This window comes from Leishmania martiniquensis, chromosome 29 (assembly GCF_017916325.1).
Source record: "Leishmania martiniquensis isolate LSCM1 chromosome 29, whole genome shotgun sequence".
Classification (NCBI taxonomy): Eukaryota; Euglenozoa; class Kinetoplastea; order Trypanosomatida; family Trypanosomatidae; genus Leishmania; species Leishmania martiniquensis.
In genome coordinates, this window is record NC_090164.1 from 1110832 (window position 1) to 1176766 (window position 65935).

Genomic DNA, 65935 nt, shown 5'->3' on the forward strand with positions numbered 1-65935 from the left:
GGCTCAAAATTGCTGCGTTGCTGCGGCGCACGTTTTGTATGAGGTGAGCAGCAACATGTCCGGGCTGCGGTGGCTGCTGGGGCTGGACCACGACCCGGCCTTTGAGGGGATCGAGGCTGTATGGGTAGGGGAGCCGATGCCGCCGGAGGAACTCGTCACCTTCATAGCCGATGGGTTGGCGCAAAAAAGAATGCCCGCAAAGGCCACTGCCTACCTCGTACAGACTCTCGCGCGCTTTACCAGCCTTGGGCGCGGTGTGGAGGCATTCCTGGCCGTTCCCGATGCAGTCGCCCTCGTGGTCTCGCATCTCGAGCACCTGCGAAATTCTCTGACGGAGGACATTCAGTTGTGTACGGCAACGCTGGAGGTCGTGTGGAACACGAGCCTGGGCCCCGTCGGCGCAGCCGCCATGGAGGTGAGCGGTGTACCGGACATGCTTTTCGAACTTCTCGCGCTCACCAGCGGGAGCGCCGCTGAGGTGCCTGTGTGCGTACAGCGACAATTGACCGGGGCGCTTTCCGCAGTCTCTCAGCTGACGTCTGTCAAGCAGTGCAGCACGAGTGCTGTGTCGTCAGCGCAGACGCGCACTCGCATTATCGTCTTGCTTGACTACGTCCGCAAGTGGAACGAACTTATGGCAACAAAATACACTCGCGCCGCCAAGCCGATCCCCAGCGACGTTTCCGCGGTCGTGACGAACGTGGTTCAGTGCATCCGCTTGGCATCGGAGGTGAAGCCGGTGCGGGACGTCACCCACACCGTATTGGATGCGATGGAGCAGGAGGACGCCATAGAGGCCTTCTACTTCCGCCGCCAGCTCTACTTCCACACAAGGTGGGAGGCCGAGTATAAGGCGAGTGTCGAGGTGTAGGCTGTCTTTGCAGCTGCTTCGCTTTGTGCCCCCCCCCCTCCCTCCCTTCCCCCCTCATCTCGCATTGCGCGCGGGTCTTGAAGGGACGGTGACCTGCCTCGTCCTCTGCCACTGCGTGTGCAGAGGCGCTGCAATTCAGACGTGTATCACGTCGGGCTTTTATGTAAATGGTGCGGCCTCTTTTTCTTTCCCGCTTTCCCTCAGCAGGAGGATGATTGCATGTGCCTTCGCGTTCTTTTCCCCTGAGTTCATTGGCCACCATCCGCGGTGGCCTCTTGGCGCTCTTGCACAGACCGCCACGAGTCCCTCGTTCGCTTCCTCTTTCCGCTCTACCTGTGCCGGCGCCTCGCGGATGCGACCGTAGGCCTGGCCGGCCAGGGTAGTGATGGTGCGTTGGTTGAAGTTGACGAGGGACATGCAGGGAGAGACGAGCTGAGCGTCAGGGATGTATTTAGTGTGCAATGAACAGCAAGGCAGAATGAAGCATCGGGTGCATCGCTGCATCAGCAGACATCAGTAGGTGAGGGCGGCAGCACGCTTGCACGCGGACCCGGAGATGCCGACCCACAAAAATGTATGGCTGCCGCATCGTGCCGCGCCTACGCCAGGGTGGTGCCTTCGCGGTTCCCTCTTTAGATTGACGGCATATCCCCCTCTTCCACACTCTTTTGCGTGCTCCCGTGTTCCACAGTTGAGACTCAGGATCGCGTAACAGTGCGTCGACACGTTACGGCTGCCACAACATAGCTCACCTACCCAAATCACACAAGCACACACACCCAGGTACAACGTAGCGCGCACACGGGCAATCGTAACCCCCCTCAGAAGAGGCGCAACAGCGCACGAGCGCACAGAATAGATTAGAGACGCACATACCCAAAGAGAGAGAGTGAGCAAAGCAGAGGGCTGCGGCAGTGGAGTCGACTAGTCAGTGTTGATATCTGCGATCATCCAGTGGCCGATCCTGCGCGTTTCTCTTTGCCCCCCCAAAGTGCTGGAGCGCTTTGGCAAATCTTTTTTTTTCGTGCGCGTTTTTTTGTTTGTCGAGAACCGCAGTAGCTCGCGGCGTTGTCAGCGGCCGTCATGGGGTCGCACAAGAGGGCAGTCACCGTCGCTTCGACGGACGCCTTTGAAGAAGTCGGACGCGTCTTTCAGCAGGTGCACCAGAGCGCCGCGCACGCGCAGAGGAGCAAGAAGAAACTCATCGCACTCGCTCAGAAGGGCACATCGCAGCTCTGCAAAGATGTGTGTACCGTTGTGCTGCTGATCCTAAAGCAGGTGGCCCAGATTACGCCTGAGGCGATGCGCAGACACTACGCCTTCGTTACAGAACTGTGCAAGGCGTTCCGCGAGTCGTTTGAGTCGGACGACTTGGCGATTGAGCTGCTGAAGACCGTTTCAGCCTTCCACAACGCGGTCGACAAGGCTGTGCGACTGGCCGTCGTATCCACCTTTGAGGCGTTGCTGAGAACAGTGGATCAAAGCAACGTGTCGGAGGAGCGGCAGGACTTCTACCAAGAGGCCGCTGAGCTACTGAAGCAGCGGGTGCATGATAAGTGTCCTCAGGTCCGTGCAAAGGCAGTGGCAAGTGTGGCCGCCTTCCAGTCCGGCAAAAAGGACTGCGACGTGACCCAGCAGCTCATCGCGCTCCTTTGCTGCGACACAAACGCCGATGTGCGCAAGCAGATCCTTCATGCCATTGCTCCGCGCAAAGAATTCCTTGAAGGCTACTTTCACGGCATGATTCGCTCCGTCCGCGACATTGTGGCGCGCGTGCGTGCCGAGGCGTGGGACGCCCTAGGTCGCTTTCCCTGGCGCTACATTACCGCCTACGCGAGCGCCAAGGGGGTGAAGATGCCGGAACTACTGGCGGCCGGTCTTGGCGACTCCAACGCCTCGGTCGTCATCGCCTGCCGGGCGGCGCTCACCAACTGCTGGGTGCACCGTGACTGCAAGGATATGTGTGAAGATTTTATGAACAGCATCGCATGCGGGTACGTACTCCCGTCGCTCCCTCCGTACGAGCACATCAGTGCGGAGCTGCTTGCGTACGCGCAGAAGCGCAAGGCCGACACGCACTTCCCCTTGAAGCTTGACGACATCAACACCGGCGGGCTGTTTTTATGGAAGGCGGATTGCCGTGTGTCGTGCGATACGGAAGGCGAGGACGAGACGCAGCTGCTGCCGCCGCTGGAGCAGTTCAGCGCTGTTCTCCAGGATACCGTCTATGCATACGCGCGACCTGATGCGGACCCCAAGACGGTCAAGTTCCGCAGCGTCGAGGACGCTGACAACATGCTGCGCATTCTGCTTTCCGTCTTTGACATCTACGATGACAACGCCTACTTGGCGCACGCTGACAACACCACCCGCGCATCGCTGCAACGCCTCATCAGTTTCATCCTGAAAGTTGTGCCGGACGAAGACCCATCGCTCTTTGTGCACGTCGCAGTGCGCGCGCTCAAGTCACTTACGGCCCGGACACCAGAGGAGGCGACCAAGGTGATCACGTCCGCGCTTGATTCACTCTTCCGCAGCCTGAAACTGCCGCAGCGCCACGCCTTGGGCTTCGACGATGTGGAAGCGATCGGCCGCAAGAGCCGCGAGCGGCAGCAGGAGCTGGTGAGGCGCAAGGTGCTATGTCGTGCTGGTGAGCTGGCAGAGGAGTCGTACACTGAGCTGAAGGAGGAGATGGACCGGGACGAGAAGTTCCTGCTGCGCATGCAGCTGATCGTCCTCGCCTTCCTGTCACATTCGCAGCGGGGGGACTCTATTCCAATGTTCTGCTACCACATTATTCAGATGGGCCGACATCTCGATAACGAAACTGTGCGCGTGGCGGCGACCAAGTCGCTGTGCTTGCAGTGCCTGATCAACCCCGAGAGCGTGCACACCTTCATGCCGCTCATGTTGGCCGACTCGCAAGAGAACGCTGTTGCTGCCACCACCGGGAACCTAAGGGCGGACATGAGCCTTCCCGTCGCAGCCATTGGCGTCATCTTTGATCTTATCATGGAGTATGGGCTGCGCTTCTTCGACACGGCGAGGCGGCCGCCGACCGAGGCGAGGGCTTTGTACAATGCAGAGAGCGATATCGAGGCTCGGTTGCAGCATGAGCAGGAGTTGGCGGCCGAAGATGTGCACAAGGTGGGCAGCAAGCGTCTCTTGGAAGCGCTACAGTCGTATCTGCTGCCAGGATGCGAGGCCAAGCACGCCATCACAGTTTCCGGCTTCTGCAAACTGCTGAGCTGTAACCGCCTTCCTGCGGAAATGGTGCCGCAAGTGGTAGCCGTTCTGCTTATCCACTACACCGGTGCCATAGCCTCGGCCAAAGAAAGCACCACCGCCGCGTACATGATGGACTACCTCGGCACCCTTTTTCGCAGCTACGCAGCGAGCCACCCGAAGCGCCAGGCGCAGCTCTGCGAGGGTGGCATCGCCGCATTCCGCGTGGTGCTCGAGCGCAATATTGCCTTGGCATCCAGGCTGCTCGAATTCGTCGTGCGCCTTACCGACGCCTACACGCTGACCATCATTCGCGACATTGACCCGCAAGCGGCGAAACGCGCAACCAGAGATGTGACGGGCGAAGTGGCAGGAGCGGCAGAAGGGGAGGAAGAAGCGCAACGCAAGAGCAACCGCATAAACGCGACGCGCTCTTCGATGCAGTCGGGCCGCCTTTTTCGAGAGCTGAGCCGCTATTCCCTTCATGAGCGTCTCTCACAGGAGCTTCTGGTGGAGTTGGCGAGCAACGAGCTGGCCGAGAGCCGCGCTGCCTGTATGGACGCTCTAGAGAAAAACATGTACTTCTACAGTCGCGAACCGCAGCCTTTCTTACACCACTGCGTCGCCGCAGCAGCGCAGGCGACGCAGCAAACTGACTCAGCCTTGCACAAGCGTCTAGAGGCCTGGCAGACGAAGCTTCGCCAGCGATGCGCCGCGGCGGGCGCTGGCCCACAGCCGCATGGTGCCGCAATCGACGCCGAAAGCTTGTATTCGCTAGAGCAGCGGTGGTGTGAGGCGGTGAAGGCCCGGGCAGAGAAGCGGGATGCGTTGCTCGAGGCTGGCTTTGGCGGGCTCGCTTCCATCCCACCTCAGCTTCATGCCGTCTCGCCCGTCACGGTGAAAACCGGAGCTGGGGAGTTGAAGCGAGAGCGCCACTCAGACGTGTTTGACGTGGAGTCCATTTTAGGCACTCGCAAGCGGTCGAGGTGCTGACTTGCAGTTTTTGGCGCACGCAGGGGCCTGCGTGCGTTTCTGCTTTATAGGCATCTCGAACATGGAAGTGGTACCGTGCATCTCCTCTCTTGCGGCAATGCCCTCGCTGGGTGCGGTGGGCCATCGCCGTGAGCGCACTAACAGAGCTCTCCGCATAACTGCGACTTTGTAGGTGCAGCGGAGAGCGCGGTGATGGTGAGGGTGCTGAACGACCGCGCTAGAGAGGCATCGGATGTGGGGCGGGGGCGTGACGTGGGTGAGTGAGACGTGCCCAAGCCGCTGAACCTCTCCCCTGTCCTTCCTCGGACTCCCTGCAGGCAACGGACGCCTACCTCACTCTCGGCTCTCTCCCACGCTCCTTTCTTTGTGGCCGCTGCCCTTTCCCCGGGTGCCCTGCAGAGGTTCGACTTGAGGAGCTCCCCTCCCCCAGCTTCCTCCGCAGCGCGTCGGGGACAGGCTCCGGCTCACCTGGTGGACCTGTGTAACGGGCGTCTAGGACACTTCTCCACTTTCTCCTAACACAGACAAACGAAAAGGGCGCGGAGCTCATTTGGTCTTTGATGGAGCGACACCGCCGCAGCGCGCACGGTGCACCGAGACCTCAATGAAAGGCGGCGGGCGCACTTCCCTCTTGGTGGTCTCTTTCGCGTATGTCGCTCGCTTCGTCTACCTAATCGTCCGCCGCGCTCCTGATGGTGGCCATGTGCCTCGGAGTCACGCCCGCTTGATCCCGCCTCTTTTTCCTCATCGCTTTCCTGCATCTCCTCGTATTCTCTCTTCTGGTTGCACGCGTCGGCGCTCAGCTATCTTCGTGGCGCTCGTAGTGCCTCCGTAGAGCGGTCCATGAAGGAGGGGCCCAGCAACACGCAGCGAGCGTATCCAATCTTTCTGGTGGGCTGCTCGTCGTTGCTCCCCACCCTTTTCTCTGGACCGCACCCCCGCATGCGCATCCATCGACGAGGTCTTCTCCCTGCACATTCTCTGTTGTCGACTCGAGGCTTGCTCTTCTCCGCTGCGCCTCCCGCTTTTCTCTGCGGCAGAGCCTTCAGCCTCTCTTTTGGAGTACTCTCCTGCTCTCTCGCCACGCGAAGATGGTGACGGAGCTGGACGTGAGTGGCATTACCGTGTCGTTCCCTTTCGACCCGTATCCGACCCAGTTGGAGTTCATGCGCAGCGTCGTGGAGTGCCTGCAGCAGGGCTTGAACGGGTTGCTTGAGTCCCCAACTGGGACTGGCAAGACACTCTGCCTGCTGTGTAGCACGCTTGGCTGGCTTGCGGCCACCTCGCAAGGTGCGGTCCGTAGGCACACCAGCGGCCCGGATCAGCAATGCCGAAGTATGCACGCCCACAAGGTGGTCTACTGCAGTCGAACGCATGCTCAGCTTACGCAGGTGGTGCGCGAGCTAAAGCGCACGTCGTATGCGCAGCGTGTCACCATGGCCGTGCTGGGCTCCCGTGAACACATGTGCTTGAACAAGGAGGTGACGAAACTGTCGTCTTCGCAAGCGCAGCATGCCATGTGCAGTGCGCTGCGGGCGGAACGCAATTGCCGCTTTTTCCGTGGTTTGCAGTCGGCAACCGCCGGTGCCAGCCTTCTCCCGCCTGAGTGCGTGGTGCATGACATGGAGGACTTAATGCGAGAGGGAAGTCGAAGCGGGTTCTGCCCGTACTTTCACGAACGTGACGCGGCGATGGACGCCGACATTGTGCTCATGCCTTACAACTACATCCTCGACCCCTCGCTGCAGCAGCAACTGCCCTTCGAGCTGGCGAACTGCATTCTCATTGTGGACGAGGCGCACAACCTGCCCTCCGTGCTCAGCAGCTCGGGCTGTCGGACCTTATCGCCGCTGGATCTGACCACCGCCATCCATGACTGCTCAAGGGCTATCGCAATGCACCGTCTTGCCGCAAAGAAGTCGGAGCTTGATGAGGATGTGGCGGCACAGGAAGAGCAGGAGTTGGCGTCTCTAAAAATCTTGCTGCACCGGCTAGAGACGTGCCTCTACGCGGAGCCCATGGAGGAACCGGCAGGGGTGGCGGCGGCGGCGGCGGCCCCGACGATGACGACGACGACGCGGCGCGACGTGGTACGAGATGCTCGGTACATGTTCACGTTCTTGGAAAAGGCCCTGATAACTCGCGAGATCTTTGGGACGCAGTCGGACGGCGTCGCGTCGGCGTCGGGGCTCACAGGGACTATAGGGAAGTGTGTGACGCTTTTGGCCAATAGTGAGCGGCCCGCGACAAGCCTCGTGCGAGTGCAGCAGTTCCTCACTTCCGTCTTCGCTCTCGATCCCGCTCTTCTCGACTCCACCAGATTTGTGCTGCAGCAGCAGCTTGCTGCCGGCAAGGCGGCCCGCTTACTCGGCTTCTGGGAACTGGATAACGCGCGCTGGATGCGGCAGGTCGCGTCGACATTGCATTCGGTCTTGCTTACGAGCGGCACGTTGTCCCCTCTGGACCAGTTTGCGGCGGAGCTTGGGGTAGAGTTTCAAGTGCGACGAAAGGGAGATCACGTCATCCAGCCCGACCAGGTGCTCGGTGGGGTCCTCTGTCGTGGGCCGAGCGGCGAGAAGCTTAATGGCGGCTATTCATACCGCAGCAGCGTGGACTACCGCGTAGGCCTTGGCATGAGTCTCGCCAACATCGCCCGCAACACACCTGGCGGCACTCTCGTCTTCTTCCCCAGCTATGTCGCCATGAACTCCGTCGTCGAGTTGTGGCGGGCGGGAAGTGGGCGAGCCGGGGACACCAAAACGGTGTGGGGCCTCTTGTCGGAGCTGAAGCCTATCTTCGTGGAGCCGAGCAGCTCTCACGAGCTACCAACCATTGTGGAAGGCTTCCAAAAAGAAGTAGACGCGTCACCACACCGTGGTGCGATTCTTCTGGCGGTGTGCCGCGGCAAGATCAGCGAGGGCATCGACTTTGCCGATCATCATGGCCGTTGCGTGATTGTGACCGGCATCCCGTACGCCAACCACACTGACCTCTTTGTCCGCCTCAAACGCGAGTACACCACGTCGGTCGCGCTGCAGCGGCCGCTGGTGAATGGCAAGCCCTTCACGGGCGATGACTGGTACAGAAACGAGGCGATGCGGGCGGTCAATCAGTGCGTCGGCCGCGTGATCCGGCACAAGGACGACTACGGCGTTGTCCTGTTCGCTGACGAGCGCTTCGAGGCACTTCTGTCGGGCGTGTCGGAGTGGGTGCGACGGAGCACTCGGGTTTTCTCGGAATTCCGCGGCGCCTACGCTGCCGTCGCGCAGTTTTTCGGTGGCCGATGCCGCCGCGCGACCAAGACGGCCTCTGTTCCATATGTGGTGGTCGAAAACGGCGGCGCCGCTGCGGCTGAGCTGCCTCCTTCTGCGACGCTTGCAAAGCTGTACGCAGATGTACAGGATCGTCAGCACGAGGAGCAAGTGCAGGAGGCGCGTAGGCGCCGTTTCGAGGAAGTGCGCGAGGCCAAAGCCAGCGCACGCAAGGATACCGTCACGTCCTTGATGTCGCCGTTGGCACCTGGGCCGTTTGTGTCGATTTCAAGGCAGGATTGCGCCGACGATACCTCCTTGAGGCTGCGACTCACCTCCGCCGAGACACAGGGTGTGACAGTAGTGTCGGCAGGGACGGGTGGCACTGCGGACGTGTGCAGTGGTGTGCAGAAGGAGCAGTCGGACGGCCCCCCAAAGCTCGGCTCTTCGTCTAAGGAGTTCTGCGATTTTCTCAAGGCGCGCGTGCCCGTGGAGGTATACCACCGCTTTAAGATGGTGCTTGCCCAGCTGGCAGCCCTCCGACCGCTTTTGCACGCGTCACCGTCTGCTGCCACCGATGAACTCGCAAGGCTGCTCGCGCCGTTGCGGTCCGTCTTCCACGCGGCAGACCCCGTCCACCACCGTTGTCTCTTCGCTGAATTCGGTCGCCATCTTCCCGAGGAGTTCCGCCCACTGTATGCTGCCCTTCTCAAGTCCAACGGGCTGACGTGAGGGCGCGCCAGCGGCGGCGGCGGGCGGGCTCGCCGCCCTATTCGCACGCCTGCGGTGATGGACGGGCGTGTGCGCGTGTGCCATGCCGCTCTGCCGTCGATGCGGGTGCGCCGTTTTCTTGTGACACACACACCACCACAATATCAATAAGCTTTGCCCTCTTCTCCGGCGTCTCAAGCGGGGCCTCTATTATGCTGAGCCGTCTTCGATTGCTGACGCCTTTCGAGCTTCGCTTCAAGCCAAAGACTGCGCCACGATGATTCTCTCCCTGTCTCTTTCACGCCTTCTATCCGTCTCCCTCTCTCTCGCTGCCTCCTCCCCGTCGTGGCGCGCCCCATATGCCGCTCGCACATCGGGTCGTCCCCCCTCCGCCCCCTTCACCTCAGCAGTGACGCTTTGCACGCAGGCGACTTGGTGCCGCGCCGTACGTTCGTCTCACTGTCTTAAAAAGCCGTCTCTTTCCCTTCGGATTAGCGCCGCAGTGACGCTGGCGGCGGACCGCAACTGGCAAGTCTGAGGAGGGGCACTGCTTCCAACTGCTGTGCCACTTGGAGAGGTTCTCCTCGCGTGACTGCTGCATTCCCTCAGCCCCTCGGCCTCATCGCTTTCTCACATACAGGTGACGGCCGACAAATCGTGTCACGCCTTTCATAAGGTCCGCCACGCTGCCATTAGTTTCGGCGGCGCCTCCCGCGTCTCGGCATCGCGGCGGCCCCCTTTTCTCTGTGGCCCTCTCCTGAAGCGCGTCGTCTTTTCTCTCTACGTGCATGTGTCTGCACGCGAACGCTTCCACAACGCACATTTTTGTCGCTGCCCCCCTTTTCCTCTCCATCCCATTCACCGTTACCTCTTTTTTTTTATTTTTATTTTTAGCTTCCGTTTGTGTAGCGGAGGCGATTTTTCCCCACTCACTGAGTATCTCTCCGACTTGTCTCCCCCTCCCCTTACCGACCCGTTTGGCACTCCCTCTGTTCTCTGCTGCTCTGTGAAACAGCGTTCCCATCTTACACCCCCTCTCCTTCACCTTCATACACGTCCTTTCTGATCATTCTAAATGTCAGGGGAGACGGCAGCGGCGGAGCAGCGCATGCAGGACTATGAGGTCTTCGAGCATCTGGGCTCCGGCGCCACAAGCGACGTGTACCGAGTGAAGAACAGGACGAACAACCGCACGTATGTGCTGAAAAAAATGTCGCTTGCGAACATGAGCGACGAGGAGCAGCTGCGGGCCAAGAGAGAGATTGTCGTCATGGACAACGTCGACCACCCGAATGTTGTAAAGTTTCGGGAGAGCTTTATCGACCCCGTGGACAACTCCGTCGACATCATCATGGAGTACTGCGAGTTTGGCACCCTTGAGGATCTCATTGAGCGACAGCGCTACGAGGGTTGCCCCTTTCCTACCGACGTGCTGCTGGAGTGGATGGCAGAGCTGCTGTGCGGACTGGCCCACATCCACTCCACTCGCATCCTTCATCGCGACCTCAAGACGAGCAACATTTTTGTCACCTCAAAGAATCACTTGAAGCTTGGCGACTTTGGCGTCTGCACGATTCTTTCGAATCCAAACGCCAAGGCGCAGAGTATGATCGGCACCCCTCTTTACTTTGCGCCAGAGGTTTGCAACAACGAGCCCCACGATGAGAGGAGCGACGTGTGGAGTCTCGGCATAGTCTTCTACGAGATGTGCACCCTGCGACGTCCTTTTGAGGCAGACAACCTGTTCACGTTGATCCAGCTCATCCTCGAGTCGGACATTGAGCCATTCAGCAACGGCGTGGACAGCTCGCTGGAGGGGCTCGTGCGGCAGATGCTGGACAGAGATCCAAGCCGACGTCCAACCGCACAGGAGCTCATCGATGTGCATCTCGAAGTGCCTGTGAGCCATCCGTCGCACCCGTCGCAGAAGCCGTCCAGAGGCCGTCTCGTTCAACAGTTCAGTGGACCCAAACTGCACTACAAGAAGAAGTGGCCGCCGCCGGAGGGCACTGTGACAGCTGCTGAAAAGGGCGATAAGGCGCGCGTGACACACGAATGGATTCACACGTGCAGTGCGCTAGACGTTCTTATGGAACCGCAGCAGACCTCGCATTGCCCATCGACCGCCGTCAAAACAAAGAGTGGCGCGACAGCTGCGCAGTCTTCGCATCCTGCAGCCAGCGGTCCACCGGAGGCAGCCTTCGTGGTTGCAAAGCCGAACGCGGAGAAATCGGCGAAGAAGACGGCCTCGAGGAGTGCTGCGGCATCCAACACCTCTTCCAGAACACGCAATCGAACGAAGGCCACAGAGCACGCAGAGGCGCAGAAGGAGCATGCTCTCAGGAGTGCTTCTTTGCCCAGCTTCACAATGCGAGAGCTGCAGCTGGACGTGCAGCGACGTCGCACAGCCATGTTCGGTGAGGAAAGCTCGTTAAGCGTCGACGACGCGCCTGTGGTAATCGAGGTTCGGGGGGTCTCTCTCGCAGAGGTATGGGGCGCATCACGTGACCTCCGCAGCACGTTTGAGGCGCACAGCGGTAGCTCCGTAGCAATGGTGACCATACCGAAAGACACCGCTTCTTTTCTCGCTGACATCGCCGCCGTCATTGATCGACACGCGGCGAACGGTAGACCGATCGCGTTGGAGGCATTAGATGAGGCTTCTGGTCTCCTCTGCAGGTATAAATACCTGAACTACGGCGTGCAGTGACGGGTCGCGTGCCGACAGTGGTGTCTCCTCATTGTGTCCCTTCAGATCCTCGCTCTACCGCATTGAATGGAGGTCTGCATTTGTCTGCGTGCGTGCCTGTGTAAGTGGAGAGTGGCGAACACGTGCCACCTTGTTGCCTACTGGCGAATGCGTTAAGGGTTATTTGTTCTCTCGCCTTTAGCGCGCTTCCGCTTCGCCTCACATGCCGTCGGTCTCCCCCCTTCCCCCACACCTATGCACACACACACACACACATACGACTGCTGCGGCTTTTTTTTCTTTCGTCGCGTCTTCTGCTCCCTCATCGCGCCTTGTGCCGCTCTTATCTTGTTTGGCATTCTCATTCCTGCCTGCGAAGCACACATACCCTGTTTGCTGTGCAGGGTGTGGCAGTTATTTTTTCCTGCAGCGTTCACTGAGACGATCGCGAGTGGTGACGAGAAAGACGTATGAGCAGACCTGGAGGGGAGGGAGACGCGCACGCTCATGAGCGTAGTCGTTTCCTCTTTCGCCTCTTCCTCACTTGCCTGTGGATGTGTCTCGCTGCCTAGTTCCAGCAATTTACTAGGCGAAGAAACCGCGAGGTCAGGCGATGTGGGACTAGCCTGGGGGTGGTGGCGGCGGAACGTGGTTCCGTTCTTGGGCAGCCACAATCAAAGAAATAGGGTGCTGCAAGGTGTTGCTAAGATCAGAGTTTTCGGCAACTGCCTTTCTCCCCTCAACGGAGGCACACAGAAATGGAGCCTCCTCGGCTTTTCTCTCTGCTATCTCATCCGGAATCGCAACGGATGCCTATGCCTCGCCTACGCCTTCTTTTTCGTTGTGTGTGTGTGGGGGGGAGGGGTTGGCAGTCCTTTGCGTAGAGAATGCTGTATATCTCCGCCCGTCTCTCTTTTTCACCTCGTCTGGCGGAGTCGCCCCTCCTCTGCCGCTGCCGCTGCCGACACCACAGAAAAAGTTTCGCGCGGACGACGGCGAGGATGGGGACAGAGGGCGCACCGGGGCATTCCCACCGGCCATCGCGCCTTTGCTTTTCCATCTTTCCACATTCTTGCTTTCCACGGCTTGAGCTCGCACAGGAAAAGGGCTGACGCATTCACAACCGGCAAGCCCGATTTCAGCGGCACTCCTGCACAGATGCTGGCGGCAATGAGGGATTAGAGGTGCTGCATTGCCGTGCCTGATGGCTTCCTGGCCGGAGGGGGGAGGATTTGGCCTGAGGGCAAAGCAAAGGCGTTCGAGCTCTCCAAGCAAGTGTACGCGCTACTCGATCGCGGCGTGTACGGTGGCTACCAGGCGGCGGGCCTCACCATCATTTCGGACGGCAACGGCGGCGAGGAATCCCACCTGGCGGATGGGCGCGCGGATCCGAGGTGAGGTGCTCGGTGGTGCTCACCGTCACATGGAGGTCCAAGTTCATCCCCTCACTGAGGTTTACCGCATGATACACACGCACACGCACATTGCAGCAAACCGATCCCCTCGCGTCGTCATCGTGGTCTGGCACGGCACTCTCCGTAGACTCGTGCGATGAGGCCGATGGTGTGAAAATGTGTGTGTGTGTGCTGACGGGCGCGCTCATCTGACATTCGGTAACGGTGGACAGCACGAAGGGTTGTGTTGAGGCTTCCTTGAGGCCTCTGACCTGCCAGCGGAGTGCCCGCTTTCCCGCCTCACACGCCATCTCGGTCCTCGAGCACAGCCCCCGACTTTCCCTTCCACTTTTTCCCCCCATCAACGATTGACAATAATGTAGGCTGCGTTGAAACTGACTACCCCCAAAGTCACTCTGAAAAAAGTCTGTACAGCCGCCGGCGCTTGATGGACAGACTCATCGCTCACTGAGTCCAAGCGGCTGGGGAGAGCATTGGCCGCCGCAAGCGAAGCAAAGCTCCCGTCGAAAGGATAAAGGCAGCAAAGGGGGCCGCCGCTGTTGTGCCCAAAGAAAACCTTCCTTGTGGTATGGGGGGGGGGGCAGCCTCGCGGAACTGCACGGGCGAGCAACAAATCCCAAGGAGGCTTTGTGCGTGCGAGGGAGAGAGCCCACCCACGGAAGGATTCGTTAGCCTCTACCCAGAGGGCCCCGGCGTCCGCGACGTGTGGCTGCCGAGGCTGAAGGGGTGATCTGCCAGCAATACTACAGCTTTGGCCCCCCTTGGGACAACTGCTTCTGCCCTCTCTGCCCTAGTGAAACGCCTTCAGCAGAAGGGGGCTGGCATCCCTACCCAACTGGTGGATAGGCCTCCGACGTCCCAGCTCATCGCTGTCGTCAAGTGGTTTCGAAGGGTCATTGAGATGAGGGCTCAGCCTACGGGACCAATGACTCGAACATCAGAAGCAACCGGTCATGCGCGGGTGCGCAGACGCGGCACGCGCTAAAGCGGGTTGACCGGAGAAGCTGGGCGACGGTGCCCAAAATGACGAGGGATGTCCACTGACGGCGGTTGTGCGAGCTGCGAGCGATGCCGGCTCCCTCGCTCAAGCACCACACCTTGTGGCTCCTGCAGTGGCCGAACGGATCCACTTCATGGCTGTCGCCGGAAAGTGAAAGGTGGCCGAAAGCCGCGAAAGCCCTCATCACAGCCAGAAGGAGCTGTAGCACTGCAGCCAGCGGAAATGGAGCCCGCTGAGCCGCTAGGTGGAGCAGATAACAGCGACGCCCGGCGCCCAAGGCTGCGAGCGGAAGAGGGTAGCGGAGCCTCTGTCTCCAAATACACAGGAGCAGAGGGATGCTGCACCGTCACCCACGCGCCGAGGGATACTCTCCCCTGCGGGGCATCGCTGTTGTTGTTGAAGCAGTGCAGGTGCTTGTGACCTGAGCTGTCTACCGCCTGTGGGCGCTTCAGTGTCGGGGTTAGTGTGGCGTCTGCTTCGCGCCCGACGGCCCCGCTTAACCGCACTACCCCTCCATCCTAGAAAGGGGTGGAGTGGGGGGGCGTAAGAGGATACCGAAACGCCGTGGCCGGACGATTATGGTGTAGCCCTCACCATATGCTGGAAGGAAGAGTGCTCGCTTGCTCACCACCCGCACTCCGGTGCCGTCAGCTGTGCGTCCCTCCTCCCCACTCCCGCGGGCCACCGCGTGCGCAGAACGACGGCCTCGGCGAGGTGCGCTTTTTCCGCGCGACTCCTCTTCAAGATCGGCGATACAGTGTGTGTGTGTGTGTTCTGTGTCGCCGCGGTGGGGCACCTTACAGTGCCTGGCGTCCTGCAACTAGGGTCCATGCCTGTCGAGAGAACAGGCGGGTTGACATGCTCGCCAGATCCCCGGGCTATGGCCTCCAACACACGGGGTGGAGGCCAAGACCGCACTGATCAGTGTCAGTGCCACCCTCTGCTATCAGACGACCTTTGCTGGAAGCCCGCGGCGGTCTTGTACGAAATTCACCGTCTTGAGGGTGCTCGTGGTGTGCTGGCCCTGCCCCCTTGGGCCTTCTCCATGGCCACCGCACCCTGAGCGCAACGCCCTCACTGAGCTGAAGTGTTGCCGCGGGCCAACGTGTGGCCTGCGCAGTCGTGGGCACGGCTGCCCTCGTGACGTTGGTGACCGCGGGCGATGGCATCCCGCTTGTAGCAGAAGAGGATCGGTAGGACAAGTCCGTATCAGCCCTGTACCGCATCGCTGACCGATGGGGGGGAACCCCTTCACATATCACCGGGGCTCGAGCTGACGACACGCGTGGAGGACGCGCCGCTGTTCGGGTCGGCTGCCGAGCCAAAAACGTCCTTTTATCTTTCGCAGAGGACTTCGTGTGGACGGGAACAGCAGGAGACTATCGGTGCGCCACCCGGTCAAGAGGACGGCCAAGCGCACCGTGGCGTCCCGCACGCTGACGTTCACCATCCCGCCGCCTGCGCTCTTCATGCTGCGCATCGCCGCCCTCGACTCCGCTCAGGAATGCCGAAACGCATCTCCAATCAGCCACCACGTACTTGGATGCGATGTCCCTCTGCCGGACCTCGTTGCAAAGGAACGCTGTGAGGTGTGCACAAGCGGGGCGCGCAGCGCCTGCGCAAGCTGGGCACCCGTGTTGCGAACATGTCCACCGCCGTGCCCGTTGGGATCACCGAAGGAGCAACCCTGACGTCTCACCGTCCCGCAGCTAAGCGCACAGCTATGCAGCGGCAAATGTGAGTGGACGAGCTGGATGACGCTAAACGTGCCCGCACAAGTCTAGAGCAGCGATGCGACACCTGGATCCGCAAGGACGAGCGTGAGAGTGCCTATTGGCCAAGCAATGAGGCGCGCACCGAGCCACAGGCGGCGGGCCTCGCGCTGTGCCGACTCCTCCGGGATTGGCGCCCCGATGGGGGCAGCAGCGGGTGCGTCCGTGGCGGGCCATTTACCCTCGTGCACACGTGCAGCAGCAGTCGAATGGGGTTGGTGGCATGCGGCAAGGTCTGTCTCTGAACACCTCTAGCGAGGGCACGCACCATCTGCGTAACGCGAGGAACATCGAGGTTGTGCTCTTTTATCTACCATACCGGCCGGCTGAACGCCGGTAGGGCGCCTTCACGTCTTGCTGCAGAGTGGCACCCCCGCACTTCCCACACCCCAACAAGCAGGAGGGGTCGTCCCTCGCCTAATCCCATGCGTGTAACCCGCGTGCGTCATCGGCACTTCTGAGCAGTGCATTTTTTTTCGCGCTGCGCGATGGCCTGAGAGGCGCCACACAAAAAGAATGTCGGCGAAGCGAAAGCAGTCAGGGGATGAGCACGAAACTGGCCAGCGCTTCGGCGCGGCCTGTCTCCTGGCAGGATTTGGCTGTGGCTGCGAAAGGGGGTGGGCGGTGCACCGAGGAGGCATGTGCGGGGGGACGTAGGCTGGTGAAGATCAGCGGCCAAAGCGCAGGGCAGTATGTCATTGCAAAGACGACTGCCCTACGCGTTTTTCTGTTATGGTCGTCGCTCTTGTGCGCTTTGGCTACCGTGACCACCAGTGAGCCCCTTCGCATGTGCGACAACCTGAAGAGCCACGCGAACAGAGGGGACTATAAGGTTGAATTTTCAGAGGAGGGGGCGGATTGAGTCGTGCCGTCAGGGATACACGGGGATCGAATAGCCGCAAGAAACTGTCGTATACCGCCCCGCCTCTCGCCGCTCTTCCGGCCGCCGTTGATGATCGCTGCAGGGGTTACGGAGGTTGTGGATGGCACAAGCCTCCACATTTGCCTAAGACTTTCTCGGAAGGGTTTGTTCCCCCTTTTCGAACCTTTCCGTGCCCTTTTTGTGACTGGTAGCCATACAAGGATCAGCACCGCTGCAACACCCCTCCACATGTAGACCCACCTCGCAGCGAAGGCGGTGTGTAGCAGGGAGAAGAGGCAGCCGCACCGTCGCTTCTGCCAAGGCAACGCACTTCCCTTCTCTTTCTTCCGTTCTTCGCGTACCAGCGTATACGCACACAGGCCCACGAACACACGCACACACAATAGCGGGTGCACTCTTTAGCACTTCGAGGCTCGCCGCAAAGGCCCCGGAAAGCGCAATTTTTTTTCTTCAATGTGACCCACTCCTTTCACCGCGGGGCCGCTGCCGCTGAGTTTCTTTACCTTTTCTTATCTTCCTCTCTCTGGTGGCGCCGAGCCGGTGCAGTGCACGCGATGCCTCTCATGCCGGGGCACCCCGTGCCCCGCTCTCAGTGGGTGGAATCAGCCGAGACGTGTGCGGCGTGCGACAAGCGCTTCAGCTTTTTCATATCCAAAGAGAACTGCCCATGTTGCGGGCGACTTTTCTGCTCCACCTGTCTCTCAGCGACGTGCGAACTTTTCCCGATGGCACCGCCAAAGGCGGTTTGCCCTGATTGCTTTCGAAAAACTGAAGACTGGCGTCTTGGTCAGCGCGAGCAGCAGCAGACCTCGTCGCACGGGGACACTGTGGCTGCGGCTCCTCCTCCCACCTCTTCGGCGGCTCTCGAGGCAAAGGTGAAGATGTACGAGGAACAGTTCGATGCTGTGAAATCAAACGCCCGCCAGCTTCGCGAGGAGAACGACTCCCTTATCGATCTTCTCGCTGCCAAAGATATTTCCATTGCCAATCTGAAGGAGGAGCTCACGAAGGCCGACGTCTTGATCAGCGATTCGGCCAAAGCGGCCGGTACGCTGCGAGCGCAGTTGCAGGACGAACCACACGAGCGCCAGAGTATGGAGCGACGTTTCGAAGAGGCTGTGCAGAGAGCAGCAACAGCTACGCAGGCGAGCGACTCCATGGCTGAGCAGATTCGGGAGCACGCGGAGGCAAAAATAGCTTCGGAGGCGTTGGTGGCAAGGCTGGAAGCCAGGGCGCAAAAGGCGGAGGACAAGTACACGCAAAGCGAGCAGGAGATGAAGGAGTTACGCGCTGCAATGAAGGCGGTAAATGCCCACAATGCGGAGAGGATCGATGAATTGACTGCCCGGCTGCAGTCGATGGCGGACGCCAACGCGCACCTTCAGAGAGAATATGACCGCAAAGTCGAGGTGTTGCACCTGGCCGAGCAATATCGAACAGCAGCCGACGAGATGCACGACGTGGAGGTGCAGCACCTCCGAAATTACCTCACATACGCCATCTCTACCGCAATGAAGGTAGTGGAGGCATACGGTGGCCGACAGATTTTGGCAACAAAAGCTGTATACGGCGCCGGGAGTGCTGATGCTCCAGCGAGGCAGTGCGCGATCAATGCTGTTGATGAGCGGCTCAATGAATCCAATTCAGCGGGGCAGCACGATAAGGGAGAGCTAAGCCACTCCGTAGGGGAGGCTTTCCGACCGCAAAGTGAGGCTGCGCTCACCGCTGAGCCCTCCGGAGCGTCAGCGCCCAAACTTTGCACCTCACATGGGACGGAAATAGCGGCAGCACAGCAGGAGGTGTCCAGCCAGCGGGAAGTGAATGCACGCCTCCGCGCCGAGCTGGCGGACAAGGAGCGGCGCTTGTCCGAGTTGCAGCGTGGGTGTATCGAGGCCGCCACTGCGGCGCGAGCTGAGCTGAAGGGCCTTCGCAGAAGGCTTTCAGAGACGAAGCTTGCGCACGCGGGGTGGCGGGACTCGTGTGAGGCGTGCTTGATCGAGCTGCAGAGGGTCATAGAGGCGGCAGTCTCGCCAGTGTCGGTTACGGGTTCAGAGATGAGTAGGACATCAGCGACCAAGTCGAGATGGGCGCGGCCGACCATTGTAGAGGAGGTGCAGTACCCGAGTGTAGCGGAAGTGGACGTGAGGGCCATTGCGCCGGTGCCTGGGCTTGAGCAGTGGGAGTTCGACACCGTTGCTGAGGCACAGCGAGGCGGCGAGGCGGACGTGCTCATGCGCATCGGTCACCAGGTCGCGCTGAACCTGCACCTCTTCCCCGATAGCGCCTCGCTGCACCGGTGGGTATGCATGCTGGCTACAGTGCAGGCGAATTACCGTGCAAATCCGTACCACAACCAAGTGCATGCGGCGGATGTGTTGCAGGGCGTGTACGCGCTGATGTGCAGCTGCCCTGACCTGCTGGCGCAGATGACGGCGATGGAGAAGCGCGCCGTCATGTTTGCTGCCGCCGTGCACGACATCCGCCACCCCGGCCGTTCCGAGATGTTCCTCAAAAACACCTTCGACGCGACCTACATGCAATACAACGGGCTGCAGGTGCTGGAGCAGATGCACACAGCAACTGCCTTTCATCTCCTGGCCACACCGGAGCTGGACTTCACGCGCGGCGACATGGACGATGCAGAGGCCCTGCAGTTCCATGGTCTTGTTGCGGCGCTCATCGGCTGCACCTTCATGGGGCGCCATGCGTCTTTGATGGAGCAGTGGTCATGCCCTCTCCAGAAAGGCGAGAAGTATGACTTGGCTGTAGCCGCGGATCGGCAGCACGTGCTCTCGCTGCTCTTGCATGCAGCAGATGTTGGGGCGCAGGCCCGAGGACTGGCGGTGGCGCCGAAGTGGCTGGGCATTGTGGAAGAGATGTGCGCGCAGGGCGATGAGGAGGCGGCACGCGGGCTGCCGCTGAGCCCAGGTAGCAGCCGCAACGCCAGCCTCGAGAGAGACCAACTATTTTTCATCGAAACGTTTGTTGTGCCGCTGTTCGATCTGGTGCATCAACTATTCCCTACCATTGAGTCACCGATGCGGAACCTGCGAGCGATGCACGCGCGCTACTGCATGGCCTTGCAGGAGGCGCGTGCGTTTCCGCCGCCTGTTCAGTACAGGAAGCCCACAGAGCCGGCGGACAGTACGGCGGAAGCGTCCCACGCGGAGTACCTGAACGCCCGCCAAGCTGCACTAAGGAATCAGGAAAAGGCACTGGAGCAATCAATGCAGCGACTACGGGAGGCAGCGGCCGCTGTGGCGAGTCGGGAGAAGCAGGTCGAAGAACGGGCGACTGCTGCGAGGAAGGTAGAGGCATCCTTCAATAGCCACCGAAGCGACAGGCAAGAAGCCTTCTCGTCGATCGATGAAGAGGAGCTGCTGCGTGCCACCGCTGCTGTCGTGGCGCGCGAGGCGGAGGTGCAGCAGAGGGCGGCGGAGGTAGAGAAGATGACGGCCGCGTTGGAGGAGAGGGAGGAGATTGCGTCTCGCCTCGCTGAGCAGCTGGCCGACGTCGCCGAGAAAATGAATGGGCGCCGCCGATTCCTGCACTACCGCGAGGCACGTCTTCGGCAATTCGAAGCCGCTTTGCGTGGTGCGCAGGGAGCTGATCTATTGTCTTTCAATGATGTCCCATCGCGTATGGACTATACTGGGGCGAAGCCGGCTGCAGCGCCCGCATCGTGTGATCGTATTTCGCCGGCTTCTGTGAAGATGGTGAAGCTGGAGAGTGCACTGGAGAAGCTCACCTCTGCACTGCGGAGCCTGCAGGGAAGAAGCCTCTCTCCTGAGTCGAAGAGGGATACGTGGGCAGCGGCGTGCGCACCCGAGTCGTCTTAGAGTTGTCGGAGTGTACAGAGAAGTGTGATGGCTGCCAAAGGTGCCAAGGAGGACACGTGTGCCAACACTCCTTCGAGAGGTGAGACTGGTGCAAGAGATGTGTAAGACATGAACGATGGCTCGCGCGCGGTCACATCGCTGTGGAGGGCTCTCGCCATCGGGGTTCCGCGTTTGAATGCTTTTTTTTTTGAGGTCATGCGACCCGAGCACGCACACACGAATGCGCCATCATATTCGAAGAGTCACTGAGGTATCTTATCACCTCCTCTCGGGCCGACCGCTTGGCGACGGTGCCGCAGAGGTAGAGGGAGCGCAAACGGTGTTGGCGCCTTGTATATATGTATATATATATATGTATATATGTATACATTCCCTACCACCACCAGCCACGCATGCCCCAACGGAAGAGAGCATTGACACAGGCGGTGGTGGTGTAGTCTGAGGCAAGGAGGGGGTGAGCACAGCGGTTGCACTGCATGCGGTTTCGCTCGTACTCTCACTGCAATGCTCTCTGCTCTGCTCTGGTTCTCTTCTCACTTTCTCTTCTCTCCGGCCAACACGGCGGCATCTCTACCACATGCGGTGGCCCTTTCTGGCGCTGCCGCCTCTTCGCGCTATCGCACACCGTTTTGCCCATCGCGCCGGTGGACTGGGGTGTGAGGGCGCTGCCTATCGCGTAGCTGCTAAGCATCGGAGCGCACTCTTTTCGCCCCTCACCAGCTACCGCGCGGTGATAATCGAAGTTGTTTTGTGCGCTTGAGCTCATCGCATCCACTCCTCGCTTCCCATTTCACAGTTCCTTTTGTGCTTACTCACTGGTTCCGTACTCTCCTTAATCCCCTATCCCCATTCCCTCCCTCCCCCTCTCTCCCCCCACAAATGGACCCCTCCGATCGTAAGGTCGACAAGACGCCTGTGGTGTCGCCGAGGACGGAGGTGGCAGCCAAAAGCACAATCCCTGGTACGTTCCCCCCGAGCGATGCTGTGTCAGGGTACGCAGGTGCTGAGGACGGCTCACAAGTTCCACAACTTTCCATGACGTCACCCATGACCCCGTACTACACGCAGTATCCTGCCGTGTGCGCTCTCCCGCCCGGTGCCGTTCCTATGGGTTTTCACATACCGCCACCGCCCGGTACCGGCTCTCCGCAAATGTGGGTACCTGGTATGATTCCACCCGCACCCACATCCAACCCGAACACCGCTCTGACGCCCCACCCCTACGTATCACCGTATGGTGCTGGTGCGCAGCCGGTGATGTACATGCCGATGCCTTATAGCTACTCGCCGTACATGGCAGCGACTGCAGCTACCTCGGCCACGGCAGTAGGGACCTCCTTTAGCGCGCCACAGCCCGCGAAGCCGGCGGGTCAGGTAGCGACTCCTCCCTACACATCTTCTGCAAGTGCACCTCTTCATACGCATTCGAGCACCGCGGAGTCACCGATACTCTCTACACCTTTCGCGGAAACGCCAACAAACAGTGCCGCACCCGCGCCATTCGTGGCGCCGGTGCCCACACCCGTGTCAAGCATCACAGCGGTTGAGCTCTGCGTAATGCCGCTGATGCCCAACACCAAGTTGCCGCCTGGCGACCCGTTCTGCCCTGCAGGCGTGACGGTGCCCTCACAGTACGCTACAGCGTCGGGTGCCTGCTTAGCAGACGACGCAGCCGTGAACGCATCGCTTTCGCTGCCCCCGCATCAGTGCATCAGTGCGGCCAGCGGCTTCCTGGCTGCTCCTCAAGAAAGGGAGGTGCAGGCGATCACTGCTGCTGCTGCTGCCGCCTGCATCAGCGCGTCCTAATGCAGACAGTTGCGCGTTTCTTTCGAGACGGTTGTATTTGCCTTGACTGCTGCGTACTGCCCGTTAGTGAAAGCGGACGCTCAGCGAGGAGTTGCTCTTCCCCACCCATTTCATACGCTTTTACCCCTTCCCGAGGTGTCAACAGAAGGACCTCGCCATGAAGTCGCGCTTCTAGTCTAGGCTGGCGACCTCTTCCATTTCATGAGGCTCCGAAGTTTTCATTTGTTTGTGTTTGCCAGACGCTGCCGATATATGCAGCTAATGGGAGGTGACGCCACGCCTGCGCGAGTTCGGCATGGAGAAGAGGCGGCAGAGGACGCGCAGGGCGAGTTTGAGGGCATTTTGCTGCTCCTTCTTTTTGTTCTTCATTTTATGTGAGGATGGCGGCGCAGCGGAGCGCGTCATCCTTCGTTTGTGTGGTGCCTTCGTTTCTCCCTTCTTTTTATGACATTGATGCTGGCGGTTGCACAGACCACACGCGCGCAAATACAGGCTCCTGTGCGCAGATGTGCAAGATGGCTACGCATGCCACTTTGTGTGTCGAAGAAAAAAAAACGCGATTGACGTTGCGTTTTTTCTCTGTTTAGCCCTGAGCGCCATCGGTTCTTGCGAAAAATAAAAGACAAAGCGAGAACGTGGACGCGTTGACGAGCGTTGGAGCTCTCGCGCTGCGTGGCAGTGACGTCGAGCGGGCGCTCGTTGTTGGGCGTGACCTCGCATGTACTCTTGGCGGTGGCACGTGCGTCTCAAGTGATGATTAGGCAAGTACGTGCCAGTCAGCAGCCAATCATGCTCTTTCAATGATTGTGCACATCGGCTGCTTCTTGCGCTTGTGCGTGTCATGTGCATGTTTGCACGTCAGCAGCCGCAGCGCTGCCCGTGCAGTGTGGCCGTTTCCCGTCCCCTCTTTCTATGCCCCGCTTACCGCTGCCCTTAGTTCCTGTGCTGCCGACCCTCTCTTGTCTGTGCGTGTGTGTGTACCTGCGTCATTCCGCATGCCGCGCACCCCCCTTCCACACACACCTCAGCAACACGCATGCGGACCTCGAAGCCTCGCCGAGTTTTTGGCTTATCTGGGTGCCTGCGTTCTTCGGCCTTTTTGGAGCTGTACGGACGTGCACAAACAACAGAGGCTGCTGAGGCTCTGCCTACGCCACGCCAATGTGGCGACGCCGCACCTGTAGATGAGCGGTGGGCAAAGTGCGAAGCGTTCTTGAAGCGCTTTCGATCTCACCTTTACATTCACCCGGGCAAGGCGCCCGTGGAATTATGCAGGGAGGCCCTGAGGGCCGTCGAAGAACTGCTTGCCTCATCGCCGACGCGCCGCTCCACCGTTGCGCGCAGACTCTGGAGAGACGCGCTCGCATTGCACTCTCACTTGCCGGCGCACGACGTCAGTGCGGCGGCAGAAACAGCGAGCGCGCTTCTGTTCTCCGACCAGGCACAGCGCGGCTGCCTCGTGTGCTCACGAGTGGATGGACATCCCCGATTCCGTCAGGAGCTGCGCAGCGGGACGGGGCTTAGGGACTGCCTGCGCCTCTTAAGCGTGCATGCCATGTGCGCATCCTACTCGTGCGAGGCTCTCTCCCCTCAGTGGTGGACCAATCTCGCTGACTCTCTGGACGAGGCGAAGCGTATCATCACCGCGGCGGACAAGTCTAGGCGCATACCCATAGCACAGGCTTTGGAGTTGTTGGCGTGGTCGCTGGACTGGCTGCATCACCAAAGTGGCACCCCCGAGAGAAAGGCCCTCACGGCGCTGAAGCCGAAGCTTCCACGCTGGCTTCCCTTTCTCTTCGACGAATATGATGCCGCCGCCGTGAAGCCGTCGTCGAAGACTCTCGCGCTCTTGTCGCCGCGTTGGCTGCTGAAGATGGCGGCACACGCGGAGAGCAACAACGACGTCGGCGCTCTCGTCAGACTTCTGCGCGATGCCTTGCGCAAAGAGGATCGCTACCGCGGCTACGCTGTTTTTCAACTTTCCTCGCGTGTCGCCGATCTCCTGGTGCGCCGCTTTCCACACCACCCCAGCGCAGCCCATGCGGTGTCTCTGCATGGCACAGCCCTACAATGCTCGTCGCTGCAAGCGTACGGTACAACGCAAGAGGGATTTCACAAGACTCTGGATGTGCTTACCTGCATGTCTGGTGCGCAACCGTACTTTGCCACGCAGGCATTGCTGCGCCATCACCCCCCTGAGACGGCAGCGAAAACACAGGAGCAGCACGGCGACCTGCTGACTGGAAACCCTGGCCTCAACTGGCGCACGGCTCTCACCTTCACCATGCAGCAGGTGGGGGCGGCCAACCCTCACTGGCGCGTGTATCTTCCAGAAACGCTGCGGCTTTTAAGCGATGCTGGTAAGTCGAAGTTGTTTTGGAGTCTTTTGCAAGAGTACGACGCAGCGGACGCCACAGCCAACATTTCCATTGCGGCGTCGCTGGGCCGCGCGATGCAGCGCAGCGGAAGATGGTGGCACGCGATGGAGGTGCTGGACCTGCTCTGCAGCGCGCCACCGCCAAAGAACACCACTGAGGATCAGTTGATGACGGCGGCGTGCACCGATACGCTGGAGGTGCTGCTGAAGGCGAAACGGTGGCAGGAGGCACTGCGCGTGTTTCTGCTGGTGCGTGACGTCATTCCGCCAACGGAATCAGCCCTCGTATTCAGGTTGCTCACATCGATTCCAGCGTCTGCACCTTGGGAAATCGCTCTCGCTGCGTCGGCAGAGAAGCGTCTTGCATCGCCCACGGTGCGGGCCCTTCTGCTGTGTTTGCATGCCGGCGTGTCGGTCGACCTCCTGCCCCCCTTTCACTACCAGCAGAAGGTGGCCGCGTCCATCTTTGCCTTGCATGGCCGGTGGGATCTTGTGCGGACAGTCGTTGAGCGGCACCCCAGCGACGTGTCACTCTGGCGTTTTCTTGTGCAGGCGATGGAGCACTGTCCAGATGCCGTGGACGACCCGACCGCCGCCGCTATCTTCCCTGTGCCGCTGCTGCACGGCCAATGGAAGGACCTGTCGTTTGTGAACGCGTTTGCGCATCTCTGTGTGCAGCGGGGCTGGCTGTCCCTCCTCGCGTCCCACCTGTCCAGCCTTCCTCCAGAGGACTCTCCGGCCACGCCGGTGTCGCGCCTTCGAGTGGAGTACGAGCATCTTCTCCGCTTTTATCAGCTGAATACGCCTCCACCAGCCAACTTTGTCTTCGGCGACTCGTACGTTGTTCACCAGTACATGTCGTGTGTGACGAGCCGACGCGTGTCCGTCGTGGCGAGACTGCCTGCGGAGTCTGCCAGCAGTAAGGAGCAAGCCTCCGCCTACTTACGTGTCCCTTACGAGAATCTGAGTGAGCCGCACCGCGAGGCAGACGGAACAGTAACCGTGCGAGCGACATCCGCTCCCAGTGCCGCGTATCTCAAGGATCACTGCATTTTCAGCAGTTCCTGCGGCCTTGTCGTGGGCTACAAGGTGCCTGCCTCCGCCTTGTTTCCGTCTGCGCGTGGACTCCTGAGGGCGCTGGGCAACGAGGGGGCATACCGCCTCGCGTATCAAATGCCAGTCGCCAGCAGCGGCCTTTTTCTGCTCTGCCCCTCCACTACCAGTCTCACGTGGTTCTCCATCAAACTGTGCGTGAGCCTGTGCGTGGCGGTGATGCCGGCGGTGCCACACGTGCCGTTGCTCGCAACGTCTTTTTTCGCTCGCTATGCGATGAGGTGGCGTAGCGGCGGAGGCGATCGTCATGAGGTGGAGGCCGTTTTGGTTGCCCTCAATGGACAAGCTGTCCGGCACGCGTGGCGGTCTCTCAAGATGGACATGAATGCGGAGGGCTGGGGACCGGTCGAGCCGGAAGCCGGGGCTGGGGACATGTATCACATTCATGAGCTTCAGGTCTCACGACGCACGCCAGCGAACCACGGTGCTGCGATGCTTGCGGACGTGAATGTGTTTGCGTGCCGCGGGCGTTTACTGAAACCACTTAGCACCGATGACGGCAAGGCGGCGGAGTAGTACTAGAGCAGCGCACAGTCGGTGCCGGTGCCGTGGAATCTGCGGCGCTCGCGCACAATCGCCCTGGGGCTACGCACCAACGTGCGCGTCTGTGGGTCTGTGCCCGTGCGCGTGCGACAGCGTTGTTGTTCCTGACTTTTCACGCATTGCCTAATCCGACTGTGTATTCTTCGCGCCGCGTTCATCGTGTGCACGAAGGCCTCGCCAAACAGATCGTTGCCCGTGGGAAGGACGACCTCTTGCTGCTTTGGCTCGATCGCGTGCAGAACGACGAGGGTGCGGAGTGGGCCCGGCTGCACCCCACTAAAACGCTGCACATGGAAAGGACATATCAGAAGAAGGTGTTGCTGCAACCGGTTGGCTGCCTCTTTCGACTGCCATGGCCGCTCCTTCATCCACTGACGATTCTCACCTGTGTGCTCTCTGCACCTGTATTTTACATCACAGCCGCTCCTTGCGTTCTCTGGGGACGCCATTTCCTCGCCCTCCTCACTTCTTCTCGGGGCGCACACCTCGCTGAAACCAAACGCCACCACATAAGGACTGACCAGGGACCTGACACAGCTGCGGTTGTTTCTCCTCTTCACGTGAGGCCGCTATCTGCTTTCGTTCGCATATGTATGTCTGTCTGCCTCGGCAGTAGTCGCCTTCGCCGACCTTTTTTGGAATTGCACCCCACGTCTGGCAAAGGCCTCCATGCCCTCGCAGACCATCGCCGTCGGGCCTCAGGTGGGCGCCCACGCTGCCACATTGATGGCAGCACTGGAGGTGGCGACGCCTGGTGACAAGATCGTAGTCTCTCCCGGCGTCTTTGAGGAGACGGCACACCTTCGCTTCGATGTCACCATTTCGGCAGCACCTGCACCCGAGGATTCGAATGAGGCGGAGACCGTACGCAGCACCCTCTTCGGCACGGTGGTCATCTCTGCGAACGTGACGCTGGAGGGACTGGAGGTGCGTGGCATGGTGGATGTGCGCAAAGGGCACGCCATCCTCGAAAACTGTGATGTTCATCATGGCTCAGACGGTGTCCGCGTCCACCCCGGCGCCACTGGAACTGTGCGCAACAGTCGCGTGCACCACTGCATCGCTGGCGGTGACGGAGTGTACTTCATGGCCGGCTCGTTTGGGGAGGTGCTGCAGACGGACATTTTCGAGTGCCGTGTGAACGCTCTGCACGTGCAAGGAAGCGAGGTGGCTCTGCGCGAGAACCGCATCCATGACTGTGCCTTCGGCATCTTCTACGAGAAGAAGGCTGCCGGGTTGTGTGAACAGAACACGATTGAGCACGTAAGAAAGTTCGGCCTGTACGTGACGGAAGGCAGCGACCCAGTCATCCGCGGCAATAACGTGCGCTGGTGTGGGGTTCTCTGCTTCTTCGCGTCGAAGGGCGGCCGTAGCTCATGCGTCGGGAATACGTTTGAGGGCTCTCTTCACATACTCTCTGACTGCGTCGTGCAGCTGGCTCAGAACCAAATTAGCGGTAGCACCGACATCGACGCGGCTGCCGTACCCGTAAAGTGTGCATGACAAGGCTGTCGTGGCATCACCGCTGTGCAGAGGCACGGACCACCTGATGTACATTATTCACTGCCATCTGGGTCTCGATGCACTTCGATTCAAGTGCTGTCAACATGTTCCTTGACTCGCTCGCTCGAGCTTCTGAAATGCCTTTGAAGACGCTCTTCTTCCTCCCCCTGGTCGTTCTGGGTGCCCGGGACGCTGTGTTTTCTCTTGGACCGTCTGTGCTGTGCGCGCCTCTGATGGACGCGCCCATTCTTGTCAACTCAGCGTTACGCTTTGACGATGGCCGCACGGGAGAGCGTTGAGGGCTTTTTTTGTGTGTGCGTGTATGTGTGTAGGGAAAGGAGTCTGGCGAACGTGCCGAAGTGTGGGTGCATATGTGCGACCGTATCTTCCTCTCACACACTCTGTTTACGCGTCGATGGAATACGCTACAATACTGCTCCCCTTCGGAGCCTCATATCACCGAAACGGCCGCTGCTGCGAGCCACTTCTTCCATTTCGCACCGATTTTCTCTACTGAGTTGCCACTTTACGCTGGCTTCCCACATCCTCGCTGCTTCCTCTTGCACTTATGCTGTCGCCAAAGCAGCGCTCAGCAAAGCCTCCCCCTCCTGTGTGCCGGTGTAATCCACAGGTCCGAGCGTCCCCAAAGCACTGCCATTCGCGCTTTGATGACGCTTCTTCGGACTCAACTCAACGCACGGTGCGACGGCAACAAGGAGTTCATGTACGTCTGCACGCACATTCATGAAGACGTGCTAACTCCGTCCTCTCGCCCCTCCCCTGTCGTTCGCGTTCCTCTTTTCTCCCTCATCTGACCCTCAACACGCCTGCGTCATGTGCCGTGCCGCAGCAAAGCCCGGCACCCAGGCGTATGCATTTTTTTTGTTGGCTCCACGTCTAGTTTTACTATGGTTCGGTCATCGAATACACGCACTTACGTGCCGAAGAATAGATCACTTCGTGTAAGATCTTGCCCGAGTAGGCGCTCCTTGCTGCGCTTCAACGTTCTCTGATCGTCGGACTGTCCTCGAGACGCCTGACTGTGAGCCAGAGGGATCGTGTCTCGACCGGGGCGACGGAGGTGGGACGAAAAAAAGCGGCACAAGCACAACTACACCCACCCACGCACGCGCGTACACAGGAAGCAGAAGAGGTAAGGTGTCCAGGGAGTTCCCGCCACCGACACGGTCGCCCTCTGCTGAGGCTGATAGGCCTTTGGTGAGTGATGTATACGAATGATGTAGAAGATGTCGAGGGAGGGATGCACAGCGCACGGCGCTCCACTGTGCCCATTAGCCGTCTGACGAATGAAATGAGCGAAGTAAGCGAGATGGCGGAGGGCTCGTTTGGTGTGGTGAAGTGCTTTCGCCACGACTTCGACAAGCTCGAGTACGCCGTCAAGCAGACAAAGCGCCCGATTTGCGGCGAGTCGGATCTTCAGCAGCAGCTGCAGGAGATTTATGCGCTAAGCTCTTTTCCTCACCGACACATCGTCCGCTACTTTGACGGGTGGGTCGAGGATCGAGCAGTTTTTGTGCGGCTCGAGAAGCTGGATGACTGCGTCGCATCTTTGCCGCCTCCGGTGAGTGAGACGGTGCTCACAGCCATGCTCCATCAGACGTCGATAGCACTTTACGAGTTGCACTCCCACAATGTAGTGCACATGGATGTGAAACCTGAAAACATATTGAGGCGTCAGCTCGACGCCGACACGTTTATCTTTAAGCTGTGCGATTTCGGGTTGTCCCGCCCCCTTCATGGAAAGCACTCCGTGACGGGTGAGCAGTTTGTTGGCCTCAACGACGATGACGGAGACCGACGCTACATGAGCCCAGAGCTCCTGAAGAACCTGCAAGACGTTGTCGGCCCTCCTGCTGACGTGTACGCCCTCGGAAAGAGCTGCGAGACGATGATGATGGCCGCCTCGGAGGACAACTCGATTGCAGCCACCAGGCAACCAGAGGGCTACTCACCAGCATTCACTGCGCTGGTTGAGTCAATGTTGTGTGAAGATCCTGCTCGCCGCCCTAGCGCCTTTCAGGTTGCCCAAGCGACACTGCCTGAAAGACTGCACAGCAACCGCCAACTGCTAGACCTGCGGCGCCGCATCGACGCCCTGCGCTGCGAACTTGTTGAAATTGATGCAGGCGACAATGATAGCGTGTAGTCTCAGCGCCGATGAGAGCTTGTGCTCCCGAAAAAAAACTGGCAGCGTGAATGAGCTTGCTCGTTAAGACAGTGTTTGTGCCTCTCTCGGTTTCACAGCGCACCAGCATGCTGTCTGTGCACAGGAGCGCTGACCCTAGCCGGGTCGCCGCCACTATTTCACAAGCTATAGGGTACCCGCTCATCTTTTTGCGCCCTCTCTTTGTACAGCTCCTCTATATTTTTCGCTGTCTAGCTGACTTTTCCGCGCCTTCTGCCCCTTTTCTCTCCTCTGTCATGCACGACCCCCCCACTCTTTCTCTCTCGCTTCGTTCTTCGAATGGGGCCGATTGCGCTCATTCGTGCGGTCTTCGGCTTCTGACGCACGCTCTGTGGTGCGTAGGGCAAACATTGAGTCGCCGGCCCTGGCCTACGGCGGCGAAGCATCCGTGCCACCAATTACGGCTTAGCCGCCGGTGTACCTCAGAGCATTGTTATCATGAAGAAAAATAGGCGGTATCTGTGTCCAACTATGAGTTTCCATAGTGAAACGAAGACACCCGCCTCTAGCAGTGTGGCGCTTGCAGGGGTTCCCTCATTATCTGAGGCCTGATCACCGGTCTATCACGTCAGGCCGGCATCAGGCGGCGCCGCGACGCGCGAGGCGGCAGGCTAAGGTCACGCTTTGCTGCCGGCAAAGCCTCCCACACCAGAAGGTCCAGGCTGTCGAGCGTACGCTAATGGCAGGAGATTATCCTCGCCCAGCCTTGCACCTGCACCAGTCGCGCCTGTGGATCCCTGTAATGGTGTGCGGCTGGTAGTGGCGGCATGGAGTGCAGGTGGTGTGCCGCCTACGGCTCCCTCTGGCGTTGGGGTGCCCCCGCGCGCTGACACGGACAGCGGCAGGTTGGGCACTGTGCCCGATGTGCCGCGCGAGAGATTCTCGGATCGCTCGACCCTCGAAGCGCATCTCGTGCTGCGCCAACGATCGTGCACGCAGCGGTCTGATAGCGCGCATCTCACCCGCGCTGCACGGGCCTCTCCTGGTCAGGTGCCTGCTGCACCTCCTCTGTGCCCTCTGCAGAGGTGCACGCCTTGAGCTCCCGGTGCGCAGGCGCATGTCTGTCCGCGGGCCCCCCTTACGCTCGGCACCCCAACGCTTGCCGGAGATGCTCGGATGTAAGAGAAGGCGGGATGCCCCGGGTACCGCAGACTCACGGACAGCGTCCTACCCTCCGGCGACACACGCGGGCGCGCCTCGACAGGACGCCCGCGGTGACATCGGCGGGAGCTGGAGGTGAAGACAGCGAGCCCCCCCTAACCCTAACCCGCCACTCCCCTACACAACAACGCTGTCCTGGGACAGGACCCAAGATGCGAGAAGGCGAGCCCTGTGTATGTGTGTGTGCGCGCTGCCAAGAGCCGCTAGCATGGTGTGGCGCATCGAAACAAGGCGCGCAGGGGTCAGCAGAGCAATAGTGATGGACGAGCAAGGCGGGAAGAGATGCACACCGATCAGCCCTGGAGTGCATGTGTACTAGGCGCGCGGCATCCCCAACATCTGACCGACGGGGCCGATGCGACCCAAACGCCGGGGGGGGTACGACGAGAGCAGCCCGGCATGCACCATCGAGACCTCCAGACTCGAGCGTCGGGAGCCCCCGCACCATGTGATGGGATGTCGCAGCTGTAAGCGACTGGAGGGGGGATGCATGGCAAGCAAGCATGCTGCAGGGCCACGGGCTTTGACATGGAGCCGGCCGACCTCCCTCTTGGGCTCATCCTGCATGCACGTAGCCCCCCCCGTTACCCCGGCGACAGCCGCCGCCGCTTCCGCGGCCGCGCAGCGTCCTCATGAGCGCGGCCTGCTCGTAGCCAGGCATGCGCAGCTCGCCCAGCTCCGTCTGGCGCTGGTCGCCCAAGCACGTATGCAAAGACCGCTCGGGGAGGACTGGGAATGGCTGCTGAGACGCACGGCCTGGCTCGCCGGCAGGACGGCTCGCCTTGCATGACCAGGATGCAGTCGTGGTGCAACAGAGGTAGGGAAGCCGTGCTTGGGTGCGTATGTCTGTTGAGGTGTTCGTTGTCTGGTGGAGCTGCGGAAAGGAGCACTCGGCTAATCGTCGTGGCGCATCTTCTGCGCGTTGTACTTACCGTGCAGGGCTCTGAGACATATGTGCGCGCGAAAATGTATGGGTGTCTTGGCTTGTGTGCGTAAGGGCAGTACTGCACGTGAACAGAGGGTTGGCGGCGGTCGTAGCCGTGCATGCTCTCTGGCTGTTTACAGCTTGGTCCTGCTTGTGCTGCCTGCATCGGTTGCGCAAGCGGGCTTCCAAAGATACATGTGCGGGCTGTTCGTCTGGAGGCGATCTGCTCGACTGCCTCCTGCAAAACTCACAGACAAACACTGTTGCTGCCAAACGTCGCCCTTACTGGCGTCTCTCTTGATCCGGTGCTTTGCTCTTTCTGATTCGCACCCCGCGCGAATCAGGTGACACCGCGATCGCCAGATGGAGACATCCGCGTGTGCAGGGGCAACAAGGGCGCTCCTCTGCCATGTCCGGGCTACTAAGAGCATGCTTGCGCTTTGGGCGCCACTGGTATGCGCTCCTCACGCTGTCTCCACCTGCCCGCATCGATCCTAGCAAGCGCCAGGGCGTCCTTTGGCACGCCTTTGCCATTTTTTTTTGACGGGCCACACGATATCACGCGAATCACTTTCAACCTCTCATTCAGCTGCGCTGCTTTCTGTGTCATCATCACGCTTGGGTGCCCGAAGGTACATATTGAACATCCTAGGAGCTGGTCGCTGCTGTATGTACTCTTGCTCTCGCAGCAATGAAGCAGCATGAAGAGCGCTACGCGGAGTGTAAGGGGACTCGATATGTTCTCATGACACTCCCGCACTTTCGCACCTTCCGAGACCTCGCGTTGTCGCGAGATGCCGCGTGGAAGACGCACTATTCCGATAGCCTACTGAAGGTGGAGTCGAAGCCGCCGGGCGACACCTCCACCCACCTCAATGTGATTAGGGCGACGCGTATCATGAAGAAAGTGCCACCGCTGGTGCTGTACAATCAACTGCACGACGCTCAGTATCGCACCACGTGGGACACGAACATGCTGGAAGGGTACAACATTGTTCAGCTGGATGCGCACAACGATATTGGCTACTATGCTGCGAAGTTTCCATGGCCCTTGAGCAACCGCGACTTCTGCAACATGCGCTCATGGATGGAGTTCACAAACGGTGAGTATATCATTTTCAACCACTCCGAGCCGCACCCCGACTGTCCTGCAAAGAAGGGCTTCGTCAGGGCCCGCTCCATCCTCACTGGGTTCTACATTCGCCCGATTCCAGGCGAAAGCGGCACGCAGCTCATCTACGTCACTCAGAGCGATCCTTGCGGCTCCATCCCACACAGCATTATCAATTTCGCCATGACAAAGGGAGCGCGCATGATACTGGACAATTGTGAAAAGTATTCGGAGGAGTACCCCGCGTATGTGAAGAAGACCTACCCGGCGGATTACGTGTATCCATGGCGCACACCCAAGATGGACTGGGACAGCACCTATCTGTATCCAGAAGACATTCCTGCGAGTGGTGAACCGGCAGCTGAACACCAGGAGCTCGGCACTCAAGGCGGCGGTGGCGACGAAGAGGAGGCCGACGAGCGCGCCAGCGAAAGGAAGGCTGCTCCGTTTCTTTCCAGCAGTGCTTCGCCGGCCGGAACGTCATTGCCGCTCGCCCCGGTTGCCCCGTACCGCATCGCGGATCTTCTTTCGGTGCAGCAGTACCGCTCTATTATGCAGGATTCCATGAATGCGGTAGACCGCTCCTTCCTTCGCGAGGGGCGCGTGCCAACCACGAGGGAATACATTCTCCGACTCAAGTACGTCATCGAGGGTATCCGCCAGACCGCTGTGGACGTTTAGACGGCAACAAAGAGCGCTGCCGCTCCTGTCCGTTGTTCCTGTCAGCTCGAACCGTGTGCCGCCTTGTGATTTCTCTTGAACACAGATGATATGCCTTGGGCGCAAGCAGCAGCAGCAGCAGCCGTGCCTTTTATCCCATTTTTGCTCCCTCATCCATCGGCACGCCCATCGCGGCCGACACGTTGCCATGCCGATTGCATTAGTGTGCGGACGGGGCGGCACAAGTTTTTTTCCTTTTGCTGAGCCGATCGCCAGCTGTGGTGCTTCTTCGCTGTTGGTGTCCCTATCCGGGAGCTGGTTGAGGATTGACGCCCATGCCCTCTCTTCGCGCATGGTGTACCGCTGGGCGTCTCTCGCGATGTGTGCACGCGCACAGACCTCTGCTCCCGCCTCCGCCTCCCCACTCGATTCTCTTTCTGTTTGACGTAGGGCGCGAGCGAAGCACCCCCAAAAGCCACGCGTACGTACATGCGTTGATCATGTGCTGCTTCCCTCGGCAGAAAGCGGAGGTGTGCGTGGAGAAAAGCTGGAGAAAAACGTTAACAATGCACTGTGACCTGCTCGACCTATTCTGCGCACCCACGTTGTGCGCGGGTGCCGTGTGGCGTGGCTTTCTGCGAGGGCATGTGCGCTCCGCTACCTGGATGCGGCTCTATCCCCGAGCTTCGCCGCCTTAGTCTTGTCCTTTTTCTTTGGTACCTCCACTGTGCCCCTTTCATCTAAATGATTGTCGCCATACGTGCTGGCCGCAACGACCGCCCCCCTCCCACCGCCATTTTCCCCCTCTGCCCCTTCATTGGTTCTTCACCTCACATGGCCCCCGAGTTGGAAGCGCTCCTTGTGAATCGAGCCTCTACTGCCAGTTGCGCAGTAACACGGACGCTGCTGCGCTAGGGCGAGCGCCGACATACATGCACACACATACACCTACCCAAACACACACACACACACAGTCAGATCGCGTAGGTGGAGACGCGTGATCGATGCTGCTCGCGTCTCGACGCTTAACAGAATCTGCTCCGCCAGCACCGATCGAGTGCCCTCCTCCCGCTCTCCTTGCTCTCCCGTATCTTGCCTGCTCCCTGATCCTATACGGCGGCGGTGCTTTCCCAAACCGCTCTGCTTCTGTTCGTGGTTCCCAGCAGCAATGGAGGCGACATACATTTTGGATTGTGGGCACCACACCCTCAAGTATACTGCGCTTTCAAAAAATAGTCGGAGGAATGTGGAAGTGCTGATCAAAGAGCGCCGGAGCGAATGCGATGCCTGCGACACTGGCGACGAGCGGTTTCGCCATTGCGTACCTCAGCTGCTATCCGATGAATTACATACGGACGAGGACCTGACGCTCCTACTGCTTCTGGACACCCTTCACTCGCAGAAATCGAAGGCAGCGCTTCTGTACTCGTGCTTCGAGCAGTTTGGCTGCAAGCGGGTCTGCCTTCACTACAGCGCATGCACCGGACTCTACGCAGCGGGTGAAACCTCCGGCGTAGTCGTGGACCTCGGCTACGCAGGAGCTCAGCTCACTTCGGTATACAGCGGCAGTGTGGCAACGGCCACGTCAGCGCGACTCTCTTCTGTTGGTACTCGAAGCGTCGACGACGAGCTTCGCAGGCTTTTGCGCGGCAACGTTACAGAAAAGACACTAGACCTTGTCAAGACTCACTGCTGCTCACTGAGGGAGCGGGAGGAATTGGCGCCGGAACTAGCGCTGCCTGACGGGTCCGTGCTCGCATATGAGGATCTGAAGAGTGAGCTTTACAAAGCCACTAGCGCGATCCTTTATTCCACCACGTCCTCCGTGCCGGACAGCTTGCGCGCGGTGTACCAAAAGCATTCTATTCTCTTTCCCGATTCCGCCTCGTGGCTGCAACTGGGCGGTGGTTCATTGATCAGAGGGGTCGATGAGGTGCTGAAGAGAGCAATGACTCATGCACTTCTCTGTCACTCCCCAAAGCAGCTTCACCTAAAAGCGGTCACGCATGCCCCTGTAACCGGCGGCATCATCCTGTCGCAGCTGAACATCTTTAAGAGCATGTGCATTGACGTGAGCGAGTACGAGGAATACGGTCCTGAGGGCTCCCTTCGCATGCAGGTGGTAGACGCCAGATGACGAAGTCGCTGGGTTCAGTTTCGCATGGGCAACCTTCCGTCGCGAGAAAGGGACTGCTTTCTTTTAGCTTTACATTTTCCTTTTTGGCGACTCTCTCAGAAGCAGCTTCGCGCAGACCACCAAACTTACCTTCCTGCTGCTGATGCACCCGTATGCCAGCCCGCCGGCTGCACTGCAAATGGATGCAGAAGTCGCGAGGGATCCCCCCTCCCGGAAGAGGAGCTCTCCATCGCGGGAGCACAGAAAATCCCTCTGCTCCCTCGGCCGCGCCCACCCGCTCTGCTTTTTTTTCGTGGCCGTCTGAGCCCCTTTCTTTGCGCCGGATGCGTTCGTGAAGCCGCTAGTAGTATTGACTGCTCTCTGGCACTGTGCTAGCTGAAGAGCGGAGATCGTCGAGGGTCCTGAGGACGCTGTGCCACCGAGGTCGTGGCGCGGTCGTCTGACTTTTGCCGGTTCTCGCGGTGCCATTCGCGTCCCGGCTCCCTCCAACAGGCGACCGGGTGCCACGGACGGATGGCGCGTCTCTGAGGCACCCTACGCTCTGTCGGTGCATCGCAGCTCCCATTGTTGTACCTCCCTCTTCCCCTCATCCCCTGGCCTCTCGCCCACTTTCCTGCCTTCTTATGCTCCACTCCTTCCACTCCCTTCTGCTCTGCCGTGGATCGGGTCGCCGTGACTTGTGGTGAGAAGGTCTTTGGAAAGCGTCGCCATTGAGGAGGGGATCTCCGGCATCCCACCGTTGTCTGTCGAGCGTCGTGTGGTGCCGATGAAAATAATAACAGTCTTGAAGCACCGCGTGCGAGCACGCCTGGATCTCGCTCGAGCTCGGATGCAGATGCGAAATCTTCGCGATCACGAATTGATTGGGCGCTACTGCGGGCTGATGCTTTTCCCATTTGCCATCTACGTATGCGTTGGGCAAATGCACACGTACAGTGAGAGCCAAATACGCGATCGCATCATGAAGCAAAAAGGCACACCGTGAGTGGCCCGCGTGTCTCCGTGCATTTGCTGTGCAGCCCCTCGTTTCTTTCTCTCTCTCTGCACCTGGGTCCGCTGCGTTTCGGTGCACGTCAGAGAATAGCGGTGCTTGCGGTGCGAGGGATCGTGGACGGGGTGCACTTGGGTGTGCGGGTGTAGCCGTCATCGTGAGGCGAGGTGGAGATCGAGCGTCGCTTCCAGGCCTCCAACCCCTCCACGCATGTGCAGCAAAGACAGCATGAAAGGCTTTCATTCTGGAGCCTGTCATTATGAAGGACGCCGCTTCCGTTCCGGAATGCGCGATCTGCAGGCTTTGCGCCCCTAGCCCTCTCCGCAAACGTGAAGGAATTCCTCCAGATTATCCTGGCGCACACGCCTCCATTACGGCCGTGTTCTCTCAGAAGCGAAGTGCGTGCTGCTTTTCTTTATCTCGCGCACTTCCCGGTTCGGGAGGCGATGCCCTGATTGCGCATTCTGCAAGAGGAGGAACGAAAGCGTGGCGCTGATGCTCCGTCGTATGCGGGCCTGGGAGGATTATTTTTTTCCGTTTCAGGTGTGGCCCTAAGGCGCTCAAGGAGCTGCTGCCCCCTCCCTCCCCCCTCATGTGCGCTGACTGGATCGCTCGATCTCTCCCGCTCCTTGACTTCTTGAGTACTTAATGATGGACACATAACCGGTGCAACATCGGTGCGTACGCGCACGCCAATCCAGCCCTTAAACACACACACACACACACAAACGCAGAAACGTTCGCCATTGTGCCACTACTCTTGCCGGCAACAGCACACACCCACACCCACACACTTACACCTATATAGTTATCTATAGTTGTACCGCTGGAGCCTTTGCGGCGATTGCCAGTGCGTTGGATCGCCTAGGAAACAGTGTGAGGCCGACGAGAGCGCAAAGGTGAGCCGTGCAGGATGATCACCACGAGCGGTCGCGTCGTTCGCAAGGGTGGCAACGCTCCAAGTAGCCGGAGGGCTCCGCCGCCCAAGCAGACACCTCAGGAGCAAATCGAGGACGCATTGCAGGCGCGCGACTTCTCGAAGGCGACCACCATCTTAGAATTTTACAAGACAAGTGGACAAGGCCTCGGCGACCTATCGATTAACGAATGGCTCGCCTACAGCGCCTTCCACGCTAATGACATGGAGAAGGCCATTGAGGTCTACAAGGACATTCTCGCGTTGGAGGGCGCTGCACCGATCAACCACACATACCTGGGCTGCTGCTATTACGTGAACGGATCGTTTCAAGAGGCGGAGGAAAGTGCCTTACGCGGCCCCGAGTGCCCTCTTCAGACGCGACTGATGTTGCACATTGCACAGAAGACGCATAACGAGGAGAAACTCATGACCTATCACGGCAAGCTGCAGGACACGATCGAAGATCAGCTCTCACTAGCGGCGGCGCAGTACATTCGCAACCATTACACAGAGGCCATCGAGGCCTACAAGCCTATTCTTGCGCAGACGAGGGAATACAAAGCCCTCAATGTATACGTGGCGATGTGCTACTTTAAGCTCGATTATTACGACGTGAGCGTCAGCGTGCTGAACGTGTACTTACAGACGTATACCAACAGTGCAGTAGCCATCAACCTCAAAGCTGCGAATCACTATCGCCTGTTCAACAGCAGGGCGGCTAAGAGCGAGCTGAAGCTGCTCATCGACCTTCAGCGCACCACCTACTACGTTGAGACGGACATTGTGAAGCACAACCTGGTAGTCTTCAATAACGGCGAAGGCGCCCTCCAGGTTCTTCCCTCTCTCCTCGATGTTGGGATTCCAGAGGCACGACTGAACCTCGTCATCTACCACCTGCGTCATGAGCACATCAGCGAAGCCTATGAGCTCATGGCCGACGTGGAACCGCTGACTACACAGGAGTACATCTTGAAGGCTGTTGTGAACGCCTATATGGGTCAAAACATGGACTCGCAGGAGCACCTCAAGGTGTGTAAAGAAATCTTCAACTATGTCGGCTCCTCGGCGAGCGACCGCGATACGATCCCTGGCCGGCAGTGCATGGCGTCGTACTTTTTTCTGCTGCGCGACTTCCCCAATGTGCTCATCTACTTGCGTTCCATCAAGCAGTACTTTAGCAAGGACGACACCTTTCTTTACCTGTACGGCATCGCGTGCGCTGGGAATGGCGAGTATGCGGAGGCGGAGCAGAGCCTGCTCGCTGTCAGCTCCGAAAAGATCAAGTCCGAGTTCAGTTACACGAGCTGGCTGGTACGGTCGCACATCATCAACAAACACCCCAAGATGGCGTGGGATATCTATCTGAAGAAGGAAATGGGCGAATCCATCGGCATTTTGCGACTCCTCGCGAATGACTGCTACCGCACCAGTGCCTTTTACTACGCAGCCAAGGCATTCGACGTTTTGGAGCGACTTGACAATGACCCCGAGTATGTGGAAGGCAAGAAGGGCGCTTGCATTGGCGTGTTTCAGCAGGTCTTCGCGAACGAGGAGCCGGCCGACTCTTTATTCGACATCATGAAGCTGATTGAGGCAAGCTTGCAGCGGCACGCCGAGGACCCGCCATTGGCGCAACAGTTTTCGAGCATGCTGACAGTGATGAAGGACTGGGCAAAAGAGGCGAAGCTGAAGCGCCGGTGAGAGTGGGGGATTTGGTGCTCTTTTTTCGGTGGTGTCGGCGATTTTCTTTTGTGTATCGGTTTGCTGTGGTCGTCGGTGAACTCGCCAAACGTGAGGCAAAAAGCGTCTTAGACTTCGCCAGCACCTCGTTTTATGTAGTTCGATGCCTTTATTGCTCTTCTCCCCCATTTATGTGTATGTTCTTTGCCTCTCGCTGAAGGTGTGACGCTGTTGTCGCGTTCGTTTTTCCTTCTCTTCTCTGTCCCTCTGCGCCTTCCATCCCGTGCGCCGGACTCCTCTCTTTCGTGCACACGCCACCACAGTGGCAGACATGTGCATACTGTGGGCGGCGCCTTCAGAGACAGTCGCACATACATAGAAAAAAAATCGGGCCTGCACACCGTCTCGTGTCTATCTAGATGGGCATGTTGCGAATGGTCTGGTGTGCCTGTGGCCGCTAGTACGTGCATCTCGATGCTGGGCTTGATCGGAACCAGTCGTTATGCACAGCTGCCAGGGGATACACTAGCCGATAGGCTCTCTCCAGCTGAATGCGATGGAGCCTGCTCAAGTCGCCGTAACCGTCGCTAATGATCTCTTCTGGCCTGGCGACAGGCAGAGGCCCACCATGAAAGCAGCTCACCCTCTCGGTGGGCATTTGCTCAAGAGCCCTCATATGCCGTGAGAGACAGACGAGGACACGAAGTCGTCGACAGCGAACCGCATACACAACCCGGCACCCTTCCTTTGCCCCCGCTAATCCTCTTCGTGTCCTCCCTTGGTCAAACGTGCCGTCGAGAAGAACACGCTTGCCGACGCATGAACAGCAATGCGCATATGCGAACGCTGCGTAACGTCCGCCGCCTCTGCTAACTGCTGCACCACTCTGGCACTTTTGCCTCCCCCTTTACCGACCCCGAAGTGCGGCAAGAGCGGAGACTGGTCGGTACCCACTTGGACAAAACACGGGAGCCTCCACGAGTTTTCCGGCGCTAACGAAACAGAGCTGCTACCCAAACGAAAAAGGCGAAGAGTCGATAGCCGATGAAGCCGCATGGACTCGCCGCAGTTCCGTCCATTGCGCAGCCTTCGCTGCTGCTTACTCGCTCCATTTGCGCCCTTTACTGGAAAGACGCGTTTCTCGGCAGCTGCGTCGCCATCGCCCCGCGCATTGTGATCTCGGCAGGACATCACTACAATGCGTCCCGCGACGATGTCGGGGACTTTAGCGTGCTGACACGGCCAGGGCACTGGGCGGCGGTCGAGTACGCGTCAAAGGATAGCATCTATGACGTTGTGGTATTCTGGCTCTGCGAAGAAGTCGCGGCGTATACGGGGCTCCGAGGATATCTGCCGGCGGTGGGGGCGCAGGTGGCGACCGTGTGGTTGTCCCCAAAGCCGCCACATGATGCGATTGTATCGCCAGGCGTCGTGATTGAGAGCGAGTCTGAGAATTGCGTGGCGCGTGGCACGGTGAGTACGACCGGATCGAGCGGAGCGCCTGTCGTGGACGTCTTCGGCGAGCACATCGTCGGTCTTCACCTCACGTCCAACACGCGAGATGGCTCGCGTGTGTCTGGCTTCATACCCTCTCGCAAACTGATTTCCCTTTTTGCCGAAATGTGGGTCGAGCACGCTCGTGTATCGCCTGCAACATAGACTCCAACAGTGCGGACCCCATGCGGATGGCTACACACCCTTCCATTCTTTTCTCTGCCGCGATGCACAGACACTTCTTCGCGAGTTGGTGGTGGTGCGTTCCATCGGATGGGCTACACAATACGCACTCCCTGCGAACGCGTGTGCTTGCTTACGTTCTTCGCGCCCTCGCATGTGCCGCGCTGATTTGTGAAGCAAAAAAAACTACCGAAAGCAGCAAAGGAGTGTCTTCGCATGACCGTTTCGTCGTATGTTGTCACTCCGGCGGAGGCGCCCTCAGTGAGGAGAAGTGTGGGCAGTCGGACGGAGCACAGGAAGGAAGCTGTCGCCGACTCCCTCTTTCATTACACTCCCTTCTCCCACCTAATTCCACGATCTCCGTGGCTGCTCTGCGTCATGTTCACCTCTCTGCCCTCTACTGGGCACGGCAACTCGGCGACCACCCACGATGCCCTCCTCACACTGACTTGAACGAGCCGTCCCACCCCTTCACTCGCTTTTGACCTTTCCTTCTTCGGTGCAAAATATCTTCAACAGTGGACTTGGCAGCAGTACATTGCTTGTCTCTTTGCTTATTTGCGTCCTTGCGTGACAGCGTAATCACACGCGGTGAGGTGCATGTCCGACACCTCTTCCTCCACCTCCGCGGCCGAGCATGCTGCGCTTCAATTCTCATTGGTAGAGCTCGCAGCAGGCGGAGCTGCGGGCTTCGCGGAGCACTTCGTGATGTTCCCCTGTGACACGATCAAGACGCGTATGCAGGGCGGACCTGCGCGGAGTATTCGACACGTCGTGAGGCACGTCTGGAATCACGAGCGGCTAACGCATCTCTATCGCGGCTGCGTGCCGGTGCTCGTCTCAGCGGTTCCAGCGCACGGTGCGTACTTCAGCGTGTACGAGGCGCTCAAACGTTTGTTTGGTGAGGACACCAATGTTGCAATTGCCGCAGCCGCGTCGTTTGCAACGGTCGCGCACGACACAGTGTCAACGCCGTTTGATGTGGTAAAGCAGCGCATGCAAATGGACCAACGCCGCTGCTTCACGACCTCGGTGGAGTGTGCCAGGCGAATCGTGCAAAGAGAAGGCATTGGAGCCCTTTTTGCTTCTTTGCCAACAACGGTGGTGATGAATATCCCTCACTTCTCAGCTTATTGGCTCGCTTACGAGGGTTTCCTTGCATCCCGCGGGCAGGGCAGCGTGCGCCACCGCGAAGAAGAGGCGACGGGAGACTATATGGCCGCCGGCTTCGTGGCAGGTGCGTGCGCCGCCGTTGTCTCATTCCCCTTTGACACGGTCAAGACACATCTTCAGCTTGGCTGCGCGCTCGGCTTCCGTCACACACTAAGTGAGCTGATCCGGCGACGGGGAATTCGCGGCGTCTTCTCTGGTGTTGTACCACGCATCCTCTACACAGCCCCCTCTGGTGCCATCATGATGGTCACCTATGAAACCGTAAAGAACGCGCTCGCGTTATAGAGGGGTATCCTGTGAGGGCCGTCGGTGGCAAGGTAAGCGTATACATCAAGGGGAAGCGAAGCTCGTGGAGTAGTCAGCTCCCGCTTCTGTCCCCATCGACTCGCGATACAACAAACAGGGCTCGTGCTTAGATGGTGAAGTTGGGGATCTTTCCAACCACAAACGCGACAGCAACGAAAAAAACAACTCTTCGGCACGCGCCACTCGTTGGAGAGGGCCGCTATGCAGTATCCCCATTACCGCCGTCTCTTTGCTTAAAAACATTTTTTCTTTTTCCTCCCTTACCGTTAAGGGATTCACACATTCACCTTTGACCGGGCGTACCATTTAAGCAAAGAAATGATCGTTTCTTTCAGCGGCCCCACCAGACAACGAACACCTCAACAGACATACGCACCCAAGCACGGCTTCCCTACCTCTGTTGCACCACGACTGCATCCTGGTCATGCAAGGCGAGCCGTCCTGCCGGCGAGCCAGGCCGTGCGTCTCAGCAGCCATTCCCAGTCCTCCCCGAGCGGTCTTTGCATACGTGCTTGGGCGACCAGCGCCAGACGGAGCTGGGCGAGCTGCGCATGCCTGGCTACGAGCAGGCCGCGCTCATGAGGACGCTGCGCGGCCGCGGAAGCGGCGGCGGCTGTCGCCGGGGTAACGGGGGGGGCTACGTGCATGCAGGATGAGCCCAAGAGGGAGGTCGGCCGGCTCCATGTCAAAGCCCGTGGCCCTGCAGCATGCTTGCTTGCCATGCATCCCCCCTCCAGTCGCTTACAGCTGCGACATCCCATCACATGGTGCGGGGGCTCCCGACGCTCGAGTCTGGAGGTCTCGATGGTGCATGCCGGGCTGCTCTCGTCGTACCCCCCCCGGCGTTTGGGTCGCATCGGCCCCGTCGGTCAGATGTTGGGGATGCCGCGCGCCTAGTACACATGCACTCCAGGGCTGATCGGTGTGCATCTCTTCCCGCCTTGCTCGTCCATCACTATTGCTCTGCTGACCCCTGCGCGCCTTGTTTCGATGCGCCACACCATGCTAGCGGCTCTTGGCAGCGCGCACACACATACACAGGGCTCGCCTTCTCGCATCTTGGGTCCTGTCCCAGGACAGCGTTGTTGTGTAGGGGAGTGGCGGGTTAGGGTTAGGGGGGGCTCGCTGTCTTCACCTCCAGCTCCCGCCGATGTCACCGCGGGCGTCCTGTCGAGGCGCGCCCGCGTGTGTCGCCGGAGGGTAGGACGCTGTCCGTGAGTCTGCGGTACCCGGGGCATCCCGCCTTCTCTTACATCCGAGCATCTCCGGCAAGCGTTGGGGTGCCGAGCGTAAGGGGGGCCCGCGGACAGACATGCGCCTGCGCACCGGGAGCTCAAGGCGTGCACCTCTGCAGAGGGCACAGAGGAGGTGCAGCAGGCACCTGACCAGGAGAGGCCCGTGCAGCGCGGGTGAGATGCGCGCTATCAGACCGCTGCGTGCACGATCGTTGGCGCAGCACGAGATGCGCTTCGAGGGTCGAGCGATCCGAGAATCTCTCGCGCGGCACATCGGGCACAGTGCCCAACCTGCCGCTGTCCGTGTCAGCGCGCGGGGGCACCCCAACGCCAGAGGGAGCCGTAGGCGGCACACCACCTGCACTCCATGCCGCCACTACCAGCCGCACACCATTACAGGGATCCACAGGCGTGACTGGTGCAGGTGCAAGGCTGGGCGAGGATAATCTCCTGCCATTAGCGTACGCTCGACAGCCTGGACCTTCTGGTGTGGGAGGCTTTGCCGGCAGCAAAGCGTGACCTTAGCCTGCCGCCTCGCGCGTCGCGGCGCCGCCTGATGCCGGCCTGACGTGATAGACCGGTGATCAGGCCTCAGATAATGAGTGCAACTGCTGCAGTCATGGACGGCCGTGATTGAACGGCAGATGTGCCAAACACCTCCGTCTCGCCGCTTGTTTTTCTTGGTCTGATGGACGTTGGATGGGTTAGGGGCCGGTAGATGGGAAGCAAAAGGTTCCCCTGATTCGAGCCTCTTTCACGACGGTTTACTTTTTTTCATGTCGGCTATGGGCCTACAGTGAGCGTCATGGTGAGGGAGCTTTATACGGGAACTCTAGCGACACGAGACTAAGCATCTGCTGATGGGGCTGCTGCGTTTTTGGGCTGACGAAGAATGTTTTCTCATCTGCTTCCTGAGCCTCTAATCTGCCATTAGAGCCAGGGACAAGTGGGTGCTTCATCACGCTCCTTTGTGGTCGAGGAGAGTATTTCGCTTGCTCTCTAATGCCGTGGGGTCCGTATGATACCCTTGCTTGCGTCGCACCGGAACCGCATGCAAGAGCGCGTACACGAGCTCAACGGGACTGGAGGCTTCTTTGTTTTTAGCTGGCTCTTTTCGTGCCGAAAGTCCTCATGCTCTTTTCTCGGTATGGCCGTGGTGAACGCGCGACGGCTGAGTATGTAAACATTGTGTGTGCGCACCGAGTGCCGACGGGGCTGATGTCTTCATACCCATTTAAGGGCAACCGAGGCTTTCCCCATTTTCGGGATCCGTCATGTAGACTACCCGCGCAAAGACACGATAGTCGGCGTTTTCTCGCAACTACGGAGAGACACAAGTCGGCGTGACATAGCGGATGACCGGTGCCGTGCGGCAATGCATACGCGCTTGAGTGCATGTATTCCATGCGAGAAGCGCATGCGACAAGGCAGCAAGCGCCCATTATCGTGTGTTGGGGCGCTGTGGCGATGGAATCCTCGGCCTGTTGGTTCCGCGGCCCGTTTTCTCTTTGCCTGCTCCTTTTATATGGGAAGGTGCGTCTTGGCGCTTGGGGAATGAGAAGAGAGCGCTCTTTGATCCGCCCGTGCGAAGGCATGAGCGATGGTTCGGTGTGCGTTTGTGTCTGCTGGCTGGCACACCACTGCGGGTCATTAGCGGTTTGGCTTGAGACGGCGAGTGAGAGATCGTTCAGTGTGTCGGTGGCAGCGCCGCCTTCTCGCCAATCCTTCACAGGAAACTAAAAGAAAAACAGAGGCTGCACATTTGCTTGCGTGAAGACCGGTGCGTTCACGCGATGCGTCGTGTTTCAAAGGAGTGAGGCGAGTTTCATGCGCGCTGCAGTGAGCTGAAGTGCTTTGATGCCACTACGTATGTGGTATTCCGCACGTGCGATACCATATTGGCGTACCGGTTTATTGCTACTATTTACCATGGTACTTTGACTTCGCAGTCGGCTTGATGGTAGACTCTCCCATCTCCTCCCCGAACCTCTTCCTCCTGTATATGCTCTCATGTGGGCTCATACACTTCATCAGCTTTTTTTTCCTGCTGTTGCTCATCTCTTTTCTTGTGTGACTCCCATGTCACCGTCTCAGCTTCGCTTGCGAAGCTCGCAGGTAGTGGAGGGCGCAACAGAAGACCTTCGATGCCGGTGCACTCGTGATGAGTGGTTCTTTAGCATTGCGAAAGCTTCTCTTTGACGGAGGCGACCAGGAAGATGTAAACCGGCGCGGGTACCACTATGCTGGTGCTTACGCGCCGCTTCTCCACCCCGTCGCGGTGCTGCAGCCTGCCGCAGTGCTTCCCAAGAGCGGTCTTCCCTTCGCTTTCCTATGTCTCTTCTCTTCTTTTTCGACGTGTCTCACAATGAGGGTGCGAAACAAAGAGAAATGGTGGATGGGCATGTTTGCTATCTGCGTCGTTTACTACAGTAGCGTGAAGGCGCACAGGGTGGATAACGGACTTGTGGGCCATCAGAGCGGCTTTTTTGCTGCTGGCATGGGCGCCGTCGGATGTGTGGCGCGGCTGATGGCCAAAAGCGGCTCTATTCGCAAGAACTTGGGTGCACTTGGTCTCTTCAGTGGGCTGCTATGGTACGAAATCGGCCGCTTTCACCTTTGGATGGAGCACGTCACAGAGTTCCGCCGTAGGGTGACGCCGGAGCGGTCGTACGATTTGCTCGGTGAGTACGTTCCGCAGTCGCTTGAGGCTGCGTTCCTTCCCTATCGCGATGCTAGGTAGCACAAGAAGAAAACCAGCGACACTGGTAGCCCCTCTACCCCCCCTTCCGTTAAGGGCTCCCTTCCATTGCCGCGGGGAGACGACCGGTAGCCCGGCGGCCACAGCGCTTATCCACTCCTTGAGTGGCCCTCATGCGCGAGTGGCTTATCTTGAGCTCTGCGTCAGTGTGCGTGAGGAGGAGAGGAAGGGACAACGTATCTTTAGACTGCGAGACCATGTGCGAGCTGACGAATTCGACTCCAGGGATTCGATACGTGGTACGTGGGTGTGTGCGCGATCAAACTGCTTTCCCGGAGGCCATACCCGCAGGAAGAGGGCGGGATATTGGTGTGGGGGGACATCAACGCGTAAAAGGATGGTAGAGGTCAGTTAGCGGAGGTAGCCGTCGCACCAGCTTCTTGGCTCACCGAACCCCCCCCCCACCCCCACCATTTCGCCGAATTGTGACTCCTGCGCTCTTGGCCGTCGGGATCTCGGCTTGGCGCCTCTGATGGTCTTTCGCTGCGTTAAATGTAGCGGGCCAGAGACCCTATATGAAAGGGAAACCACGAGGGTTCACGCTGATTGCATCGGTGTGGGTTTAGCCTTTGCGGAGGGTTGAGAGGGGTGGGCACGCTAACCCTATACAGCCTGCACCGACTCCTCTCGTTCTTGCTCTTAGAAATAGACTGGAGAGACGAAAGAGCACAGCGAAGCGTGCGGCGCTGTTCTACAGTTGTGCTGTCGGTGGGGCCGCTTCACCGATGCGTGCTCTTTGTGGCGGCTTGCGCTGCCGGCGGCTTCACGCACACAGCGCCCCATCTGGCCCGTGTTCTCACCTTGATGTGGGGAACGTAGAGCGTGTCGGTTGTCGTTATCGGCGTGACACATCCGTCCTGCACTCGCTGCAGCTCTCTGCTATCCTTTGTCCAGCACACGTCGGGCACTTGCGGGCAGCGCGGCATGCAATTTGGTCACCGAAGAAGCGATGCGATCGCCCAGGCGGTAGACGCTGTGTCCCTGCAAGAGGCAACCAAAGAACAGTGGGCCGGGGGGTCGTCACGGCTCGACTCATGAACCTCAGTCTTCTCAAGAGTCGCTCGAGGCGCCGCTCCCCTCCGCGAGCACCTTCGCCTTCATCCTCAGCGGCCGGGCGACGGCATCACCAGGAATCGCCATCTTCCGGTGTTTAGGAGGTCGTTATGTTCCCTCATCTTTTGAAGCATGCGGTGCCCGCTCGGTGACCGATGCTATCGTTGCTGGGCTCCGCGAGTGTGGTCATGGGCAAGGGTGGGCCACGCACACACGAAGTCCATGCACGGGTGCTCTCTCCTGCAATGTGCCCATCGAAGCTCCGAGGAATCGGTCCCCCCTCTCCTTCCCCTTGCACTGCGGAGACGGCCACCGCAAGCAGCACATTCCTCTCTGGCATGTTCTCTACCGCTTGAGGAATGGAGAGGAGTGGTACAATACCAGCGGAGTGTGACCGGATGGGATTGTATGCATCTTTCCCGCTTACGCACGCTCAGACGCAGTGGCTGGAGCAGCGGCGGCTTGCCGTGGGACGTCGAGAAAGTGAAAAGGCGAGAAGGCAAGACCTCCGCTTCCGCTACCGCTCTGCAGGGCATGCCTTCACCATGTAAGCAGGCCATTCCCCTTTTCATGTGTTTTGGTGCATGACGTTCAGCTTGCTGCTCGCCAGATACGCACGAGCGTAGTAGCGCAGGGTGAGCTGTTGCTGAGGCAGTACCACTGCCGGCGCCAAGTCACGCATGCCGAGGTCGCAACCTCCGCCTTTCGTCGACTTCTTGTTGCACAGCTGTCGCCTTCTGTACCCTGCCTCTCACAGAGTTTTCCGTTTGTGCCCTGTTGCCAAGAAGCCTCTCTCTTCAGGGGGCCGCGGGTGACAGGCGCGCAACGGCCCTCACGGAAAAATGTTTCCTTCACTCTTGCCTGCCGCACCGATTCCTGTTTCTTCACGCGCACATTTCACGAATTTTCTTACCTTTTTGCCCATGGTGAGAACATCGAACATATCCGTTGCTCCTGACTGCCGCCAAAGGGAGACGAACCTCGTCGTGCGGCCGGCGTGGAGCTACAGAACACGCTCAGAAGATTCGAATTGCGCACGGTTGCGCGCGCCTTCTTCCTCGTGCCTGAGCGTCTCATCGCTTGCTATTCTCGTATAATTTGTTTTTTTACCCCAAGCGAAGCGCCATGGCTCCAAAGCCCGTCATCATTGACCATGACGGCGGCCACGATGACCTGGTTGCCCTGGCGTTGCTGCTGGGCAATCCGTTGTCAGTAAAAGTCATTGGCTGCATCATCACGGACGCCGACTGCTTTGTGGACCACGCCTTCAACGTGTCTGGTAAGTTGATGGCCATGATGCACGCCAAGGAGGCGACAGAGCTTTTCCCTATCGCGAAGACGTCCTTCAAAGGCGTCAACCCGTTCCCGTCGGAGTGGCGGTGGAGTGCGAAGAACATGGAGGACTTGCCATGCGTTAACATACCTGAGCACGTGGCTATCTGGGAATCCGTACGTGCCGAAAACAACGCACTTGTTGGGGAGGAACTCATGGCTCAGCTGGTGATGTCGTCTCCAGAGAAGGTGACTATTTGCGTCACCGGGCCGCTGTCGTGCGTCGCGTGGTGTATAGAGAAGTACGGCGAGGCATTCTGCAAGAACGTGGAGGAGTGCATCATCATGGGCGGCGCGGTCGACGTCAAGGGCAACGTCTTCATCGACGGCCGCACCGACGGCAGTGCGGAGTGGAACATCTTTTGGGATCCCTCGGCAGCCAAGACGGTCCTCACGTGCCCACACCTCAGGACGACTATTTTTTCTCTCGACTCCACCAACGCAGTTCCTGTAACTTCGGAGGTGGTGCGGCAATTCGGTGCCCAGAACAACTACTTGCTCTCCCAGTTTATCGGCTCTGCTTGGGCGAGCTGCACACACTTCGAGCTGATGCGCCCCGGTGACGGGTATTACGCGTGGGATGTGCTGACGACCGCCTACGCCATTGAGCGGCAGTTGGCCGAGGTGGAGGCGGTGTCGCTCGAAGTTGTGGTGGACGCCAATGCGCCAAATGAAGGGCAGACGCGGCGCACAGCCAGTGGCGTTCCCTCTGGAAACACTTACGTCGCGAAGAACGCCAACGCGGAGGTGTTTTATTCCATGGTGATTGAGAGCGCGCGTCGCGGCCTGACGTAGACGACTGTGGGCGTTATAAACACTCATCTCATAGACTTCAGCTTTTTGACATCTTCCTTTGTGCCCTTTTCTTGGTGTGATGAATCCCGCCTTTCACCGCAGCTCGTGGTATCGAGGCCTTGCACGGATTCTTGGGGGTTGGGGTGGAGTGCCGTGTGTCCGCTACCTTCATATTCAGTGCGCTTTCGGACTCTTTAATGCCAGTGGACCGGCGTACGGGAGCGCTGTGCCGAGAAGACGTGTGTTCACGATCACATCGACCTCCACATCGAAGGACTCGTCCCGCAGGCCCACGTCGTATAATTGGCCATCAACTGCTTGGCTGCTTTGGCGGCGTTTCCGCAACGCCGAGCATGATTTAAAGGCCCCGCTTGTGCTGCATGTATTGGGATGGCAGTGGACTAAGCATTGCCTCATGGTGCGTGTGGGTGTCGTTCAGCAACATAGCCGTCATGCAGCAACGGCTGGCTCATTGCGTTTCGTCCATCACTCTCTTGGTGCTGAAAACGGCTAGTGGAAGCATGAGAAACACATGCGTGTATTCAGTGCCGCATCGCCTCTTCCTTTCCCTCCCCTTCCCCTCCTCCGTCAACCCGACCTGCTCTTTGCGCATTCCGAAGTGGACCTCGTCTGTCTGCACTGAAGGGCCCATCGAACCTGCCTTTCCCATCGTCGTGGGGGCTGTGGTCGGAGAAGTTGACACGGACTGTACGGATGGGACTGGGGAGGGCGGAGCGAGAGAAGTGACAGGAGGAGCGACCAGCGAAGCATTTCGTTTTTCGTTGAACAAACCGCCAAACAAGTGAGCTCTTGTTGGTGCGACTACGAAGCCTCTTCATGATTTGTGTGAGCGTCGCTGGCGAGACGCCGCTGCCATTCGGGCGAGACTACTCGAGTGCCTTCTGCAACGCAGCCTGACACAATTCAAATGGAACGGAACGAGACGAAGAAAAACGACTCCCTTCCAGATCTGTTTTTCTTTCGCCTATACGAGCTGCCAGATTGAGCCGTGCTGCGTCTGGTGCGTAGGCGCGTGGCACTGCTCTGTACTATGGCACTCACTCACTGGCGCTTGGGAGTGCCTTCAGCTTCATGTGCATCGTATCTCACGCTATTCACGCACACACGCACGCGCAATCACGAAAGTGTTACTGCGCGCGTATGGCGGCTCTACAGCATGCATTTTTTTGTCTCTTGGATGTGGCGAGCGAGGTGACGCTGCACCGCCGGCACATCCTCCGGGGACTCGCTCTCTTTTAACTCTCCCAACTGCCCCCTTTTCTTCCTGTTGATTCCTTTTTTTTCACACTCTTTCCACGGCCTGTGTGCGGCTTTCCCCTCTTACCTGCTCGCTATGCTTTCGGATTCGGGCAATTACAGTGCGCGAAGTAGAACGGAGAGAGTGCCGCGTACCGTTGTCCTCCTGCAGAACCCCCCCTCATCACTCTCTGAAGTTTGGATAGTTGCGTGGGCGGCGATGGAGGATGCATTATCGCCACCGATGCTGGTGGCAGCTCAGCACGACGACCACGCGGCCGCTACGCCCTCCTTCTCTGCTGAGACGGCGACGTTGGGAAGAAGGTTTGGGCGGCCGAGGCAGGACACGTATGAGACTCAGCTGTACAGATTCAAAAGCACCAAGTGCCGCGCGTTCCTTCATGATCGCGAGGCAGTCACTACTAACCTTCCCCGCCTCCTGCCCGATGGCATTCCGTACGTGGCCAACTATGTTTCCTTTGAGCACCTTCGTCAGTGCGGCGCGCTGAGCGAGACGCGTCAGAATGAGGTGAGCATTACCGCCGAAGACTTGCGGCTCCTGTACGAGGCCCGCTGTCTAGACCAGGACCTTCCCCCTTCGTGGCAGCGTGAGATGCGGTTTATGGAGCTCATTAGCGCCAAGTGCAAAGGTAGCTTTTTCTGCTTGCCAGAGAGCGGGTTTGGCGTCTGCTCTGCTGAGGCGTTGGCCGCCATTCTATCGCGCAACACTCGATACAGTGTTCTGGATCTCTCGGGCAACCGCCTGCGCGACGACGGCGCGCGCTTCATCGCTCAGCTCATCAAGCGAAACCGTACTCTTGTTCATATTGACGTAGCCTCCAATGATATTGGGCACATTGGCGGCGTACTCATACTGCGCGCCCTTCTTGAGAACAACACGGTGATCTCCCTCGACATAGGCGCACGCGCCGGAGTAAATGGCAACCACATCGGCATCCCCGGCGCAGAGGCGATTGGGGAGGTGCTGCGGAGCAACGAGGTGCTCGCCAGACTCAACGTCAGCAGCAACGGCCTCGGCGCTGGTGGCGTGGGCTTCATCGCCTCCGCCCTCGCGCACAACTGCTCCCTTACTCGCCTCAACCTCTCGAGTAACGACCTCGGCGTCGACGGCGCGCGCGCTCTTGCATCGGCGTTGGAGGTGGCGCACGTGACGCACTGGGAGCTTCCGCGCAATCACCTGGAGGACAAGGGCGGCGCATGCTTTCTCGGCGCACTGGCAGCGGCCATCCGGAACGGGCATGACGTGGTCGAGTACCTCGACCTGGATGACAACGTCCTTGGTGAGCGCAGCGCCGATGCGCTTGGTAAAGTATTATCCGCTTCTGGTGCCCTAACCACTGTCCGACTCGCCGGCAACCCACTTGGTGCGGGACTGAAGGCGATCAGTGCCGGACTTAGCGAAAACCGCAGTGTGACCTCTCTCTTCCTCTCCAAGTGCTCTGTGGATTCTCTGGGAGCTGCCGCGCTCGGCGCCGCCCTTTGCGTCAATTACACACTTCGCCACCTGGACTTGAGCAACAACCGTATGAAAGATGCTGGGGCGGTGGAGTTAGCAAAGGGTCTGGCAGTGAACAAAGGCCTCGCAACGTGCAATGTGTCGTCCAACCGCATCGGCCACACTGGTGGGCTAGAGATGGCAAAAGCAGTGCAGAAAAACCGAACTCTGCGTCACCTCAACCTGCGGCGTAACTTGATGCAGGAGGCGACGGGTGAGGCAATCAGTGATAGCCTCCACACGAACAAGACACTTGAGCAGCTCGACGTGGCCTACAACGACTTTTCCTACGTGTGCGCCATGTCGATCGAGCGCGCGTTAGAGCGCAACAAGGCATCCAACAAAATGCTACTCGTCCCGAAGCTTCAGGCAAACATCGACGCCCTTGCACCGAAGGAGAAGGATCTTGACCGTGCGCTCGAGGACATCGAGGTGGAGAAGCGTATGATGCGGGACCGCGGCGAGGAGCTCCTGCGGCGCAGTGAGGAGGTGCGTGTGGTGTCGGACAAGCTGCGACGCGAGATTGCGGATCTGGAGCGCGTCTTCGAGAAAGCCCGTGCCGTCAGCGACGCCGCAGAGAATCTCTTTCGCGTAACGGAGGACCGCGTCACAAACAGTCTCAACGAAATCAAGATGAAGCGATCCAACATCGACACCCGCATTCAGCAAGAAAAAGACCGCACCGATCGCCTCCACCGCGAGATAGAGAAAGTCCGGCGCCAAATCAAGCATCTCGAGGAGGCCGAGAATGAGCGCCTGGCGCCGCTTCTGCGTGAACTGGAGGGGTGCGAGCGAGACCGCACGCAGGAAATGAATGATGCAAAGTTCCAGGGAGAGAAACTCGCTGCGCTGGAGCTTCGACAAAAGGAGCTTCAAATTGCTTCGAGTAGACGCTCCAAAAAGAAGTGAATGCGAAGATGCGCGGATCGCCTCCGGGCCCCCTCTTCCCTCTTTCCTTTTTGTGTCTCCTCCCTCCCCAACAGTGGCGGCCTCTTTGCCTCTTCACCAACATGTATATTACTCCGCTTCTGCATTGACGCTTCACTTGTGCGCCGGTGCATCCGGTGGTGTGTGCACGCCTACTCTCACTCGCGTGTATGTCCATGTAACGGAACTCTTTCTATGCCCGCGCTAAGGGTTTTTCTTCTCGGCAACGGTGTCTCTATGGAAAAGAAAAAGGCGCCGGCGTGGCTCGACGCCACGTGACGGCAGTGGAAACATGGCTCAGGACGGTGGCTTGCGACGGCACGTAGCTTCTTCGTCATGGGCCCCTATACACCATGGAAAGCGCCCGCGCGTAGTCGTTGCGCAATTGGTGAGCGTCCCGGTACGTTGGATGCATGTGTGACCGCGCAGTCAATTCATTCTTCCCCTGGTAGCGGCGGTATAAGCCAGCTGCGGGGCTTCTCTTGCGGTGCATGGTGCGGCACCATCCCCGCCCCCCCCCCTCCCCTACACACACACACACAAGAAAGTCGCCTCCTCTTGCGCCGATTTGTTTCCGCTATGCCCTCCAACCCTCCCTATTGGCCCTCTACGTTGCTTTTTATTCTATTTTCTCGCCTCTCTGCCAAACGTACGTCAGGGTGGAGCGAATAAAACGGCATTGGTGCCTCACTCTTCCTCCCCTCTCTGACAAGCAACTAGAGGAGATCAGCGGACACATCACTAATTGGATTCGCATGCCGCGACTTCTCCACGCACCACACAAGGCCGGAAAGAGGCATATTAATGAGACGTTGAAGAAGTCGGTGCCAAAAAATGTGAACGACTTGGCGGCACAGTCGCTGGCAAACCTGTGGCGGCGCCTGTTTCAGAGCTACCTCCACTTCACTCAGCCGGGGTGCCCGCCTTTCATTACCGATGCCATAACCCATGGTGACTTCGTAGATGGCATCGACAACTCCGACGCTGCGCTTGACGCATTGTGGGCCGCCGGCTTTGCCGCCCCCTCTACGCCGGATGCTCTCATCGTGCACCTTTTTCTCGCTAACGAACACTTTGACTCCGTTTCATGGATCATAGCATTTTGCCTTGTGGATCGACTGCAGCTCAACCACTACGTCTGCCAGCGGCTGCGGGACCTGTCCTTCTTGCAGCCGCGCGAGGATAGTAGAAAGTGGTCCCTGACGATTGCCAAGGAGCACGTTACGCAGCTGCTCTTCACAGTTTACTCGCTTGCGTTCAAGTGGCATCTAGATTACACAGTCTCGGTCAGGTATCTCACAAATCTTCTGCCGCACTCACATACCGCCCAAGGCCTTATTCTTCGCAGCACCATCAAGGAGGAGTTGGTCGTTCTGGAGACACTCGAGTTTAACTGCGCTGTGTCACAAGATCACGTCCTGCAGTTGATGGATCACTTCTTGACAGCGTCTGAGCGTCGCTACGTCTTGCACGCCGTTGGCAGAGAGTGACCACACATTGCCGAGCGCCTTACTGCTTGGTCGTCTCTTCGGCACTTCAGCAGGCACGCCACTCCACTACGCTCCTCATGTGTCGCTATCGTCCTATGTGAAGCGGAGGGGCTCCGGGGGTCGTCTCGATGACGACAATAGCGCTTTCAGGACTTTTGTTTTTTTCGTTCTGCTCTCTCAACTTTTTCGCGTTCTGCTTCGTTCCCTCATTCCCGCAGCCCTGCGGATATTGATAAGAAATATGAGCTTCAAGCACCCCTGCAGACGTCGCTCCCTTTCATCGCCTTCTGGCAGCACTGTAAAACCTCATCGCTCCACGTGTCGTGATTGGCTGCGGAAGCCAGAGGGTGAGGCGCTTGCTTTCACCCTTTGACATGTGCAGCGTCGACATGGATGCACACCGGGGTACACTGCTGAGCCGCTTCGCTCGCCCATGCCATTCCTTTTCGCTTATCTCTTATTCCTTTACTGCCCGCAATGCTCCTCTTTCTCTTCCTTTGTGCCGTACTTTCAACCGTTGTGTGTGTGTGTCACACCCCGCTCCCCTGCTCTCCTCTCAACGATTGTGCCCTCAATGCGGCGTCTCTCCTTTATGTTGTTCTGTAAATGTGTGTGTCTGTGCGTACATTTCTCTTCCCCTTTCCACGTCTCTGAATGCAGGTGCGTCGTTGAGCCAAATCCGCCTTTGCTCGCTTCCTTACTTGTCCATCTTCCCCATTCTTCTTCCAGTCGATTTACCTTGATGGTGTCCTGTGGTTCCCGCAACCTTCATTCTTGATCATTAGCGTTTCCTTTTCGTCCTTCACAAAAGATATCTCTACCCGTGTTTTACTCCCTCGTCGACTGTGAAGCAACCGATCTCCGTTTCTCCAGACCTTACTTGGCACCAGCATCTCAGATCACCCCCCTCCCCCTACTCGCTTTGTCTCGCTCCAGTAACCGTACCTTTCTTTCTTATTCATTGATTGGTCTACACCGCGCACTTCACCGTAAAGATTTTTCGTTGCTTTACATCTTCACGCAAAATGTACTTGCCGAACACGAACTCTTCATCGCAGATGGTTCAGTTCCCCTCTAACCAATCGCAGCAGCAGTTCTCTGCTATTTCGTCTTACACCCCTCAGCAACAGTTCATCGTTCAGCACCCTCAGCAGCAGGGCGTGTACCAGACGCCAAACACGCAGCTCGTTTCGATGAACATCCCATCACAGTCGAATCAACAGTACGTTGGTGGACCCGCAGGCACGATCTACGAGGGCGGCGTTCAAGGGTCGATGAACCAGGCCTCTCCTGATCAAAACGCTGCTCGCCACAACCGGACGCAGATGGTTCCAGTACCATCGAATGACGAGCGATATCGTAAGCAGCTCATTGTGAATTACCTTGCTCAGGACGTCACGAGCGCCGACCTGCACACGCTCTTTGCGCGATTTGGTCCCCTCGACGGCGCACGCATCATCTTCGACCGCCAGACGAGCATGCCTCGCGGCTACGGTTTTGTCTACTTCCGCTATCCCGACAGCGCCAAGCAGGCTGTGGACACCATGAACGGTTACGAGTTCCACGGGAAGCGCCTGAAGGTCGGGTACTCGACGAACCCACTGAACATAATTTCCAGTGGATCCTCTAATCCGTACCCAAGTGCGCAGGTAAAGTGACGAGAAATGGAGAGCCTCTGTGTTTTTATGCGCGTGCCATCGATACGGCGATGAAAGATACCTTCACGCAACACCTCACTCAGCAGATTCCTTCTACATATTTTCTCCTTCTCTTCCGTTTCTTCTCTCACCTTTATGGCCGTCGCTCGCCCCCTCGCACTGGAACCGGAAGCGATAACAAAAGGTGATCTCTTCCACGACAGCATAAGCACTGCGTTTGCGTTGCTGAATGTGTGTTTACTTGTCTACACGAGGGTATAGCTCTTGCGTCTCTTTCTCTCTCTCTCCATCTCGATAGCCCTGTGTGGTCATCTGCTCGAGCGCCAGCTGCTTCCCTCCCTCCTTGGCTTCGTATTGTCTACTTTCTCCCTTCCATGTGTGTTTGCGTGTGAATGTCTCGTCACACGCTCTCATTGTGTTTGGTCTGCGTTTCTCTCTTCACTTTTCTGTTTTAGGCCCTTTCTTTCTCCTCGCTTTCTTTCATTTTCCTCGTTTTGTTTCTGTTTTCTTCCCCATCGGCTCTCTTCGAAATGCCCACCCCCACCCCATTCTAATACCTTCTCTCGTCTTCGTTTTAAGCCCGCCCTCTCCTGAATGACGCGATTGTATGAACAGTTTTCTTTGAATTCTCTATTCATATTCGTTAGCACGTCACTTTTTTCGCCATTTCCTCACCTCTTACTTTCATCTCCACCCGAACACATACGTATTCTCATATATATATGTGAATATATATAGTGCTTTCGTTGACTAGCCTTGCGTTTCTTCCATGCGTGTGTGTCTCTTCGGCTTTTTCGTTTGCGTATCTCTTTAATTGCTTCTGGTGAGAGTGCGCCTGTTCATTTCATCTTCTATTCCCTCTCTCACTCTCTTCCCCCGATTTACAGCTTCTTTTTCTGTGTTTCTGATCTCCCCGCCCTTTCCAGTCGTTTTTTGACCCTTTGAATTCCCTTCCCCTTTTCTCTACCTCTCATCTTCCACCTTTCTCGGCAGACTTCCTACATGCCCCCCTTGTTTGCGTCTGAGTGCGTGCATGCACGTCTGAATTTTGTTGTGTGCGCGAAACTCAGCTCTCTTCTCATTTTGTTTTGCTGGTCGACTCCTCTCTTTCTTCGTTCCTTTCGTGCTCCCCACTTTCGGCTGTTCCCTTCGGCTTTTGTCTGTCGTCTTTCTTCCCTAATCGCCCACGCCTTCCCAGTTCTCACTTTTCAGATTTACTTCGTGCCTCTCTCTCCCCATCTTCGCTTCGCTTCCTCTTTTTCGGCGCTTCTGTCTTCTCTCCTTTTGTTTCTGTTCTCGTCCATCTTCCCCCCTGCTTGCTCTGTACGGTGCTGAGGAAACATCGGAAGAAAAGGAAGGTGTGCGGAAACCTCTCTCTTTGTGGTGTATCTTCCCTGTGCGTGAGTGGCATCGAAAAGTAATTTGTTCTTAGCTTGTTGCCCCAATCTTTCTTTGTGTAGGTTCTTCTTCGTGTTGCGCGTTTACGTGACGCTGGCTTCCCCCCCTCTCTCTCGAATGCCATGCAGATCCCTTTTCTGTTGGAGATTGTGTTGCGTTCTCCTTTCTTCGCCGCCCCCTTCCTCCCCCAAGCAATGACAGACGTCTTCTATCGCTTGCTAATCTCTCTATCAAGAACGCTAACGCGTGAGGTGTTTTTTTGCTGGTGTGTGTTTATGCCTGTGCTAATCCCTCCCTTTGAGACTTGCTACTGGAAGCTATTCGCGTGCGTGTTTGTCTTAGCGAGACCCTATGAGCATTGCATTGGGAGCCTTGCTGTACGAGACGCACCGGAAATACTGATGGAGGAGAGTCAACGGCAGTCTCTTGCTTCCTTTTCGCTTTCCTTTGGAAGCGTGAGGATGCTTATGCAACGATCGTGATTTTCGAGATTTTCGATCCTGTTTGGCGAGGCTTGTTGGGCTGAACGGGATACTAAGACACGTGAGTGGTTCTTGCATTGTATCAAAGCGAAGAGAGCGGAGGCCGTGACTTTGCGCGCAACTTGTTTCATATTGAACCTCCTGTTTCCTCATTCATATAGTGTTCTCCTGTTGCTTATATATATATATATGTGTCTACTGTTCTTTCCCTTTTGGGCTGGTTGTTGCGATTCGTTTCGCCCCCTTTTCTTTTCCTCATGACGGTAAACCTTCACATTGTGAAAGGAAAAGCATAGTTCTGTTATGACAGAAGAATGTATGTGCGCAAGGTGCGCAGAAAAAGAGGAATCATTGTCTTTAAAAAAGCGATTCATTGACGCCACCATTTCTGCCCAAACCCTCTGACTGTGAAGAGTAGCGGAGCTCTTCTTATCGTGCTTTGGTCTCTTTTTTTTTCTCTGTCAATCAGCTGCTTCTGTGCGTATGCATCTTTGCGTGCTTTAGATCTTTTGTGTGTGTGTGTGTGCATCTTGTGTTCTTCTGTGATTATCGGCTTAACAACTGTTCTGTTTTGAAACATTTGTTCTTCAATTCTTTTCTGGTGCTGCCGTCTCCTTTTCTGCGTGATTCTTTTCCTTGCCGGTCTTTCTGAAGCGCACCTCACCCCTTCTCCAAAAAAATCAATCGTCAATGCGAAATTGCCGTCATCGTTGCACCAGAGTCCGCAAAAAAGAAATAAAAACGACAAAAAAGAGTGAATCGGAGAGTGAGTGCTTTGTTTTGTCTTGACAGGCAATAGCCAGACACCTACGAGTTGCTATCGGTGCAATTTCAATTTGTTTCTCCTCCTGAGTCCTTTCTTGCTACCCTCATGAAAAGGGTCCGCTAATCGATGTCTGTCAAGGTTGTCGGCGTTGTGCGTCCCGTGCGCATTAGCAGGCGTTCACAGCTGAGCACAAGGCGTTTTCTTGTGCGTGCCAGTGCGCATTAGCAGGCGTTCACAGCTGAGCACAAGGCGTTTTCTTGTGCGTGCCAGTGCGCATATGTACGTATGTGAGCATGGGCTGATGTGTGCGTATGGAGGGAGTGATCTGTGGCGGGAAGGCATGACGAAGGTAAAGGTAAGTGCTTGTGTTGCGTGGTTCGGAAATACTCCCCCCTTTTTCGCAGCGTAGTGTTTCTCTACTGACACTTCGCGTTGCGTGGGAACCGTTCATTTGGTGACCGAAAGGGCCCCTTTTGCCGTTTCCTTCTTCGCGCGATGCCTCCTTCCATAGGCAAAAAAGACCAAAGGGACTTTTCTACAAGCGAACGACCAGCGCACACATACACGCAAGGTCTGACGCACAACGCTTCGCCCCATACGAAAGCGCTTCACTTTTGATCATCATTTTCTTACCCGCTTCGCATCACCTTCGCAGCATCGCTGAAGCTAGCGAAAACAGACTAAAAGGAATAACGCTGCCCCCACTTTCTCTCCCAACTAACTTGCACACGTCTTGTTTTCAACTGAAATGCATTCCCCAATCCTATCCTGTACATGCTTTCTGCCGGTGCTGCTCCTCTGAGTACCATCGGAACGGTGGTGCTGCCCAATGGAGAACGCAGTAATCGGGTGGCCCTTTGTGCAGGAGCGGCGACGGAAACTGTCCGTCAGCTACCAAAGAATGCCAAGCGATAGATAAAAGAAAACGAAGAGTGAACATGGCGCCCGCACATACACCCACACTTAGCAGATGCGGTAGAGCCCAGATAGCCCGTGCTTACAGCGAAAAAAAAGGATTGATAGTGCGAAAGCAAAAAATATATCATATGAAGTCTTGAGTACAGGAGTCATACCCCTCTTGGTGGTGTTAGCTTATTGTGTCGACTGGCGCACGAGAGTCGAGGAATTGCCCTGTGCGGCCTTTTTTCTTCATTCTCATCTTGAATTTCCCTTCCTTTGCGTTTTTTTTTTCTTTTCTCGTGTTTCTCGCCTCTCGCTCTTTTTGCAATCCTCGAGTGGCAAGATGCATACGGAAAAGAAACGATCGAACCTCAAGCCGCAAGCTTTCCACATGGAATAACAGCGAAAAGGATCTCAACCAACGATACGATGAGATCCGCACTCACTTTGCCCGCCTTCTCCCTCCACTCCACTTCATTTCTCTGTTGCAAGAAAAAAAGGAACGCCCATCCTCAATGACAGATAGTTTTTCATTTCAGTGAACGCGCCACGCCAAGGAAAATATCACCCTGAGAAACCTGTTGTTGATAGCGTCTCTTTTTTTTTTCGCCGCTTTTTGGCATGACTTTGGAGCTTTGGGCGCTATGAGGTTGTGTCACCTTTTGCCTTTGTAGTAACCGAAACTCTCTCATTTTGAGCTGTCATGGATATATATCTATATTTTTATATATGCAAGTGTATATATATATATATATGCACACAGAACTATATATATGTATATATAGTTGCGCCCTCTAACCTGACAGATGGAACTTCCCCAAAGGAAGGCGAAACAAAAAAGACGCAAAGCACAGAGTATGTGTGATCTCACCGCCGAGATGTCCTCACTATTCCGTCGCCCGTTCTCCTTTACTCCGTGCGAGAGGTTAGTGGTGGTGGTCCTGAGAAGAACAGTATACAGCAAGTCAGTAACCAGAGGTTTTTTTTTACGCCTCTCTTAGCCAATTCTATAGTAGTACATACGCGCTACCTAAGGCGAGCAGCATGTCGTCCTTGACGGTAGCGGTCAAAGTCTGGTTGAATACAGCGACGTCGTCTTCGTTCTTGTGCGAAGTGCGTCCACATGGATGTATAGATGTCGAGGAGGCTCAAGGATGCGCGCGACTGCGGCACGCAGCGACTGACTTCCTGTCGCTGTCCTATACACGAACTGATGAACGCTGCCGCGTCCTGTGCCTTTTTTTGAACCATAATAAAATACTTCTCTCTACCTTCTCTCCATGTCTCCTCAGGCTCTGCCCGGTCTCTTCCCTCTTTGTAAACATATATCGCCATACTGTCCGTGAAACCACTGAGCACGCTGCGCAAGACAGGCGCCTGCCTACGCACCACCACGCGCCATGCCCAACGGTAGTACAACGCGGTTTAACGACGTTCTGTGGCGGCCTTTACCGTGGTGGATACATCGCATAGCAGTGAAAACAATCGAGGCGCACAGATGCCGCCACCTAGTGACCACGCCAGCCCAGCAGCTTCACATTCGCGAGAAAGTCAGCAGTTGTCGCGGCCACGTGGCTGAATTTCGCAGGGCAATCGGCCTCTGCGCTCAAGACACAGGAATCACTGAGGCTCAGGTTTGCCTGTCGCACGGGAGAAGGCTCAGACATGTCTCTCGCCAGCGCGGCGATGTTCCGCTGCACGTGGAGTTCTGTGACTTTCTCTCCTGCAAAGGCACTTCTGTGACAGAGGTGATGGAAGAAGCGCGGCGCCTGGCCGAGCGCACGCGACTCAAGTCTTACACCTCACCCTTCTGGTTTACACAGCCGCAGCTGGAGAACCACTTTCGGAACTCTGTGGTGCAGTGGTGCACGCACTGCATGTCGACCGACCGGCCGAGTGTGTGCGAGGTTTACGAAAACCCTGATACGTTCGTGGAGCTGGGCTCTGGATCGGCAGCGACAGTCCGCTACGCAAATTTGGACGAGTTTCGAAGCCAGCGCGACGCTGAGTTGTCCCTCATCGCGTGCCTGTCTTTTTTGCGCGTGTTTTCTCCCATCAATGTGCACACACGACGCGCCTTTGACGCGTGTGTGGAAAGTCGCTTACGAGTCGAGTGTCATCGCAGTGGCTGCTGGTGCAGCATATGGGGCACGGCGGAGGACTACAAAAAGTGCGGGTTTTCTACCCTTGACAGCGCCCTTGGCGTCGACGTCTTCGACGCCCTCGGGAATCCCATGTTTCTTATTCACGCCCTTTGCACGACTACCCCACTCAGGGTTTTCGAAAGCTGCTATCCCAACGATTGCATCATTGACCTTTTCAGCCTCTGATGCCGCCGTATTCTCGTTTTTGCTTCCTTTTTGCTGCTCCTGTGTGCCGCTATGCGAATATGAAATCAAACACTGCTGCCCGCTGACCGATACCACCACCCAAGAAGGATAAATAGCCCAGAACGCTTTGAAAAAGAAGACGAGCGGCCCTTTTCTGAGGGCTCTCAATTACGCCTTCCCTTCTACTCCTGATTGAACAAGTGCCGGGACCACCGTTGCTTTCACCAGGATTCCTCCAATGACGCAAATCTTTGTCATTTATTTTCTGTGTATACTAGCTTTTTCTGCTCCTCAGAACCGTTGCCACGCACCTCTTGTTGTGTGCTCCGTCTCCTATTGTGCAGCTTGGTACTACACTTCTTCTGTCTCTGTGCATAACTTTTCTTTTCTTTTTTCATGTCGGCTTCCATGCCATGAGAGGCAGCAGAGATCATGGCCATGACAGAGTCAGCAACTACCGCACCACAGGGTCTGATCTCGAACAGTGATGGCATCGCCTTACGTCGCCTACTGCTCATCGAACTGTCCGTCTTACGGCGCCGCTACTCCCACCTTACAGGTCACCACCAAGGTGACGATGATGAGCTTGCCTCGATCCCTTTAGCGGCGCTAAGTGGAACTACACCGTCTGCTTATCAGGCTGCCTCCATGGATGAGGAGGCAGGAGCCCTGTGCCAGAGCGACCGCGACGCGATCGAGGCACTCTTTCACTCCATCGACGACTTCACACTCGAGTTCAATGAGGCCAAAGGCGAGATTCAGCGGGACGACATTGTCTCCACGATTATGGGTGATCTTGCTTAGTCGGCTCAGTAGCCCCGTCGTCCCTCTTGTTTAGTGTCACCAGGGCCACATGCTTGAAATCGACAAGAAGTAGAAGTAGAGAAGCGCTTTAGCGCTTTGCATTTCTTTTCACTCGCGCCCGACGCCGCCGCCAAATGTATTGCATCACGTTGAGCTCGCGCGCACCACTACCTTTTTTCTCTGTGCGCGCTCTTCTCCCTCGCGCGTCAGCCAACGTCGCGTGTGACCTCTCGCTAAGGAGGCTGCAAAAAGGCTCTCCTGCTCTCTATTGCCCCAACCCATGCGAATCAAGGCTCATGAGCTCTCATTCGTTTTGCTATCCCGTCTCCTTACTCTGTTTTTTCCGTTCCATGGCGACCAAATGTTCGCGGCTCCCCACTCTGCGCCCTCTCTTTTTTCGCATCTACTCTCTCCTGAACACACACACACGTCGCCCATGCACTTATCGGTGCCTGCGTACTACTGTGCATGCTGCTTTTCCTGTGCCCCGCCCCCTCCCATCATCTACAATCGACATCCGTGAGGTGTAGCATCGTATTCAACCATGGCTGCCTCTAGCAACAAGATCCGTCGCATCGGCAAAAGGAAGGGCGCGACCTTGAAGGACGTCAATGCGTGGCGCTGGATCAAGGCAGCGGCCCGCAACTTCAAGCAGGAGGGCAAGCTCTTTGTGCCGAACTGCACCGAGATTATGAAGAGCTCCCACGGCCGCGAGCGCGCTCCGCAGAATCCTGACTGGTATTACATTCGCTGCGCCGCCGTTCTTCGCGCCATTTACCTGCGCCCTGGCGTCGGCTACGGTGGCCTGAGCAAGCGCTTCGGTAACAAGAAGAACTACGGCAGCCGCCCCGAGCATACCGTCAGCTCCTCTACCGGTCCCCTTCACTGGGCCTGCAAGTCCCTGACGAAGCTCGGCCTGGTGGAGCCCGGTGCACAGTCTGGCCAGCGCCTGACGCGCAAGGGCCACAAGTTTGCCGATGCCCTCGCCTTTCAGGTGCAAATCCGCAAGTTTGGCCAGACAAAGGCCTAAGCCTGTGTTGGTATGCTGCGTCTTTTCCCTCGTTTCTTTATTTTTTTCTGAGTGAGTCGCATGCGCCTCTCTCCCCCCAAAAAAAAGCAACGCGGCTTACCCATCATGGCACCCGTATTCCCTCTTCTGCCGCCGGTGCGTGGAGGCGCGGCTGCGTGTCCAAACAGCAGCGCGACCGTCTCGGTACTCAGGGAAGCACTCGACTTGGCGTACAGTCATCGCGTTTCTCTAGCTTTTCTACGCGAGGCGCACGCGACATCTGGGAACACAAGCCATCGATCCTCTTTCCCCCTCTCCTGCTTCGCGTTTCATGTCTCAGGCATCCTGCCGGTGAGGGGGTGGGAGGGCGAGAGACGGGCTTCTGAAGGCGAGCAGACTCATCATGCTGGTCATGTGGTGCTGAGGGTTTTACAAAAGGTCACGTCCCCCTTTCGTCGCGCCTTTCGTCTGTGCATCCCTTTTCTTGTGCACTCTTCACTGCGATCACCGCTTTCCCTTCCCCCTTCGCCTCCATCGTTTTCTCCTATTCGCTTATTTGCCCTTTTCTCATGTGTCTACTGCCTCTTGCCGGTACACACATACTAGCACCTCGACTGCCTGACTCTCCACTCCCACGACGCTCAAGCGCCGGTGATGGGGCCTATGCCACATGTCTCTGCGTTTCTCCGGGCCGCCGCGATCAGTGCGGTCGGCGCTGCGCTTGTCACCACGCATACCGTGCTCTGCGCTCATCCATTGCCGTCCTGTATGCTGAGCACGTCGAATGCACACTTAATGGATGCTGTGGCGAGCATGCGCCTTCAAGATCAGGGTATTCCGTGGGACATAGAAGGCGATGATTTTCACAATGGCTACGACCCCAAAACGGTGCAGCTACAGATCCTCCGACTCCGTGCCGAGTACGTCGATTCGACTGGATCCACATCACCGGTGATGCGCATCGTCGGCTTCTTCCCAGGGGTGTCGACTTCGTCCGTGTACGAGCATCTTACTAATGTGTCGTTACGTCGCGCCTGGGACGTCAACTACACTCACTTCGAACAGTTCGCTGGGAAGTGCCCTACTACGCTCGGTAACGTCGACGAGTTGCGCCGGCCGCTCGCCGCTGTGGCGAAAACGCGTGCCAAATGCTCTGGCGATGTCTGCACACTGGTACCAGATGTCACGAGCGTGGAGCTCGACAATGGCTGGTTCTCGCACCGCGTCGGGGGCGCGCTGATGCGCCGATTCGGCCTGGCCGACCGGTTGTTTCAATACGAGCGTCACT

The 65935-nt window shown here is 57.9% G+C and overlaps 24 protein-coding genes across 24 annotated transcripts in view; all 24 read left to right on the forward strand.

Annotated features, from left to right (window-relative positions):
• LSCM1_04552 (uncharacterized protein) overlaps positions 1–871 on the forward strand; it is a gene marked incomplete at both ends in the record, with an annotated part of 1326 nt that extends 455 nt beyond the window's left edge. Inside the window, one exon of the mRNA XM_067322055.1 lies at positions 1–871. This exon is cut by the window's left edge and continues 455 nt beyond it. Within this exon, the coding sequence (XP_067177150.1) occupies positions 1–871 (871 nt within the window).
• A 1083-nt stretch (positions 872–1954) lies between these two features.
• LSCM1_04553 (uncharacterized protein) lies at positions 1955–5089 on the forward strand (the record flags this gene model as incomplete). The annotated part of the gene is made up of 1 exon (XM_067322056.1): positions 1955–5089. One exon carries the CDS (start codon positions 1955–1957, stop codon positions 5087–5089), a length of 3135 nt encoding a protein of 1044 aa, XP_067177151.1.
• A 1091-nt stretch (positions 5090–6180) lies between these two features.
• On the forward strand, positions 6181–9072 carry LSCM1_04554 (uncharacterized protein; the record flags this gene model as incomplete). The annotated part of the gene is made up of 1 exon (XM_067322057.1): positions 6181–9072. The coding sequence occupies one exon, from the start codon at positions 6181–6183 to the stop codon at positions 9070–9072; it is 2892 nt and encodes a 963-aa protein (XP_067177152.1).
• Positions 9073–10126: 1054 nt separating this feature from the next.
• LSCM1_04555 (uncharacterized protein) lies at positions 10127–11761 on the forward strand (the record flags this gene model as incomplete). Its single annotated transcript, XM_067322058.1, has 1 exon — positions 10127–11761. The coding sequence occupies one exon, from the start codon at positions 10127–10129 to the stop codon at positions 11759–11761; it is 1635 nt and encodes a 544-aa protein (XP_067177153.1).
• Positions 11762–17373: 5612 nt separating this feature from the next.
• LSCM1_04556 (uncharacterized protein) lies at positions 17374–20649 on the forward strand (the record flags this gene model as incomplete). The annotated part of the gene is made up of 1 exon (XM_067322059.1): positions 17374–20649. One exon carries the CDS (start codon positions 17374–17376, stop codon positions 20647–20649), a length of 3276 nt encoding a protein of 1091 aa, XP_067177154.1.
• Positions 20650–21528: 879 nt separating this feature from the next.
• LSCM1_04557 (uncharacterized protein) lies at positions 21529–22455 on the forward strand (the record flags this gene model as incomplete). The annotated part of the gene is made up of 1 exon (XM_067322060.1): positions 21529–22455. One exon carries the CDS (start codon positions 21529–21531, stop codon positions 22453–22455), a length of 927 nt encoding a protein of 308 aa, XP_067177155.1.
• A 1036-nt stretch (positions 22456–23491) lies between these two features.
• LSCM1_04558 (uncharacterized protein) lies at positions 23492–26461 on the forward strand (the record flags this gene model as incomplete). The annotated part of the gene is made up of 1 exon (XM_067322061.1): positions 23492–26461. One exon carries the CDS (start codon positions 23492–23494, stop codon positions 26459–26461), a length of 2970 nt encoding a protein of 989 aa, XP_067177156.1.
• Positions 26462–27157: 696 nt separating this feature from the next.
• Positions 27158–27991, forward strand: LSCM1_04559 (uncharacterized protein; the record flags this gene model as incomplete). The annotated part of the gene is made up of 1 exon (XM_067322062.1): positions 27158–27991. One exon carries the CDS (start codon positions 27158–27160, stop codon positions 27989–27991), a length of 834 nt encoding a protein of 277 aa, XP_067177157.1.
• Positions 27992–29216: 1225 nt separating this feature from the next.
• On the forward strand, positions 29217–30158 carry LSCM1_04560 (uncharacterized protein; the record flags this gene model as incomplete). The annotated part of the gene is made up of 1 exon (XM_067322063.1): positions 29217–30158. The coding sequence occupies one exon, from the start codon at positions 29217–29219 to the stop codon at positions 30156–30158; it is 942 nt and encodes a 313-aa protein (XP_067177158.1).
• Positions 30159–32974: 2816 nt separating this feature from the next.
• LSCM1_04561 (uncharacterized protein) lies at positions 32975–34075 on the forward strand (the record flags this gene model as incomplete). The annotated part of the gene is made up of 1 exon (XM_067322064.1): positions 32975–34075. One exon carries the CDS (start codon positions 32975–32977, stop codon positions 34073–34075), a length of 1101 nt encoding a protein of 366 aa, XP_067177159.1.
• A 1147-nt stretch (positions 34076–35222) lies between these two features.
• Positions 35223–36191, forward strand: LSCM1_04562 (uncharacterized protein; the record flags this gene model as incomplete). The annotated part of the gene is made up of 1 exon (XM_067322065.1): positions 35223–36191. One exon carries the CDS (start codon positions 35223–35225, stop codon positions 36189–36191), a length of 969 nt encoding a protein of 322 aa, XP_067177160.1.
• A 766-nt stretch (positions 36192–36957) lies between these two features.
• LSCM1_04563 (uncharacterized protein) lies at positions 36958–37176 on the forward strand (the record flags this gene model as incomplete). Its single annotated transcript, XM_067322066.1, has 1 exon — positions 36958–37176. The coding sequence occupies one exon, from the start codon at positions 36958–36960 to the stop codon at positions 37174–37176; it is 219 nt and encodes a 72-aa protein (XP_067177161.1).
• Positions 37177–38095: 919 nt separating this feature from the next.
• On the forward strand, positions 38096–39802 carry LSCM1_04564 (uncharacterized protein; the record flags this gene model as incomplete). Its single annotated transcript, XM_067322067.1, has 1 exon — positions 38096–39802. The coding sequence occupies one exon, from the start codon at positions 38096–38098 to the stop codon at positions 39800–39802; it is 1707 nt and encodes a 568-aa protein (XP_067177162.1).
• A 1023-nt stretch (positions 39803–40825) lies between these two features.
• On the forward strand, positions 40826–41440 carry LSCM1_04565 (uncharacterized protein; the record flags this gene model as incomplete). The annotated part of the gene is made up of 1 exon (XM_067322068.1): positions 40826–41440. One exon carries the CDS (start codon positions 40826–40828, stop codon positions 41438–41440), a length of 615 nt encoding a protein of 204 aa, XP_067177163.1.
• A 618-nt stretch (positions 41441–42058) lies between these two features.
• Positions 42059–42916, forward strand: LSCM1_04566 (uncharacterized protein; the record flags this gene model as incomplete). The annotated part of the gene is made up of 1 exon (XM_067322069.1): positions 42059–42916. One exon carries the CDS (start codon positions 42059–42061, stop codon positions 42914–42916), a length of 858 nt encoding a protein of 285 aa, XP_067177164.1.
• Positions 42917–46333: 3417 nt separating this feature from the next.
• LSCM1_04567 (uncharacterized protein) lies at positions 46334–46912 on the forward strand (the record flags this gene model as incomplete). The annotated part of the gene is made up of 1 exon (XM_067322070.1): positions 46334–46912. One exon carries the CDS (start codon positions 46334–46336, stop codon positions 46910–46912), a length of 579 nt encoding a protein of 192 aa, XP_067177165.1.
• A 2196-nt stretch (positions 46913–49108) lies between these two features.
• On the forward strand, positions 49109–50110 carry LSCM1_04568 (uncharacterized protein; the record flags this gene model as incomplete). The annotated part of the gene is made up of 1 exon (XM_067322071.1): positions 49109–50110. The coding sequence occupies one exon, from the start codon at positions 49109–49111 to the stop codon at positions 50108–50110; it is 1002 nt and encodes a 333-aa protein (XP_067177166.1).
• Positions 50111–51587: 1477 nt separating this feature from the next.
• Positions 51588–53792, forward strand: LSCM1_04569 (uncharacterized protein; the record flags this gene model as incomplete). The annotated part of the gene is made up of 1 exon (XM_067322072.1): positions 51588–53792. One exon carries the CDS (start codon positions 51588–51590, stop codon positions 53790–53792), a length of 2205 nt encoding a protein of 734 aa, XP_067177167.1.
• A 773-nt stretch (positions 53793–54565) lies between these two features.
• On the forward strand, positions 54566–55300 carry LSCM1_04570 (uncharacterized protein; the record flags this gene model as incomplete). Its single annotated transcript, XM_067322073.1, has 1 exon — positions 54566–55300. The coding sequence occupies one exon, from the start codon at positions 54566–54568 to the stop codon at positions 55298–55300; it is 735 nt and encodes a 244-aa protein (XP_067177168.1).
• Positions 55301–56325: 1025 nt separating this feature from the next.
• On the forward strand, positions 56326–56958 carry LSCM1_04571 (uncharacterized protein; the record flags this gene model as incomplete). The annotated part of the gene is made up of 1 exon (XM_067322074.1): positions 56326–56958. One exon carries the CDS (start codon positions 56326–56328, stop codon positions 56956–56958), a length of 633 nt encoding a protein of 210 aa, XP_067177169.1.
• Positions 56959–61904: 4946 nt separating this feature from the next.
• On the forward strand, positions 61905–62834 carry LSCM1_04572 (uncharacterized protein; the record flags this gene model as incomplete). Its single annotated transcript, XM_067322075.1, has 1 exon — positions 61905–62834. The coding sequence occupies one exon, from the start codon at positions 61905–61907 to the stop codon at positions 62832–62834; it is 930 nt and encodes a 309-aa protein (XP_067177170.1).
• Positions 62835–63266: 432 nt separating this feature from the next.
• On the forward strand, positions 63267–63638 carry LSCM1_04573 (uncharacterized protein; the record flags this gene model as incomplete). Its single annotated transcript, XM_067322076.1, has 1 exon — positions 63267–63638. The coding sequence occupies one exon, from the start codon at positions 63267–63269 to the stop codon at positions 63636–63638; it is 372 nt and encodes a 123-aa protein (XP_067177171.1).
• A 544-nt stretch (positions 63639–64182) lies between these two features.
• On the forward strand, positions 64183–64668 carry LSCM1_04574 (uncharacterized protein; the record flags this gene model as incomplete). Its single annotated transcript, XM_067322077.1, has 1 exon — positions 64183–64668. The coding sequence occupies one exon, from the start codon at positions 64183–64185 to the stop codon at positions 64666–64668; it is 486 nt and encodes a 161-aa protein (XP_067177172.1).
• A 642-nt stretch (positions 64669–65310) lies between these two features.
• LSCM1_04575 (uncharacterized protein) overlaps positions 65311–65935 on the forward strand; it is a gene marked incomplete at both ends in the record, with an annotated part of 1152 nt that continues 527 nt past the window's right edge. Inside the window, one exon of the mRNA XM_067322078.1 lies at positions 65311–65935. This exon is cut by the window's right edge and continues 527 nt beyond it. Within this exon, the coding sequence (XP_067177173.1) occupies positions 65311–65935 (625 nt within the window).